We start from the raw sequence: 71,740 nt of genomic DNA on the forward strand, positions 1-71,740 counted from the left end.
CCATATTAGTTTATCTTCATGCCTTAAAATGGAAATTGGAATGGCCATTATATTTTTCACTTCACCCTTTGAAAAATTCTCCTTAAGTGTTTGGATTTTCCAAGAGACAGATGTTTCATCAATTAATTGAGACATTAAATGTATGTTAGCATCACGATGCGGTAGAGCAGCTGGAACGGACAGCTGTAACTGAAGGAATGGACTTTGGAATCCATTTTTCGGATTTACATAAAATAGCTTCACCCACCCCTACATGCCATCTTGTACCTTTCAAAAGGATTTGGCTAGAAAGAGCAGATTTCAGTTTAAATTAAATCAAATTAATTTAATTTAATTAATTAAATTTTAAAATTTAATCGATTCAGTTTATAAATTTTTATAATTTTTATTAATCAGTTTAGTTTTATTATTTTCATAAAAAATAAAAAAAATTAAATCAAATCGAAATTATTAATATATATATATATATCAAGGAAACCCAAAGATTTTTTAGTTTTGATTTCTAAATTTTTTTTTATATTTTTATTATTAAGATTTAATGTTGAAAATATAAAATTTTACAAAATTCAGTTTGATCGATTTAAAATCGAACTAAATCGATATTTATCGGTTTGATTCGGTTTGATTTTTTTCTTAATAATCAGTTTGATTTGATTTTTAAATTTTTAATTTTTAATTTTATAATTTTATCGGTTCAGTTCGATTCGATTAGGAACCGAATCTAACCGTTTGCACACCCCTAAATTTGACTACCCAAAAGAATGGTCTGTCACCCCCAAGATGGTCTACTATCGAGTTTGGCTTGCAGGAAGGAAGATGAATGAAAATATTTCCCTTTTATAACTCTAACAATCAAAGAGTTAGGATTCTGTAAAATTGTCCATCCCCATTTGGCTAGCAATTTTATTGGCAATTCTTCATAATTAACATCATATTCTTATACTTTATTCATATTCAACTTTAATTTGTGCCTGTATGAAATTTGCAAATGATGAAAAGAACATTAATGAATTTTATCATTTGCTTTCTTTATATTTTAGCAAAAGTTTTTCAATTTTATGAGAGAATTAGACATTGTTTTCTTTTAAAATAAATTATCTCCAATTCAACTTTACTAATCAAACCCTGAAAGTACTAATATAACCTATGATTAAAATGACATGTCATGTCATATATAATTTAAATGAAATCGAAAAAATATACACAGTTTTATTTGATGTTGTTGTTGGAGCTATTGTTAAGCTAATATATTTTAGATATATCAATTAAAAATATTAAAAATTAATTTAAATCTAAATTAAATGTATTTTATTTATAAAAATTTTAAAATAAAAAATAAAAATTTAAATTATTTTTTCAATTTCTAAAATTACATTTTATTTTTTTTTATCTTAGAACCTTTATATATATATATATATATATATATATATATATATATATATATATATATATATATATATATATATATAAAATTTTATTCGTTTTGAATCTAGTCTCGGTTCGAGCGGTTCAAACGAAAATCATCAAACTAGTCTGATTCTTGTTTGGGTTAAAAATTTGTGTTTGGTCAAGTTTAATTAGAATTAGAAATTAAAATTGAATAAGAACGTTAGTTTAAGTTGAATTTAATTAGGAAGAAAATTAAAAGAAAAAAAAAAGCAAGTTTTGTTAATTCGGTCACCACCGAATTCGTTTGGGATTGAGAAATTGAGTCCAAAATGGACTTGTCCTATTTGCCTATAAAAGTAAGCTGCATGTACCATAATTGTAGAGCAGTGGAGAGCACATACAGGAGCGTTGGTGTGGAAAGTTGCAATTTAGTCCATCAAATTGTTAAGTGCTATGTGAGGTAATTTGTGAGTGATTTGTGGGTGAAAAAAATAATTGATGGTTGTAATTATTTTTTCTTTGTTAGTAGAGTAGGTTTACGCCAAATTACGTTAAACTTTATGTTCTTTATTCTTGTGTAAGTGTGAATTTTCACAATAAGTGATATCAGAGTTGTGATTTGAGATGACAAATATAGCGAGCACAAAATTTAAGGTAGAGCCATTCGATGAAAAAAATAATTTTAGTTTGTGACAAAGTATTGTGAATAATGTCCTTGTATAATAAGAATTAATTAAAGTATTGAATGAAAAATAACCGATGACCATGAAAAATGATGATCGGAAGGAGTTTCAATAAAGGGCAATTAGTACAATTCAATTGACGTTAGCCCCTAATGTAAAGTACAATGTCTTGGAGGAAACTTCGCCAATTGTTGTATAGAAGAAATCACAGAGTTTGTACACGTCAAAATCACTCACAAATTACTCGTACTTGAATAAGAAGTTATATCAACTCAAAATGAAGGAATGTACTGATGTGAGGGATTGTCTTAATATTTTCAATAAATTAATTATCAAATTATTTAGTGTTAGTGTGAAGGTAGATGATGAAGATAAACCCCTTTTGTTTTTAACCTGTTTCCTACAATCTTATAAAAACTTAGTGACAAATCTAATAGTTGAAAAGGAGACTTCAAAGGTAAATGAGATTGCCACAGTTATTTGGATAATGAGAAGTTCAAGAAGACAAGTAGTGGCAATGAAAGTGGAGTTTTTATTGCTGGTTCTAGTCATGGAAAAAGTAATCATGTGGAAACAGTTTAAGAAGAAAGCTCAAGACCATAGGTAGACCTTGAAAATTGAGAATGCTACTACTGTTATGAGAAAAGCCACATTTAATGCCATTGTATGAAGATGAAGAAAGATCTTGTAGAGTTTAAACCATTCAAAAAGAGACACGGAAAAAAAAAAGAAAGAAGAAGAAACTACTGCAATTGCAATTAATGATGGTGTTGATAGTGAATGTTTGAATGTATGTTTGAATGTAGATAATGATAAGAAAAAGATAAAAGATTACAAAATGAATGGTTAATGGATTCTACTTGCCCATTTCATATTTACTCAAACAATGAGTGATTTGATGTGATTGAAGAAAAAAAACTAGAAAAAGTAAAGCTAGTAGGGAAACAAGATGAAGTTCGAAGGTGTTGAAAGAATAAAGATCAAGTTGCATGGTGATCATGTGCAATTATTCAATAAAGTGAAGTATGTTCTTAAATTCGAAAGGATCTAAACTTCCTTAGGTAAGTTAGATCTTTTAGGTTATAAGTGTTCAATTCATGGATGAATAATGAAATTTAGCTTAAGTACTCTTGTGATCATCAAATACTAGAAGATTGGTGCAAAAAATCTCTGCAAATCAAAAGAAAGCATATTGATAGAAAAATGTAAGTTAAGGTAAGAGACAACATTAACAATTAAAAGTATAAAAAAGTACTTAATAAAAAATTGACTTTTATAGAAATTATGAGAATTAATTCTATTTGACTTGAGTTGGAGATTATTAGAGTCAAATTCAATTAGAATTAAGAATTAAAATTAATTAAGAAGTTTAGTTTAAATTGAATTTAATTAGGAAGAAAATAAAAAATAAAAAAAAAAGGAAATTTTGTTAATTCGGCCATCACTGAATTTGTTTGAGATTGAGAAATTGAGTCCAAATTGGGCCTGTCCTATTTGCCTATAAAAGTAAGCTGCGTGTGCATGGTGGAGTGGTAGTGTGGAAGGTTACAATTTAATCCATCAAATTATTAAGCGCTTTGTGAGATAATTTGTGAGTAATTTATGAGTAAAAAAAAATAATAATAATTATAATTATTTTTTCTTTATTAGTGAATTTTTATTTAACGTTAATTTTTTATTTTTTATTTTTTTTATAAGTGTAAATTTTCACAATAATTTGTAAATAAATTAAAAAGAAGTAAAAAAATGTTAGAACCAACCCATAGAATTAAAAAATAATATTCTTACAAAAAAGAAAAAATAGTTTTATCCTAAACGCTAGAAAGTGAGCACATGTTGTGAGAAAGGGCGTAGATACACCCAATAATTCCTCAAAAGAAACAGGACGACCGGCCGTTCATTTTAGCGCCCTCCAGCGGTACCTAACGGTCATTTGAAGTCTAGTAGTTGAAATCTAAAGAAACAGAGGAATGAAGCAAACAAGAGTAATGGAAATTCAAAGGAGCAGAAAATTCACACGCAAAATTTTTAATCTCTCGCTCACTTTCTCTACCTTCTCTTCAAATCTTCAAATCCCTTTACTAATGCTCTCTTTTGTCCCAGTCTTATGTGTTTGCTGCTTATCTACCAATAGCACAGATTTTCACATATGGGACTTCGCCAACTCTTCTCCATTTTCTCTCCAAATAACCACAACTATGAAAATAACATTCTTCCTTCTTACAGTCCCATTCGCGACAATCTCGTCAAGAGCCCTGAAAAATCCCGCAGCGATGTGTTCCCAAAATTTTTTATCAAGTACTTGCTCCGCCTTATGCCAGGAAGTGAGTCTCAGTTAATTATTCGATGACATGTTTCTGTTCGTGGATTGATTTATTGAAATGGGTTTTTGTTATTTTGCTGCCATGTGAAGAGAAAATTGATGGAGGATCACGGACGGACGAAGAAGCGAGAGTGTATTCTTGGCTATATGCATTGGCGCAATCGGATAAAGATTTGGTTTTTGAGTATGTTCAGTCCACAGAAAGGGGTGAGTGCGTAGTTTTTTTTTTTTTTTTCACAAGTTTTGTGTTATTGACGACTGATGTGTTTGATGAAATGCCTGTTTAAAGAATCATTTCAGTTTGATATGTTAATAAGAAGCTAAGGATAGTTCATTTCATAACCAGAGTGCTTTTATTTAATTTAATATCTCTCTAAATTAATTCGATTCGATTTGTCTGCTTTGCCATGATGCCATTTTGTCCTCTGTTTACTATTATTGTGAATTCACCCGCAAAGCCTACTCTACCAAATAAATCCATTATCAAAGAATAAATGATTGCAAACGCCATTTATCTTTCTACCCTAAAACGCTCACAAATCACTCGCAAACAAAATTACTCACGGCACACGCCGCACGATTTCTATCTTCGGTGGCCTGCAACTATCAACTAATACTATGGTTGCACTCAGCACATGCTCTCCACTAAACAACTGAACTTGGCCACCTATAATCTGCTATTTATAATGGCCACGAGAAATAAGTCCAAACATGGACTTTCAGAAAACATTCCAAGTCCATCTTGAAACTGGACTTCTTTAACCATCGAATTTCTTTATCTTTTCCTTTCGTTTTTTAAATTTCTTCCCATGTAAATTCTACTAAAAACTTATTATTTAATTTATAACTCAATTCCTAATTCTATTTGGTCTTGTATTTCCAACAATTATTTATGAATGCGCTACTTAGATACTGCCTTGGCCTACATATCCTAACAAGTATCCTTTTGCTTTGTGCAGGCTTGAGCTTCACTGAAGCAGAAAGAAGACTGAAAGAAAATGGGCCAAATGTTCCTCTTGAATATACTTTTCCAAGCTGGTGGCATCTTCTGTGGGCTGCCTTTTTCCATCCTTTCAATATCATTTTGATTGTGCTCTCAACTCTCTCATACATAACCAGTGACAATCCAAATGGATGCATCTTGCTCATACTGGTTTTAATTAGTGTCTGCCTGAGATTCTATCAGGTAGCATTTGTTTAGTTAGTTTAGTCAAGTAATTGCCATCTCTATTTCTCAAATATAGCATTTACTATTTTTCATGTACATTAGGAATACATTAGTTCAAAAGCTGCCATGAAGCTCTATGAGTTTGTTAAGCATCCGGTGAAAGTTCAAAGATGTGCGGGTAGAGTTGTTCAGACAGAGTTACTAGTTCAAGTTGATCAAAGAGATGTTGTTCCAGGGGACATCGTCATTTTTGAGCCGGGGGACCTGTTTCCAGGAGATGTGAGATTATTATCGTCGAAGCACCTTGTTGTAAGGTATAGAACCTCTAAGACTTTGCCTCCTTTTTCTAGATCAGGGTTTTTAATTTTATGCCTCCTTTTCCAACTACAGCTGATTATAGAATACATTATCACATCCTGATTTTTGGACAGTCAGTCCTCACTAACTGGCGAATCCTGGACAACTGAAAAAACAGCTGATACTAAAGAAAATCAGAGCACTCCTTTGCTAGAGTTGAAGAATATTTGTTTCGTGGTAGGTATAATTATTCCTAGCATTGCTCAGTTTCTGGTAGACGTCATAAGTTCTCTAAAGTCAGAATCTGGATTTCCATTTGATTAAGATAACAAATCTTGATTAAATAATATTTGTTTCTGTTAGTATCTTACTATTTTTGTGATAAAGGCTTAGTTAAGTTGAGTTAGTATCTTACTATTTGTGAGTTCAGAAAGACATGAATATTCAAATTGGTCTGAGGGGACGCCAGGAATTTCACCAAAATTAACAATTATCAAGGAATATTGGAAATGTTATTTTGCATTCATATTGCTCTTTAGAACATTTGCTTCGTATTTATATGTAAGGTCAACCTTGGTGCACTTTTAACTTGTACGATTTCTTCATTGTTAATTGGAGGTCATAAGTTCAAACTTGAAGAACAGCCTCCATGCAATGCAAGAGAAAGGCTATGCATGTATATGACCTTTTCTGGAGACTGCATTGTTGAAAGTATCATATACTAGGATGGGCAGAGCTTCTTTAGGGAAAGTATTTAAAATTTTTTAATATATAGTTATATGAAAAGTGTTAGAATTGCACAATGACTCATTGTTATAAATACAAAATCAAAGTAAATTTTACCAACAACTCAAATTAACTCAACTAAGCCTTTATCCCAAGAATTTGGGGTCGGCTATATAGATTCTCTTTCTCCATTCTAAACGATTTTGGGTTAAATCGTCGGAAATGTGTAATGCTTTTAGGTCATGTTGTACTACTCTCCTCCAAGTCGGTTTAGGTCTACTCCTTCTCTTTTCTTTCTATCCTCTAACCTAATGTGCTCTACTTGTCTAACTGAAGCCTCCGTATGTCTACGCTTCACATAACCAAACCACCTCAATCTCCCTTTTCTCAACTTATTCTCAATTGGCACTACTCTTACATTTTCTCTAATACTCTTATTACGGACTTTATCTAGTCTAGTATGACTACTCATCCACCTTAACATTCTCATCTCCGCAACTCTTATCTTAGACACATACAACTCCTTCAGTGCCCAACACTCACTACCATATAACATGGCCGGTCGTATGGCTGTATAGTAAAATTTTTCTTTCAACTTATTGGGAATTTTGCGATCATATAAAACTCCCGTGGCACTTCTCCACTTTAACCATCCGGCTTTAATCTTATGACTAACATCTTCCTCACATCCCCCATCTACTTGAAGGATTGAGCCAAGATATTTAAAGTGATTACTTTGGGGCAGTACAACTCCATCCAAACTAACTCCTTCTCCATCACCAGTTTGGCCTTCACTGAACTTGCAATGCATATATTCTGTCTTCGTTCTACTTAACTTAAAACCCTTTGACTCTAGAGTACTTCTCCAAAGCTCTAACTTTCTATTGACTCCTTCTCACATTCTCATCTATCAGAACTATATCAAAGCCCTTAGATTTTTATAAAATAAGTGTAAAGAGAATTTTCTTAGAGAAAACAAGAAGAGCACATGAATATGACTTTGTTTTTCCCTCTTGTCATGCCCGTTCATAAAAAGTTTTGTTAGTAAGATTTTGGTCTTATAAAGACGAGGATTTGAGCTATAAGCCAGTATTTTCATTGCTAGTTACTCTTCAAGACCATAAATTACCCTGACATGCTCTAGAAATCCTAAAATTCTAGGCACAGGCAAGGAACTTGGCAAACTATCTATTTAACGATTCTTTCTTATGAGGGAAAAGAATATAGGGAAAGAAAATGAGGAAGTGAGAAAAGGAAAAACCTATGTGAACTTGAGATTAACTAGCATTGGTTTAAACTATGTGAAGGAAAAACCAGTATTTAAACTATTTGTGGAGTTTGAGAAAAGAATAATTTTGTCTAGAACAACATCATTTGGAAAAACATACAATCAATCATAAGTTTTCTTTCTATTTTTCTGCACTTCAATATTAAGTTTTCTTCTATTTTGCTGCTATTTCATATGAAACTGTTACTATTATAATATTTGTTTTCAGATGAATAGGAAAAAAAAGATAAAAATTAGGTACTCATCAGTTTTATAGTTCAACAATGCAGAATACCATCACTGGTTGATGCCATTTACCGGAGTAAGTAGGCAGCATTTAATTGAAGTGGCAGAAAAATAGAGACTACCTAAATTATAAACCAAAAATACAAAGGATTATAGATTATTTATTTATTTATTTTATTTATTTTATTTATTTTTATGGAATGTGCTTTTTCGCATTTGGATTAATGACATGTTACAGTGTGTAGAAACGCAAAATTGAAATAGCATATCTTCTGCTCCTGAAAAAATATAATAGCCCCTATAAGTTCTTTTCATTCTTGATTGGCCATTTGTGTTTATTATTTTATGTATGGTTTTACCAATATGTTATCAACCTTCATGGTTTCCATCCCAATGGTGGGCAGTAGTGGACTATCATGTTTATGTCACTAAGAAATATATGGGCTTTGAATGTTTTTTAGGGAACAAACGTGGTATCAGGTAGCGGGACTGGTCTGGTTGTTTCTACTGGATCCAAGACTTATATGAGCACCATGTTTTCAACTATAGGGAAACAAAAACCACCAGATGGCTTCGAGAATGGCATCCGGCATACTTCCTATGTGCTTATTGGTGTTATGATAATAGTAATGACAATAATAATTATGGCTTATTACCTGAAATCTCATTCTTTGAGCGAGAGTATTCTTTTTGGAATCTCAGTGGCGTGTGCGCTTACTCCTAATATGCTTCCCCTTATTGTTAACACAAGTCTTGCAAAAGGAGCACTTGCCATGGCTAGAGACAGATGCATTGTCAAAAGCTTAGCTACCATACGTGATATGGGATCCATGTATGTTCAAAATCATTTCATTCTTATATTTGATGAATTTTTATATGCACACATCCATAAATATTAATTAGCCTATATGTTTAAACAATTAATCATACTTTGCTTCTTTTTCTTTTTTTTTTTTTTTCTTTGGGTTTGATACAGGGACATCCTATGCATGGACAAGACTGGTACACTCACCATGAACCATGCAATTGTGGTTAATCATCTTGACAGTTGGGGTTCACCGAAAGAAAAGGTTTTACGCTTTGCATTCCTTAACTCTTACTTCAAGACTGATCAAAAGTATCCTCTAGATGATGCAATTTTGGCATTTGTATACACAAATGGATACAGATTCCAACCATCCAAATATAGAAAAATAGATGAGATCTCTTTTGATTTTATACGAAGACGAGTATCTGTTATTTTGGAAGCTGAATCCAATGCAGAAAGCAGAAATGGCCTAGTTCTTGAGAGGATCATGGTAACCAAGGGAGCATTGGAAGAAATAATGAAAGTTTGCTCTTTTATTGACCATATTGGTACTGGCACCATGACCACTTTCACTGAAGAAGACTATCACAGGATTATAAATATAGGAGAAGAATTAAGCAAACAGGGGCTGAGAGTTATAGGAGTTGCAATGAAAAGGTTAGAAATGGTATGTCTGGATCACTTTTTGGCTCAGTTCTTCTCTCTTAAACTATTTGTTATATCTCACAATGTCTTCTAGCTGTTTCCATGTTTCATGAGCTTGGTTAATTTCCCAAAACATAAACTTATATATCATCCCTTTTCTCCGTACACAGTATTTGCAACATCTATAATTAACAGACTAAAAATTGTTTACTAAACAGGTCATCTCCTTGTATTGTCTTGCCAATTGGTTATTTCTGCTGCTTCTTGAACCGAAAGCCATTTGATTCAAGTTGAACCACTATCATTCTCTTGGAAGTATCATTTTCATGGTCGTTTTGGCTGTATTCTTATCATTTAGGCATTATGGCATTCAAAATGCGAGTATCATAGCTTTCTAGGATATGAAGTTGGCAATCTTTAGAATTATACACATTGCAAAAGAACATGTAGAAGAAGGTGAAAGCACGCTGCATGCTAATAGGAGTGCAGGATCTGTTTCCAATAGCCAACTCCAACTAGATTGGGATTAAGGCCTGGGTTGTGTTTGAGCGAAGTTCTCGTACATTACCGTTTTGTTTGCAATGTTGCAGGAAAGAAGTGATCCAAGCAACACCAATGATGAGTTTACCGAATCAGACATGGTCTTCCTTGGAGTAATTACATTCTTTGACCCCCCGAAGGACTCAGCAAAGCAAGCTCTGCTGAGGCTGGCAGAGAAGGGAGTCAAAGCGAAAGTATTAACAGGCGACTCACTATCCCTGGCAGTAAGGATTTGTGAAGAACTTGGCATTAGAACCACCAACGTAACAACAGGACCAGATCTTGAGCAACTCAATCAGGATGACTTTCATGAAACTGTTAAAAGAGCAACAGTACTTGCTCGGCTCACCCCATCTCAGAAACTCCGTGTGGTGCAATCCTTACAAACAGTTGGAAACCATGTAGTTGGATTCCTGGGAGATGGAATTAATGACACACTTGCAATAGATGCGGCCAATGTGGGCATCTCCGTTGACTCAGGAGCTTCAGTTGCAAAGGAGTTTGCTGACATCATCTTACTTGAGAAAGATCTTAATGTTCTACTTGATGGGGTTGAACACGGTCGCCTTACATTTGGTAACACCATGAAGTACATTAAAATGTCAGTTGTTGCCAATGTGGGGGGTGTTCTTTCCCTCGTCCTAGCAACTCTGCTGCTAGATTTTGAGCCATTGAAACCGAGGCAGCTCCTTACTCAAACCTTTTTGTACAGTGTGGGTCAAATCGCAATTCCATGGGACAAGTTGGAAGAAGATTATGTGAAAACCCCGCAGAAATGGTCTGAGAAAGGCCTACCCATGTTCATATTATGGAATGGTCCTGTGTGTACCCTATGTGATCTAGCAAACCTTTTATTCCTATGCTTCTATTACGTGGGCAGTGGATCTTATGAGGAATTCTTCCATTCTGCTTGGTTCGTTGAAGGGCTACTGATGCAGACCTTAATTTTCCACTTGATCCGGACAGAGAAAATCCCTTTCATTCAAGAGGTTGCCTCGTGGCAAGTGCTCTGTTCAACAGTTGTGATTTCTGCCATTGGAATTGCAATGCCATTCACTATAGTTGGAGAATTCATGGGATTCACTAGTCTCCCAATCTCATATTTTGGATTTTTGGTTTTGCTTTTTCTAGGATATTTTACACTAGGCCAGCTGGTCAAGAGAGTTTACATTTTAATTTACAAAAAATGGCTTTAGAGAAAAGTACAAACTCTTACAAGAAAAGACATTGCACAAGAAGTTGCTTGGAGAGAGAGAAGGGGGAAATTTTTCTTTCCTTTGCATATTTATTGAAGATAAGCATAACAAATGTAGCTTCCATGCTTTTACAGGACCATTAGCATTTCCCATGATTACACTCTGCTCTAACAATATTATTGAGCTTGCAAATTTGCAATATGAATGAAACATAGAAGGAAAGAGAAAAGGAAGAAAAAGAAAGAAACCAGCCGCTTAGATTTTGCCATCTCTGTACCATATGCAACTCTTATGATGTCCACTATAATATAGGATGCAGAAAGAAGAAAGTAGCGACCAATCCAAGCAATACTACATTGTTGAAAATTTGCTTGGCTGGTGAATTACCTGCAAAAATATATTCCATATGCTGTCAGACTTGCAAAATGGATTTGCAAATAAGAAGTTTTCCCCATTCTTTCTAGTCATAACTATACTTTATGGTGTGTGCATGTGTCAACTAATTGTAGTGTCTTTTTTTAAGGTGGTAATGCGCCTGCACTTCAAAATTGTATGACATCAGAATGTTAAGTATTCCAGTATTATCATCAGTGAATTTTCTTTTAAAATTTCTCTGAATCTGTTTTTGGTTTAACAAAAATTAGCTTTCAACACATGATTATATAAAATAATTAGTATGACTTGTGAAATCTTAAGAGAGATTTATGATGCAAGGTTTAATCTTTTTAATTGTAATTCACAGGTAAATATCGTTTTTTTCAAAACATGAACTCGAAAACTTTTTTTACTAGATAATAATTTGCTTTAAATTCCTAGTTTCCAAGATTTCGTAGAGAAATAAATAATGAGTAAAGAAGATTGAACAAGGGCTTCAGCTACAATGGTTTATCAAGTTTAATTTGGAAAAGAAGATTCTGCGAGGGTGTCAATTGTAATAGCATGGTTCATAAAGTCAAGGGCTGATATGGGATTCAATTTGAAATGAACCCTTAAATTGAAGGTGCTAAATTGTAATTATCCCTTTTAATAATTTTTGTTACATCAAAAAATTCTTAAAGGGAAGGGTGCTAGAAATTAAATTCTCAACCTCATTTGTAATGCAGGAAACAAGTATTAGATCACTTGGCTATTGGTTTAATGGTCTTTTTTTTTTTAATTTTAAAAAATAAAATGAAAAGAAAAGAAAAGAGATGAGTTTAAATTATTACCAAACTGGAGATAATTGTTCCTAATGTTCCATTCAAAATCCCAATGCTTTCTATCATTTTTGAGAGTCCAATATGCCCATCCAAAAGAAGCAGCACCATAAACCTCAAGTTGAGCTCTTCCAAAATTTTGATAATCTTTCTGAGATCCATTTGTCACATTCCATTCATTCACCCATTCCCCTGACACCAACACAATTCAGATTTGAGAATAACCTGTTAGATCCCATTTCCATCATGACAACAAAAAATATGATTTGCAATTTGGCATCAAAAAATGAAGGGTGGCTTCTTCATCAATTCTTATCCCTTCATCCATAAAAATATAAATAACAAACTTCATTTTGATTTTCAACTACGTCTGAAATATTTCTTAGACCTAAAAATCATACAATCATTTATTTTTAATTTTATTGAGGAAAACAGAATTGAGTTCGTTACCAATAAAAACAAGTGGACCATTTGCACTGCTCAGAGCCTGTAGTTGAGCTTCCCTGCTCTTGTATACATATTGAATATTATCTTCTGAGCTCATATTAACAAAGAAAGTGTCAAAAAGATTGTAGTAATGCAAATCAACTACTATGTTATTAGAGCCTATGTTAGCCTGGTACAGTTCCAGCGGATCAGCATTGCCAATTCTTTGACAGATGATGACATAAGCTGTTGATGAGTATTTTCGAACAATTTGGTAGCCCTGTTTGTAATATGGAACCAAAACTTCCAAAGGAACTGAGGCAGCAGATGGTTCATTTAATAGCTCAATTCCTAGCAAGGCAGGATGTCTAGCATACCTGCAATAGAAATCATTCATGTTCATGGGTTAAATTCCATATCGTGGAAATGTAAAAATTACGAAGTATATAAAGGAGCCACAAAACTTAACCGATCCCAGATAAAATTAACAGACTTCCCTAGTTGTGTTAATCAAAGTGAACCAAAATATAATACTTGCAAAGAATTTAAAGAGTAGATTTGGTAGATCCTAGTGGAGTGTATAAAATGCATTCTTAATCATTATTGCATCTTCATTCCATTACATTTTATGGTGCTCTGTTATGATTTATCAAGAATATGCTTTTAGTGTGCATGCAGAAAGAGGAACAGAATGACTAGCAAGTTCCCAATGAAACATTCTATCATAATGGATGGCTCTGTTGATGTACTTGATGGAATATAGCTGGAATTTACAAATTCTACGTGCATAATAGACTCTACGAATGTGTTATACCCACGTAATATTATAAGAGAATGAGGAAAGACATACATTATATGCCACTGAACAAAAAGTGCAACTCCAAGAACAGTAGAAGCCAAGGACCTATCTGCTTGCTTTCAATAAGGCAGATACTCAAAACCACCAAGTATTCTCATATGCAAGGATCCAAAGCTGGTATCTTTTGATGCATGTAAATAAAGTTGATGTTTTATGTTTTGTCAATTTCTTTGTTTGTTGCATGGATGAATAAAGTTGGACTACTGCAACTCTCACTTGTGTTTAAACACCTATAAGATATGTTGCCTATATGTATTATTTTTTGGTTTAATTCAGTAACTAAGTTGACAATTATTATCTTCTCTTAGTTTTGTAATGGCAAATATTAATTGTCTTCCATTCTCAACACCAGCCACTGAAAGCTTTCTTTAATGTAGTGACCAGTGGATTGTAAACAATACACTAACTTGTCTAAAGCATACCTTGAAGCCAGAAAATCTATAACATCCAGTGTTTGTGAGATATAATCTGGAGAAGTAGGCCAGCCTGTTGTACCATCTCTACTGGAACTATGTTCCATCCCATTTTGAGAGCCAGGAGCCGCATGTAGATCAATTATGCATTTTATATTATAGGCTCTGCACCAAAGTTTTCAGGTATATATTGAAAGGAATTATTTAGTTTGAAGTTCTTAATAATTCAAACAGACAAAGGTGAAAGCAGGACCTACTGTGCCCATGAGAACGCATTATCAAGAGCTTCTAAGGAACCTCCTACGTATGGAGCTGGAGGATTAGGATCAAAAGCAATCCACCAACCAACAGGTATCCTCACTGCATTTATCCCATGTCTATATAGAAACTTGAAATCTTCCATTGTAACAAAACTGTTTCTGTGTTTCTGCAGTTCCAAAGGCAAAAATATAAAATGAACAAAAAGCTGAACCTTAGGGCACACTCTGTTGTAGTCTCATTTGGTCAATAATGGCAGTACTGTCATAATTTAAAATTTTACCTTATACATTGTCTTAGCTAGCAATTAAATGCTTTTTACCACCTATCAAAGAAGAAAATAATGAATAACTCAGTGGAATAGAAACAAGGGATTTACCTTAAGAATCTCTTTCGCCTTACTATGTCCATACCCATTTGCAAGTTGGTAATCTCCATGCAAGTTATTTACTACAATAGTCATTTCAAAAGTGGCTGCATTATCATCCCATCCTGGTTTCCCTGGATAATCTGCTGTGAGCTGGTTTCCTATTGTAGCCTAAAAAATAGATTATATGCTATCATGCAATAATATTAAAACCATTGCAATCATATGAAAAGACAAATTAAACATCAGCAATCTCCAATGCCATCTGAAATTTGGATAGTTCCCTACTTCCCTTGTACATTCACTATTGGCACAGTGGACAATTCAGCTGGCTGTACAAGTATGTTATACTGTATAGGCAACTGTTCCACATATATAGGCAATTGTTCCCCATGAAAACTATCTGCCCCCAGCCCCCAACTCCTCAACCCCCATAATTCTTCTTTTTTTAAAAAAAAAAAAAAAAAAAGAAAAGATTTAAGAGAGACTGAAACTGGATGGTTGAAACCTTTTGTTCCTATTGCCAAACATGGCATCATACCATCATTTGTTATTAATGCAGTATGCCACAAAATTAATATATATATATATATATATATATATATATATATATATATATATATATATATATATATATATTGTGTCTCTCTTCTTTTCCTGAACTCAAAAGAAAACATCATAAATTTTACCTGTAGGTAAGCCCCACTAGTAAGTTTGACATGAACTCTATTGTTGCTATTTCTCTCAATATAAAATAATTTCCCTGCTGAAGACGTGTTTGCAGTTGCAGAGATTGAGCACCCTTCACCTTCACATGTTAGAAACTGGCCTTGAGAGGTGCGGAACTGAAATTCCGATGCAGAGACTCTCCATAACTGTAGGAAAAGAAACCAGTAGGATAATTTGTCAGCATAATCAGATCAAGTTAATACTTCAACAGATCTTGATCTCTAAGCTTATTAATGAATACGAAATTAAACCAAATAAACCAAAACAATAGTGATAACAGACAAGAAATGAACACCTGCATAAAACTGGCGTGAAACTGCTATTAAAAATAACTTTTGACTGCCTAAAATCCTAATCTCCAATCAGGTATGTTGCTATAGTGCCATGGAGGAGCCATCCATTTAAATTGCACCACATCAAATTGAATATAACATCCCGGGAAGAGGGGGAGAAAGGCATGTCCATCGTTAACAATATATCTCCAAACATGAAACTTTACAAGAATATAATTTGTTTTCCTCCTTAAATAATCCTTCTAATAAAATAACCAAATATAACTTATGGTTATGGCTAAAAAGAGCTAATCTTAGTGTGTTGACTTTGTTTGCTTAGAAATAACTATATACATCTTTCTCACATTGCTAATGTTGCATTTGTAGCATCAGAGAAAACCACACATTGAGATATATCATCAGAAATGTGAAAGAGGTAAAAATAACCAAATTGGCATTTGTTGTATGCACTGTATGAAAGATAATTTTGCACATCAATGCAGCAAGGACAATTTGATCAGGCATCTCACCTTGAAGGTTTCCCATGAAGATGCAGCATCTCTATTTACTGCAACACCCGTGCCACCCCCATTCTCTGCGCACACATACTTCTGCAATGTCACTGACTTGAATTGAACCTCTGTACCATCCTATATTTCCACATTTGCTAGGGGATCAACCAGACTGATCACAAGCTACCCGAAAAACAATTTTACAGAAAAAAGATAAAAGAAAGAAAAGGAAGTTAAGGAACATCAGAGTTTGAAAAGAATCTCACAAGCATGTCTCCATTAAGAATGCCATCAAATAGCGAGGGCTTAATCCAACCTTCCACAACCAGCCACCCTCCTAAATTTACTCCTCTAACTTTAGAACCTCCTCTCAATCCCTCCACTTGTATCAAACAAAACATTGAAAACAATTACAAAATATAAAAATGTAAAGAATTCTAAAGAATTTAAAGAAATGAAAGAACAAGCTCACCTGAGTATGCTCCAGAGAAAGTAGCCCACCAAGTTAGTGAAAATGCAAATACCCGTTTGCTAAGGACAAGTTCCATGAATAATGCAGGCCCCTACGGCATCAATTGAGCCAAAAATATAGAGTCCATCTGGAACAGCAATGTTGGATAACCCCAATAAAGAAATAAAAGATCATTCAAAACCTATAAAAAAAAAAACCACTTGGGAGAATCTTAGTAATCCCTTCCTTATCACTCAATTAATACCAAATTCAACAATGTAGACAAGCATAATATATTTATCTGGGTTTGCCTTTTCTTATTGCAAGCAATTACATTAATTAATACACAACTTTTGGAATTCCATTAATGCTACGGAGTGAAACCCCATAAAAATATAAAATAAAAGAAGAAGGAAGGAACCACATCTCAAGATTGCGAAGGGATATAAAAAGGGGGACGTGAAAGTGTTCACAAGGTAGTGTGTGGAAAAGGAAAGGAAAAAAAGCGGCTTACTTTGCTTGCAGATTTGGATGTGCTTTTATAAGTGGGTTTGGGTATATATTTGATTGGATTATTTGAGAAAGGCAAGCAAGGTTAAAAAGAGAGAGCTTTTCTTTTAACCAGGGAATGATCCATGGCGAGGAAAAGGGTAAACAGAAGGTGGTGGAACCTTATCTCTGCTACATCCTACATGGTTCTCTTCTTGTTTAATTTCTGTCTCAGTGTCCTTGAGACAAAAACTATGAACTGAAGCTCTCTCTTTATTGTTTCCAAAAAAAAAAAAACTCCCTCCTCGTTCCTCTTTTTATTTTCCTTTTTTTTTTAACATATATATATATATATATATATATAATTATTGGTGGAAATTATTTCTAGGACCCTGACCCACAAATTATAAATATGAGATGAAAAATGAATTTTTAAAATTAAAGCTATTATTTATTATTAAAAAATAAAATTAGAGAAATTAAGTTATTAACCTATTCTTTCATCCCATTGATTATTAATTTAGTTAAAAAATGGGATAAAAAAAGAATTTAAAAAATGTCATGTCATTTTTTTAAACTAAAAAGTTAAAATATTTGTGAGCAAATTTTTATTAAAATTTATAGTTATCTTAAAATCAAAATTAAAATATTAATTTAATCTTCATTTGCTAATTTTAACAAAAAAAAAATGTTTATTTTATATAATATTATAATTTAATTTTAATATTTGACTCTCATCCATTTTTTAACTCATAATTTTCGATTTGTATAGGTTTGAAGAAAATATTGATTTTTTTAAAAATCCTAATTATGACTTTTTTATAGACGAATTATGACTTATTTTTTTTAGAAAATATTTTTAATTAATTGAAAACAAACAAATTATTATAGAATTATATTTTTGATAAGTAAATTTAATTATTTATAAAAAAATATATTAATTTATAGATTCAACAATGTTAATAGAACAATTATTTTTGAAACTCTTTCTCACTTATCATTTTTTTAACAATGTATTAGATGTTCCAGTTCAATGTTAATTTCAACGTTGTTTTTTATAATAAAAAAAATCTATAAAAATTTTATAATACTCAATAATTTTTTATTAAAAAATAAGTAACGTCAAATACATTCTAGATTTATCAAATATGGAATTTATTAAAAGAAACATAAAAATTATAATAAATCAAGAAAAATAAAATAAAATAAAATAAAAAAAGGAATTGACAATGGGAGAAGGAAAAGGATAAGAAGAGGAAGAAAAGGAAAGAATCTTTCGGAATGACTTTATTGACAAATACATTACCAGACAAAGTGCTTGCCTTTTATAAGGTATATAAAAGCCTTATTAATTTATTTATAATTGTTTATATGAAAAAAATTATCGAACTTGAAAAAAAAATTTTAATTTATTTTGATCTTTTAATTTTATTATTTTATCTAAATTTTTATATTACTTTTAATTTTTGTAGTAAATTTAATTAAAATATAAACTTATCGATCAACAAAGATAATTCAAATATTTCATCATTATCAATTTTATCTGATCCTTTTATTTCTATTATTTTATTTAATAATTTTTAATATTCTTATTAATTTTAACAAATTAATATCAATAGAAAAATATTTAGGCTTTATTCAGTAATATTAATTGTTCTAATAGCTGTTAACTGTTTTAATAGTGCTCAATTATTTTATTAACTATTAACTGTTAGATATTAATTATCGATGATTAGCTCTTTATATAACTATTAAAGTAGAAATATTCGATAAAAATAGCTATTAAATTAGTTATTAAATATAAAAATAGTGATAAAATTTTATTGACTCTAATCAAAATATTCTCTCTACCTCTAAAAGTTAGGAGAGATAATTTTTTATGAACCACTCTCTCAACCTCAAAAGTTAATATAAATATTATGTCACTGATCAGTATAAATAAGAAAATGTTAATATAAATATTATGTCACTGATCAGTATAAATAAGAAAATTAATATTTTAACTCTAGCTAAAATACTAAAAATTACATTAAAAATTGTTGCCGAATAAAGCTTTAATAATTAAATAATATATGTAATATTATTATCGTAAATTTTAAAATTTTTCTCTCTTTAATTATATTTCTGATATATTCGTCACGATTTTATTTTAAATTTAACAGCTTAACAAATAAAAAAAATAAAAAAAATTAATCTTTTTATGTTTTTTGAGGGGAAAAATTCATCTCTTTAAAGTTGAGTGATTAATCATGATCAGGATTGAGCCTTGTAAATCTAAGGAAAAAAAAGAAAAAAAAAATTATTGGGAGGCAAACACAATCTTTTATCAAGCCGACCTTATTTGTTTGGGTTGGGAGTGGTACATTTTTTTCTTCTTGGAGGGTCATGTATCTTGACCTTAATTATTCAAATAACCATACTGAATCATCTATAATTAGATTATTATTAATATAATCTACATTTTAATGATTTAGATTTTAAAACTAAATATGAATGATACTTCTAAAATGAAAGAAATTAGTTTTTTTCTCTTTTGGCAAATAAAAATATATTTTAAAAGAAATATAGATCAATTAATGTTTAAATTTTAACATTTTGTATTCGTATTATAAAATAAATATTTAATTATTAAATTATTATTTTAATATTATTGCGGTCTATGAAAATTTTTTATGGGTATAGATCTGTAACATAAAAAATAAATGGATTAGAGGTCCACTCGGTATAGACCTGGTGAGAATCCTCCTATACTCAAATTAGAGCTAATATGAGAGAATAATATATTGAATTGATTAGGGAGAAATAACATATCTATATAAGTGATCTAATTTCTTCGTATAAGATATAGACAATTGTTGATTTATGGTAAGTCAATCATGTAATTATATAGATATCATTAGCTAGCATAATTACAAAATTATATTTCTATTTATAAGGCATAATTATAGACATTATTAAATTTAGTAATTCCATCAAGATTGCTTATATTTATTCAAAATTCTTTCATTTTATTGAGTGGGTTTTACAGTAGTTGAATCGACTAAACAAATCTCATGGCTGAACTATTAAATATGATTAGGCTCATAGGCTATTCGAAAACCCCAGTTATTAGTTCAAGAATATATATATATATACATATATATAATTTTTTTTTGAGCTATATCATTAGTCCCCCTTCGAGTACAAGTCTTTAATTTTATTATATTTAAATAATAAAATTTTGGCCATCGTCTTATAATTTTTAGAGTGCGGACTATCACCTTGAACTTGAAAATGACGGACTATTATCTTAAGTGGATTTTCACCTTTCATTTGCTTAGTTTGCTAGGCTATCACCTTAGGTAGGCTTACACCTTCATTTGTTTTGCTTGGCGAACTATTGTTTTGAGTAAGCTAAGCATTTTTATTTTTTAACCTTGGCAGATTATCGTTGTGAATGGGTTAAGTACCCTTAGTTTATTTAGCATAGCGAACTATTGCTACAGATAGGCTAAGCACCCTTGTGAACTATGGCTGTAGATGGGCTAAACACCCTTTGTTTTAAACTTAGCGGACAATCACCATAAATAGGCTAAACACCATTTATTTTTCATCTACAAAAATAGTGTTTTGTACAAGCATTTATGTGAAAATAATTCAATATAATGTATATTGTGAATTTGTTCAATAGTTTCACCAAATAATATGATGTGTAAAGTGTATATTACACATCTAAAAGAGGTCTATAAATTGATTTTGACCAATAATAAATTAAAAATTTTCTTGCTTAGTGAAGACTTTTAATATTTATGAGTGCATGAACGCCATATGAGATAAATCATGTACTAGAAATTGTAACATTTTTTTGACAGGAGCTAAGTAAAAAATATCAAAGGCAATATTTAAGAAAATGAAGCAAAGTTAACTCTAACATAATTTGAGATGCTCCCACTTAAACGTTAACATGTAATTAAATTTGTACTATTTCTTTCAACTAAATTTAGAAGTTATTTTCTTAAATTAACATAGAAATAAACAAATACTATCAAATCTCCAAAAGGAGATAAATATAAAATGATAGTCTTAATTCCACAAAGTAGAATTAAATAATGATATTAAAGTATGCAGCTTAATTTGACAAAAGAAGGATCAATAGTTATACAAGGGTATGGAATGAATGAGGCAAAATTGTGATCACAAAATTTTGGACTATTCATATGATGGCAAGATGATAATTAATGCAATAATTTCATGCAGACCATGTAACGATATCTTGTAAAAAAATTCTAAGGCAATTTCTTCCTTTAGTCAAAATGGTGGCAACGTTGGTAAAGAAAAGTGGAAGCCTAGTAATATTGAGTAAAATATAATGGCTCTCTTTATTATTATTATTATTATTATTATTATTATTATTATTATGTAGATAAACATAATGGCAATAAAGAACTGGTGCATCTAGCAAATTGATGGCAGATGGCAAATTTGACAATTAACAAATGAATAGCAAATTTGTAATAATATACTGATGGTACCATAAATGCAATATCAAAATATCCAATTGCCCATCGATTACAAATAACATAAGAAAGATCATAGTTCCGTTCTTATATTATTACTAATTTTTTTTAATGTCAAATCTTTATAAAATATAATATAAAAATATTAGCAAAGAAGAAAAGGGTAATGCAATAATAAAGTATTTATACTTACTACAAAAAGAATGTCAATGATTGATCATCAAATAGGATATAAAGCCTTCTGGCAAATTTAAAATAAAACTTATGTGACTGTAAATAAATTTTTTAATCCATATATAAGTAAATTTAGAAATTTCTTGAGTATGATAAAAAAAAAATTTTGTTGGATTATTGCAAACCACAAGCCATCCTCTCACTTGATTCATTCTCTCATTTTGAGTTTAGACTATAAGGGCGAAACATAACTACTTGTGTCGCTTTCCACATATGGCACCACTATTGCAGTCCATGAAAATTCCTTGTAAGTATAGATCTACAAAATAAAAAATAAATAAGTCAGAGGTCCACTGGGTATGAACCTGGTGAGGATCATTTGATACTTAAGTTAGAGCTAGTATAAGATAACGGTATATTAGATTGATTATGAAGAAAAAAAAATATTTTCATAGATGATCTGATCTCTTTAGACAATGTTAATTATGATAAGTCAAATATGTAATTATATGGATATTATTAGTTAATATAATTATAAGATTATATTTCTATTTATAATACATAATTATAAGTATTGTTATATTTTAGAATTTTTTCAAGATTGCTTATCTTTATTTAAGATTCTTTATTTTTATTGAGTGGGCGTTACAGTGATTAAACCGACTAAATAAATCTTATGACTGAACCATTAAATATTATTAGATTCATATATTATCTGAAAACCCTAATTACTGGATCAAATATATATATATATATGAGAGCTATATCAAATATATTCTTTATCATTCCATTAATTTTCAAGCATATATAACTCATCTATTAACCTAATGATAAAGGTAAAGCTATTTGAAAAATATTTAATAACTAATAGCTAGTAAAATAGTTAATATTATCGAATAAGACCAAATTATAATTGATAGACATTTTTTTTTTAAATCTATAAAAATATTTGAGTAAATTAAACTTATGATTTATAAAATTACTTATTATTAAGGAAAACAAACTTATTTATTATGAAAATAAATATTTAAAGAATGTAAATAAATAAAATAAAAATTAGAAATATAATAAGTTAAAACAAAAAAATAAGAATCTATTATATACTTTTTTAAAATAATTCAGGAATAATTTATATATATATATATAATGGGTTAGAGCATCACTCCCTGATGGATATGATAAAAATGTGGGTCGGCCTGGATTTATTATGGCTGATTTAAAAGTCTGAACTGAAAGTCAGTCTACATTATAGGGCTTATTACTATATCCAAACCCAGTCCCAATAGCCCCTAAAAAAAAAAAAAATTTAATTTCTATAGTTTAATTTACGGTAATATTTTGAATATATATTGTAAAATTATGTATGTAACGTTTTTAAAAAATAAAAAATCTTTTTCTAAATATGATAATTTATCAGATTCACGAACAAGTTTAATTAATTAATTAGCTAACTAATTAGTATGATTGATTAAATTTGGTGATATGTTTAGAATAAAAATATTAATTAGAATTCACAAAAATCAAATGTTGTTTAAGCATGTAAACTATGCTCTTCTACGTACTATTATGGCAAGAAGATGAATGTGTCCCAACTCCCAACTCACAGGGCTCAAAGTCTTGTGAACGTGTGTTGGTCCTTTGCTGCACAAAATCCTACTAACCCAATCTGTCTGCATTAAATAATATGTCTCTTACTCTACAAATTGGACTTTGGACAGTCAATCATTTTCTTTGACAAGTTTATTTTATATTTTTCTTTTTATTTTTTATAAAATTTTCAATTTCTCTCCTTTTTTTTATATTTTAATTAGATTGAATATATAGATTTAATATAATTTATAAAAATTAATCCCTCCTATCATCTTACCATAACACATAAGGTCTATTTAGTAATAATTTTTAAAATAGCACCTAGTATTTTACCTTTAATCAAAATATTACATTTATCATTTAAACTATTTAGTAGCATAATATTTATATTAATACTTAAAGATTAAAAAAATGTTTCATAAAAATTCACCCTTCTTGACTTTTAGAAATTGAGAAAACGTGTTGATTTTTTATATTTAATAATTAATTTAATAATTATTTTTATTAAAATATTTTTATTTTAAATTATTTTATAAATAATTAATATCTAATAAATAATAGTTAGTATAATAATTGATAATAACAAACGGCAACATGGCCTAAACATAAAATATAAAACCTAAGTCCAAATGGGGTTTTTCTAGCAAGCAATTCAAATGGTTACTTATTCAATTTAAACTAAAATTTGAAATGAAAATGATATAATTTGTTTTTTAACATTTTCTAATCGAATAAATCTCATAATAATAAATTTCAATTAAGACAAAATTTGTTAGAAAATATATTAAAATAATTGTCAAGAATGATACGCTTTGATTCAATAGAGTGGGTGCCCACTGTCTACCTCAAAAAAATAAAATAAAATTACGGAAGAGTCTAAGCCAAAAATACCACAGCTGTACGTTGTCGCATTGCTCGATTTTTGGTCACCTTATTGACATTCGTTCATACCTCCTTTTCTTACACTGTTGGACGAGTGCCACCAATAAAAGGACTCAGCTTATGTTTAATTGAAAATCAACTCTAATTAAGAGATTATTAGAGTAGAATTGATGTTAATCCAATCCAAAACCAGAGAAGGAGAAAACCACGTTAGACATCAACATCAAGTGCTTAGAAGTCATCAAGCACAGTAGTTTTGGCAGGTAATAAAGAACAACTAAAGTAATTAAAATACATATATATATATAAGCAAACCATAATCATACACAAGAGACTTCTTTTCTTCTCTTTTCCTACAAGAAATGTGTTCCAGAATCCTGTAGCAGAGGAATAAAAAAAAAAGAGAAGAAAAGAAATCTGTGTCTCTGCGAATCAATCTGTACTTTCCTGATGACTTTGATGACATCGAATCTCATAAATATTGATAAAAGTGATATTATTCAAAGCTTCACAGTTTGGACAAGATTTTCATATCTTTTCTTCCTTAATTATTTCTTACTTTCCTAATCCTAAGGGAGCCTAACGTTCTTAAATCTTGATTATTTCCTAATGCTACGTTTGTGGAACTAATTAATATCAAATAATATTTACATTAATTAATTAATAAAAAATTGAAGGTAATTTTAATATCATTGAATAAAAAATTATTGAGGGTAACAAAGAAAAGGTTAGCAAATAAAGAGAGTTGATGAAAAAGGAGAAGAAATAAAGAAAGTTGATAAAAGAGAAGAAGAAATTAGACAGGTATAGCGATGATAGGTAGGTTGATTCTTGGAAATGGAGTAAGATGTTGTACTATCAAAGATAATTTCAGAACCGCTTCTTTGTTTGTATGGTCACATGGATTCCCTGCCAGGGCTCACCTATCCTCACTCACTGACTCTTTCTGTTCCCCTGAAACTGCAAGTCTCTGCCAGCCCTCTATTCTTCCCCATTTTGCCACGTACTATTTCCTTGGAATCTACCCTTTAAACGGTCGGTTTTTACCCCTATCAAACCAAACATGCATTGCTCTCGAGACCCCCCTGCATTATTACCAATGAATACGAGCATTACCACCAAACTTCTATGACTCACAAGCCCTCCTTGGCTTTAACACTTCCTTAATCCATCCACTCAATCATCATTTGTCCCATTGTCAAGTCTCCCATCCAAGATTATAAAGAATAAGCCCTTTCAACTCAGTTCAACACTACCCTCCAACCTAGCTTATTATTTAATTTTATCCCATTTCAACACATATAATGATTCATGATGGCATTTTAGTTCTCGTAATGATTCATTGTGGGGTGTCTGAAGTTATAACCATGCATGTGTGTTTCAATAATTATATATCGATGCCTCTCATCTTGGTAATTAAATCCAAATCTTGGATCAGATTATAAGAGAATTTCTTTTCGTTGTGAATTTCTTATTCTAATGTGAACATAGGATAAACATAGACATAAATACTAAGCCTAATTTAGAATTTGTATAGCAATGTTATATAATGGGTCTAGTATCGTCTAGAGCAATATTAAATTAGTGAAGAAAATATTTGTTCATACCAGTGATATTAAAATATTTGAAGTCTCAATCCGAGTTAAAAAAAAAAAAAAAATTGTTGCCGGAAATCACACGTAAGGAGACAAATCGTTTTAGCCAACAAAGTCTCGAAGACTTATAGTTGCATTGTACAAAATTTTTGTGCACTTGTGTAATATTTTATCCTCATAAATTCTCTCTCTCTCTCTCACAACGTACAAAAAAATCTCTTATGCAATTTGGCATAGAAATAATGCAAATATTGTTGGACTAACTGATCAACTTGCCCTTTAAGATAAATAAGCTGTGTGACTTCTCCATGATGAGAAAGCCACAAGTTTATGGTTGGTAAAATGGCCTTAGAAACTGTGGTGTTCCAACAAGACCTATTTGGTTTTGGTTGCAGAGATATCTACACTTCTCTTGGAGGAGCTGGAGAAGACGAAGAAGCTTATAATGAAACTCTGTCTGGTTTCAATTCAAATCACTGGGATTCTTCACCGTTTTCAATGGGGCCTAATAATGTGAAAGACAGCGACACAAACTCTTCCTTTCAAGAAAACTGCGCTGGTGATGGATTTTTCACCGGAGGATTTTCTGCAGCCGGAACTAGTGGCCGGCGAAAGAGAAAACGTAGCATAAGTGTCAAGAACCAGAAAGAAGTTGAGCATCAGAGAATGACACACATTAACGTGGAACGCAATCGGAGAAAACAAATGAATGACTATCTTGCTGTGCTTCGGTCCATGATGCCTGCCTCTTACGTTCAAAGGGTAGCCCTCAAAACCTTCTCTCTCGATCTTTAATTAGCATTATTCAGGGCAAAAAAAATTGAAAATTTGATCTCAGTAGATCTGTATCCATGCAGGGAGACCAGGCATCAATCGTAGGGGGAGCCATTAACATTGTAAAGGAGCTAGAGCAACTCCAGCAATCCCTTGAAGCCCACAAGAGAATCAAGAAAGAATCATCAGACAGTCGTGATTTTTCCCGTCTCTTCTCAGAATTTTTTACCTTCCCTCAGTATTCAACCCGTTCAACAACAACAGCAGAAGATCATGATCAGTCATCAATGGCGGCCAAGAGGCAATCGATCTCTGCAGAAGTTGAAGTGACAATGATAGAAAGCCATGCGAATCTCAAAATACTAACAAGACGACACCCAAAACAGCTATTGAAGATGGTGGTTGGGTTGTACTCTCATTGCCTTAGTATTCTTCATCTAAATGTTACAAGTGTTGATCAAATGGTACTCTATTCTTTTAGTGTTAAGGTTAGTTCAATCATTTTACTATACTTTTTTCCCCTTATAGAAATGCTGAAGGCTTATTGTTAATATGGAACATTGAGTGTTTTAATTGTTTGAGGCTGCAGGTTGAAGAAGAGTGTCAACTGACTTCTGTCAATGAGATTGCAGCTGCTGTGTATGAGATGGTGGCTAGGATGCAAAAGGAGGCTATTTCTAATTTGTCATGTGATTGTTAATTTAATGTTTTCTACTTTACATATCAGTGTGAATGAATTGGTAGAATTTAGCTTTAATCTCCTCCTCCTTGTTCTTATTGTTGTAGCTGGGGTTGCTCAAAGAGTCATGACAAAAGCTTATAAACACTCAGAACATTATTATCATCTCTGTCATCTTCTCTCTTACAATTGAGGTTAAATAAATTACATTACAAGCCCAATTTATAATACACCATTCTTATCGAAATTAGAAAAATATATACATTCATTATATATATATATAACTAGAGAATTCAAAAAAAAAAAAAAAAAATATATATATATATATATATATATATATATATATATATATATATATATATATATATATATATCTTTTGGCTTAGCTCTAATAATAAAGTCATCCTTACAATTATCTCTTAATAAATTTGTTTAATTTCATTTTTTTTTAATAGTGGCTGAATGTAAAAGGCTTCTCCTTTTCTCTAGTAGCATGTGTTGATCATTCACTCAATAAAATTATGATTTACTTTTATGTTGGGTCCATACATCTTCTTAGGTTTTTGGAAGTGTAATGAAAAAGGTTGACATCTTTCCAGTGATTCAGTCCAGAAATAGCTCTTTCCCACTTATTATTTTAGCTAGTCAAGCAAACAAAATTTCTGAATATAACTTCAACTTTCTGAATATGGATGGTAATGCTACATGTGTGCTTCAGTGCATGGTCTTGTACTTTCTTCCAATAATGAACTACACCCTATTGAATGAAGCAAAAAGATACCTTCTCTCATATGCAACTTTTCTTGAGATAGATGCATGATGGGATATTAATTTATCAATTGTAAGTCAGCTGATTATTCCTAAGAAACATTTTATAAATTTTCAAGTTTGAATCGGTAAGCAGTTTATATTGAAGTGAGCTGATTCCTATACTTATGATCACCTCACCTCTATATCAGGAAGAGTATGCATGATTTGGAGAGAATCGTATTTCCAAAAGATTGAAGACAGAACCTGAAAAGCCAAAATTAAGGGGATTCGAATTTTAACAAGAACAAACAAGTACGAAGGAAAGCTAGCTACCTATAAAGCCCAAAAGAAAAAGCTATAAAGCCATCTATGAGTGTGGTGAAGCACCAGGCACGACCAGGGCTGCCATCGACAGCTTTGGAAGATCTAAATTCTAAGCTTTCTATTAGTTATTAAGTTCTAATTAATGCTTTCTGCGCTTTAGATGTCTGCAACAACAAAATATGGCATGAACATCAATAATAGCAATTGGGTATATATTAAACTATGTTATTTGTCGGAACTTGGACAACTTGAACTAGGGTCTTCTCGGATACCATTTATAATTTTTCTTAAAAAAAAATTGGCTTTTATTAAATTTCAAAATCCCAAAATAATTTTAATAGTAATTTACTATATATTTCCCAAATTTTGCTATTATTAATATTTTGATTTCTCTATTTTGAAAATGAGATGATTTAATCCTTAATATTTGATGAAGTCCACCTTGCATACAACTCTCCCAAAAGAGTCGTATGCATTTAAGATAAGATAAGAGTTGCAGAGATGAAAATGTTAAGGTGGATGAGTGGCCATACTAGACTAGATAAAATCCGTAATTAGAGTATTAGAGAAAAGGTAGGAGTGGTGCCAATTGAAGATAAGTTGAGAGAAGAGAGATTGAGGTTGTTTGGTCATGTAAAGTGTAGACATACGGAGGCTCCAGTTAGACAAGTAGAGAGGTTAGAGAATAGAAAGAAAAAAAAAGGGGTAGACCTAAATTGACTTGGAGGAGAGTAGTACAACATGACCTAGAAGCATTACACATTTCCGAGGATTTAACCCAAAATCGTTCAGAGTGGAGAAAGCGAATCCATATAGCCGACCCCAAATTTTTGGAATAAAGGTTTAATTGAGTTGAGTTGAGTTGTATAGAGAGATTAAAGTATTACTAATGGTAAAAATTCATATATAACATAATAAATTATCCAAGTAAATCTTTTTTTGACAATAATTACTATTAGATGAATTGTTAAAATTTTTTTTAATAGTGAAATAGACAAGGTAAAAACAAAATGAATTAAAATCAAAGTAATTATAGAAGACACTAATTAAATTTTATTGATTTAATTTTTTAATTATTAATTAAGAGAGTTTGATTTTGTAATGTGAAATTTAGTTTATTAATAACATTGTTAAATGAATTAATAAGATGAGTGTGGCTACTGTAGGCTCAAATTCATATGAAAATGAGCTTAATAACCTTTAGATTAAATATTTATATATAAATTCGTATATTATTCTTTATACTCATTTTAATTAATTTTACATTTATTTTGATATAAATATTTAATTTAATAGTTAGTAAACTCATTTTCATATGAGTTCAAGCTTATATTAAATGAACCTAATAAGATCGAATCTAGCAATGAATTCTTGAGATCGATTTACCTTGATAACTTAAATACCATTAACTATCTCAATGAAAGTTCTCTTCCTTCACGGGATTTGGTACCAAAGAAAACACACCATTCTTCAATCACAAGGTTTTAAATTCAAAAATCATTGCTTGAGAATTTATATTCTCTTTTATCATGTGATGTGAGCAATGCCCTAAGAACCAAATAGAAGGGGGGAAAAAATAATAATACCAAGCCAAGATTACTTTTCTTTTTCCTCGTCCGAATTAGTCGACAATCGTTATTGGGGAACAACACAGTATAAAAAGCATGTACGCCTGTGATTGTTGAAATATTGTCTGGCCCTTGACTTCCTAAGCGTCACAAGCTAAGGATAGGTGAGCATGTGAACCATGTGAAAAGTTGAAAACCTCAAAACCCCATCATAGGATCCAATACAACAAACTGCTAACAACAAGTTTGAACTCAGCTTGTGCAGCAGCAAGTCCATTCAATACCTTGTTACTAGCTAGTCTATCAATTTTTAGGGAAATCTCTTGGGTGGAAAATTTTCAGGATAGGTTTAGATCAAAGGCATCTCATGGAAGAGGTTGCTTGAGCAAGCCAAGCCTGTTAATTAGGACTGAAATAATTCAAGAATAGGATATACACATACATCAAAATCACAATGACATAATAAAGCAGGATGAGCAAGCATTTGCAGGAAAAACAAAATGAACAAGAAAATTAACTATGTATAGCCAAAAAAAACATATAAATTTGTTTATAGAAGCTCTTTAATAGACAAAAAGAAGGAAATCATAAACAATATGAAGCTAAATCCATTTCTGAACTATAATTTCCTTTTTATAATTTATAAGCATCTTTCACCCGAATGGCTAGTGTTAATAGCAATAATTAAAGCCGATTCCAGGTGCAGCGACAAGAGCCACAATTGCTTAAAGCTAGCATGTATCTTCGTATGCTTGAAAAGCTCTAAATTTATTACGAAATCATCCTTCCCAGCTTGAAAGGTTTGTTTTTTGAGCTAGACTCCTATCGTTTATCTCATTACTTTTTTATGTACTTGGTGCAAAACAAGTATATATTTATATATAGGGGTGCAAAATAAGTATATATTTATATATAGGCTCAATGGCTCATCCTTGAGAATGTTTGTACTTCTTGATTCTACAGTTAACTAACCTGAAGCATGAGGCATCACTGCAAAGGAAAGAAAGCTTTATGCTCACAACGGAAGGATAGAATCCTGGCTTCTGCTATGTCTGCATGATGACGACTTCCCACTAGATGAAAAGGACCTTTTCATTGAAATAGGTCCCTTTTGCAATGCATGCCCTATTGAAGAACTTTTCGCCAGTTTCCCAAAGCTTAAATTCCCACTACTTCCACGCTTTGAAACATTTTTCAATTTAGAATACTTCAGTTCCAATATTTGAACATCCAAGTTCTCTTCATGTTTACCAGGAAAAACATTAGCCTCATCATTGTAAATTGCTACATCAGCAGAGGAATCCGTTGACACAGACCATCCCATAGGTTGCATTTCTGTCTCTACTGTCCGTAAACGGTCAACCAAATCACTTTTTACCCGAGAATGATTCCTCAAAACAGAGAGATTCAGACCCATCTTTGAGTTTCCTGAATTTGCTTCATCTTCAGTTGGTAAAGCATAATTCATATCATCTCCATTTCTCACTTCACTAGTTCCATCTTCTCCTAGCTGATTGCTTAACAATCCACTGTTATTCTCAGAACTCTCTATCTGGGTTTCTCCCCTTGAATTCAGATCACTTGAATTAGGCACTGATAAATCAATCTGAACCTCAAACTTGTCGCATACTATAGGGGCACGACATAAAGGGCAATTCTTGTGTGACCTTAACCAAGCGTCAATACAAGGAATGTGAAAAGCATGACTACACTTTGGCAAAAGCCTAAGACTCTCATCTTCTTGAAACTCATTCAAGCAAACAGAGCATTCTGTACCTTCTATCAGCCCTTCATCTTTTTTATACTTAAAGACTGAAATGGAATCAATAACAGATTGCTGAAGACCGACAGTTCTGATGAACCATGTAGGGTGGTTGATTTCTGGTCCTTGGTCTTCATCAAGAAAGTCCGCTTGGGTGCCAAAAAATAGAGGTGGACCACTTCGTGAGCTTCTTGAACGTCTCTGCCTAGAGGAGCGAGCTCTTAAAATTGCGCACAAGATGCAAACAATAAATATACCACCAATCAAACAACCCATGATTATCATAGCAGTTGCGATTAGATGCTTTTGCGCTTCATCGACTGGAGTTGGCAGATTTAGAGTTACTGGTGGTTGTGGAGGTGGTTGTGATCTGGGGAAAAGAGGAAATGGAATTCCATTAAGACCAAAGGTTTTACATATATTAGGACAGATTTGGAAGCAAGCACCGTTACACTTGCCATCAATATTATGAGAATCACAATCTGCTGCACAAAAGGCATTCAAGTTGTTTGGTAGAAGTCCTATTTTTATACGAGCAGGATCAGGATCAAGATCCATTTCAGAGAAACAAAGGAAACAGGGGAAGCAGAATCATACATAAGATCATAGCGTGTGAAAATGAGACCGAGGGCGTGTGGAATTTTGAAGGGAAGACGTTAAAAGAGTAGGTCCATTTTACTGGCCATCCATAAACTGTGGCCTCCTGGAATTGATGATAATGGAGACTTTTGGGTCAGTGTTTCCACAAACTTTACAGTAGTAGGAAGAAATTTCGCTTTCTTTCGGAAGACAAGGATTGGGCATTCACTATAGACTATGCGCTGATTTGATTGGATTAGCACATCAAGTCAATAGACCGGACGTGCCATTTACGCGTAAACTTTATTATGGCTTCAAGTGGTTGGGCCGGTTTTAGTCTAATTTTGGACCTCAATTGATTATTTCGATTGAGATGGAAACCAATTCTTCAAGAGTTTTTGTCATTTTAATTTGATTTTACATTTAGGAAAATTATTGCTATTATATATATATATATTATATATATAAATGTTAATAAAATTAATTATTTAATCACTCTATTTTAAAAATTATACTATTTAGTTTCTCTCTCAATGACGAATTTATAATGATAAAAAAAAAATCAATTAGCCCTTATATATTTACATATTTATTTAAATTAACTTCTTATAAATTTAAGTATTAAACCTTCCTTTTTAATAGAGAAAATATTTTTTATTGGTAGAAAATCAATTGACCCTTATATATTAAGTAAATTATTGTGTGTTCGTATTGAATATATAACTTCACCAGGAAACGTGTGAATTTCATCTTTTTAAATTTAAGAATTAACTATTTTTATATGACATTTGTGCATTATTTTTTAATGTAATAAATATATTGTGTAATTTACCTATATATTAATCCTGAAAATTTTTTCTTTAGATTCGCCATTGTTTCCTCTATTAACTTTTCTCGTAAAGAGTCACAGAAAATAGAGTTAGGGTGAAGAGAATTTCTCCATGGGATTATTTTTTTCTTTTCATTTTTCTAATTTCAAAATATCATTATAATATATAAATTATTTATTAAAAAATTTTAAGTTAGAAATATAAGATTTAAATATAATCTTAATAATATATAATTTTTTAAATTATAATATTTAAATACTTAAATAAGTAAAAATAAATTAACTTTTTAATAAAAATAATAATATTACAAGAATTTAGGACGAGTAGAAAGTCTTCCTATCCCTACTCAATACAGTATCAAATCAAAAAAATTTGATCGGGTGTAAGGGGTTTGAGATAGGCTCGTGAATAATTGTCATTCTTACTAAATAATTGTATTATTTAAATTATAGAGATACAAACTAAAAATTAAAGAGATTAAATAATTTATTTTAAAAAATAATTAATTAATTTTATTAAAATATAAAAATTAAATAATAATTTTTCTTTAAATTTAATAATTGAAATGTTTATAATTTTTTTTTGACATTCATTCCATCTAGAACTGAGTGATTTTAATTCTATTTAATATTAACTTTAATTAATTTAATTTTGGTTAATTTATTTAATTTAAATAAATTTAATTTCAATTCAATATCCATTTTAAACCTATCTGCAGTCAGGTTCCTCTCCCATTCCACAAATAAATAAATAAATAAATTTCTTCTCACTTATTCAAAGGTTTATTTAAAAAAAATAAAATTAAATATTAAAGTTTAAAATAATATTAAATTATGAGGACAAAAAATTATTGACTTTAAAATAATAAACTAAAAGTATATTTTCTAAAATATATAATTTTTTATAAAAATATTTTCTATTATTCGGTGATATGTAATGTGTTTTTACATTTTAATAATTTTTAAAAGATAAAAAATAACTTATCTTTTAAAAAGATTTAATTTTTCCTTTAATTTAATTTTCTTAAAAAACAAAAATTAAATAATTTATTTAATAATAATTTAATTTTTTTTTTAATTAGAAAAATATTTTTTATTAATTTATTTTTTTAATATTCCAAATGTTAAAAAATATAAAAAAATATTTTTTTAGAAAAATATTTTCTATAAAATAAATGTAGTCTAAAACCTTAAAATTTCTTTCATCACAAAAATACAGCCTATTGGCTCTCCTTTTTAAAAAATAAAATTATAGCATGTTTGGTATTATGATTTACATTTTTTAGTTTAAAAGATATTATTTAATTATTTAAAAAAATAATTATTAAAAAGTTAATTCTAAATTAATTTTTAATTATTATTTTATAATTAATACATTATCATAAACATTTTAACTTTTTATGTCCAATTTTCATTTACAGTGGACGAAGCTTCTACGGTTTGACGGAGCAAGCAAGAAAGGAAGTCTGAATTCTAAAATCTACCGCCATGTCAATATCTTTACAAATCAATATTTTATTAATTTTTCCTGCGGAACTCTCTCAATATTAGCCCAACCTCCCCATTTCTTCGGATCCCATGTCGCGTGATGAATGTGTTACATAGGATTAAAATCTCTGTTAAACAGCGGTTCAATGGTGTGTATTCTTTCCATTGACAGGAAAAAAAAAAATCCCAATGATCCCCCTTTTCCTTGCATGCTTCCTCATCAAACACATTAAGGCAATCAATCTCAGTTACGACCAAGAATAATCGCAGGATCAAAATTTTCAGATTTTGAAGTCTAGACCTTTTGATGAGGATGACATGTTGATGGGTGTCGTGCTTTATTAAAAATCAGGGATTCTGGGATGATACGTAGAGAAGAAGATAACAGCGGGTTTGATAGTCATGGTGGTGAGAATAAGAAGTTGGGATTTTTCAAGGCTCTGAGGTTGTAACAGACAAGCAGAGAGCATATTTGCAAGTTTGGCTAACGAGAGGGATTGTGTTTCCGATGCTTTGTTGCGAGAGTCCATGCAGTTATTTGCCTATCGTCTCAATGGGTGAGGGTGCTTGAGGTTCAAGTCTTCAAGTTGCAATCAGAATGGCAACCGCAAGAAAAGAAATGGGGGTTTACCTGTGGAAGATCAGATAGGGTGAAAGAATTGTTGAACCAGGGAAAGGATTGCCAGGATGGTGGCGGCCGTGGATACTATTGTTTATAATTATATTTATACTTGTATACAAGACTAGAAAACAAGTAGAAAATGTAAGTGAACTAAAAGCTTATGGCCCCATGTACAGCAGTCAAGTGGCCATAGCAGTCAGGACCACTGTTAAAGGACTCTAAACAGACCCAGCAGATATGCCTCCCGCACTTGCAAACAACATGGTTGCAGCCATCGACCTTTTCAATTGTATAGCCACAAACCGGGCAGTTTTTCACGCTCTCTCTTCCCCTGCACCACTCCTTCAATGACAAGTCGGGATCTTCCTTGAATGCTGCATACCTCTCACATGAAAGGTATGGATGATGCTCCAAATGGCACCCAGTACAAGTTTCTGCAAAACACGCTCCACAGACAAATGGTTTAGATGTCTCAGGACCAGCAACTCGATATACAGAAGGGCAGTCAGGAGTTGGGCAAAACCTGTAGGTTCCCCCACTTGATGCTACAAATGACCCCACAGAAGCCCTAAAGAGTTCCTCCATCTTCTCACCAGACAACAGACACCTGATATCTGAAAGCAATATGAGAGCCCTACAGCCCTCACGGGCACAGCCTATTGGGAAACTATCCAAGTTTTTTACGGCTGATTCAAATTGTTCCATCAAGCAAAATCGACAAAACAAATGTCCACAGTCTTCAAGCCGGTAACCATCCTCAACTTCACACAAGCAAATGGGACAGGTAGCTTCATCATCAAGTGTCTCAGCTGAATCAGCACTTGTCTGTGCAATCTCAAAAATTATTTCTTCCACTTTTTGCTTCGATTCCGTGCTTCCGTGAATATAGATAACGTGGCCACGGGTGCTAAGTGTAAACTCTGCCTCAGGTACCCTCTCTTTGAGCCCATAAAGGTCTGGGCCAAACTTCTTAACTACTTTCTTCATCATATCAGGAGGCAGAGTTCCACCTCTGAGATGAATCTCAAGTCGCCTGCTCTCATGGTATGTCAGAAGGGATTGAATCAACTTCTGCTGGGCAAAAGCAACATTGTCTGAAGAACCAAAGATCCTTAGTTTGAAGTTCCATCTGTCAAATAAGATGTATGTTTTAGTTTCCCTCTGTATTGACTTCATCAGATTGATACCCTGTCTGGAGAACAAATGTGTTAAAATAGTGGGAGTGAGGCTCGCATGATTTATTATTCGTCCTTTCATGAGCTCTTCCAAAGGTCTTCTCAGCTCTGCAACAGTTCTTGTGGCATTGGCAGATATTCTTACCCGGTAGGAACTATTTTCATTCTTTTCTAGACTGAATTCTACACCTGTGTATGGTAAAATACAGAACACTGAGTAAATAATTTCAAACAAAGGTTTAAGGAAATCCATACAATCATGCTATCAAATTATTCATCAAAACAAAAATAATTAGTTACAGACAACCGAAATACCAACTTCAAAAAAAATTACAAGTGGAAATGGCTAGCAGCTCAGGATTTACAAAAACTTTAAGATGAAATTCACAATTTATAAGGGGATTCAACTGATCAACGGAAAGCAGGTGAGTTGAGGAAAGAACAATTGCCACCAGAAGCTTATGCAAAGAAATTTCACAACTACAGCAACAGTAAAGAGGACCAAGGACTCTCTTCATTATTGGATTAAGATGCGAATGTCAGGGGAAAAAAAAAAACACATATGGGATTTATCAATATCGTTTTACTTGCATTTCTTTGACCTTAACTAATTGATTGTAAATGTAAATTGTAAGGTCTCCATTTCAATTTCCAGTCGGAACCAAATGAACCCAAAAAAAAAAACTAATCAAATTCTTGCAAATCTATGCATTTGATGCAATTTGCTAGTTCAAGGAATAAATCACCCCCTAAAGGCCATGATTTTCAAACTACGTTCACAATCAAAACTTTTTCTATCACATCAAAAATAATTAATTAGTTATAGTCTAGACAGTATCAAGCATGCACCAGTTCGATGTAACAGTGAAATTTCCAAGGATAATCCACAAGCTAGATAAGAGCCAGGTATTCTGATTCTGATAAATTATCCAGGACAGTATGACAAATTAACTAAGGAGACAAAAAACTAATCAGATATGGAATTTAAAACCTGTTAACAATAGAAAATGGTATCCTGATAAATTTCAATCAAATTTCAGGGGAAAAGCAAAAAAAATGTTCTAACTTTTAGCTAACATGGATCTGAACACTCATCATTTCACCAACAAAGTTTTTAGCCATTCTCACAAAAGAATGCAATAACATTAATTTTAACATGTAGCAAGAACCAAGGAAAACCAAACAAAACATATTTAAGCATACTTAATGATGCCAATTAATGGTATTGAATATTGAGCAACAAAGTAAAACTTGACAATAAATTATCACTACGTGCAATTGAACATAAACTTAAAAGTTCATTTACTCGTCATATAAAAGCTCATAAGAAATACAGGTAAGGATATTCACAGTTTCACACATCTGTAGGCAAGGATTATCAGAGTGTATCTAACTGTTTTCCATCCAAAAAGAGAGAGAGAGAGAGAGAGAGAGATACATAGGTTCTTGTTACTGGTTCACTGTGTTGTCATTATTGAATGCTAATGATCATATATAGGAATGAGTAAATAAAAATTGAATATGTGGCCATTAATTAGAAAAGTAATTTATAGTCCCTCCGATAGGACCATGGAAAGAACAGAAGGGAGCATAAATAGTTAATTGAGAAATACACAAAGACAGAAGAACTTTGATGACTTGCAGCCGCACAAGGTAAAGTTAATAAATAAATAAATAATAACAAAGAATTTGGCAAAAAATGGGGAAAAAGATGCATCCCATAAGTACCCTTCAGATGCTTGAAGCTTGCAAGGAGAGAATTCAGTTCCTTCTCAATTGCAAAATAGACAGATGCTGAGCAGGAAAGTGAGGTATGAAACAACTGCTGGCACTTTATTTTCTGCCAAGAAAGACATCCAGGTAACACTTTCCCTTCCATATGCTCCAAGGCCTTTGCTGCCTCCATATGTAATCTTCCATCAAAGGTGATCAAAGCTCTCATAAAAGCATCCTTGGGTTCAGGTAGTAAGACTTGGACTCTGCAACAGCTAGTGTGAGGATTGCTTTTAGGCATAAAGGAAGATATTTCTCTTAGAAGCGCTTCTTCACAAGCACCCCGCGCAGGATTTTCTACAGCATCTCCCCTCACAATGAAAAAACCCAGGATTCTCCTCCTTGTAGCCCCCCTTAATACATCTAAAACATCATCTTCAAAAAGTTCTCTATCAATTCTGCTTATAATAATAGAATCTGGACTTTTTCTACTAACTTCACACCGAATATTCTTTCCTCTTATTGATATAATAGAGAAATCACACATCATGGATTCAACATCATGCATATCACATTTAACAACTGCAAACCCTTTGCTGCACCTACGAGGCCAATAAACCTTTGCTTTGACAGCAGGGAATGAAAACATTTTATGATCACTTTCAAAGGTTGTTTGCGATGGCAGTACCTTCAGTAAGGAGCCACTGAATTCCATTTCTTTCAGCTGAGCAGCTTTTCTAGCAGCATCAGGAGTAAGAAATGTTACCTTGCCCCACTTATCCTTTACATCACCATCTTGTCCAAAGCCTGTAGATTTGTGGACAGCACAAATACCTCCAGAAACAAATTTCTCAAGAAACATCAAAAGCTCCCTATCATGAACTGTATTTGAACTAAAAAGAAATATATCAACAGTCAAACATCTACTTTCAAGTTCCAAATGCTTTATCTCAGCACCAGCTCCAAAAAGTGCCACAGAAGGCGAGACCCCTACTCCATGATACAAACATTTCTCCATGCATTCATTACGCAACCGTTTTTGCTCATACTCCACAGCTTCTTTTACAAGGCTGAACACCTTTTCCATGTGTTCTGAGGTGGCAAATAAGAGAATCTCATTCTGATGAACATTTACCTCAACAACAATCTGCTCATCCTCACAGGCACTCTGAATTCCTGATACAAGAGATAGAAGATTATTGTTAGATTTCCCACATAACTTTTTGAGCAGAGTATTGCCAAAACCTGTCATAACCTTCACTTGCAACTTTTGACTTTCCATCTTAAGGGCATCAAACAAGGGAGGAGGAAAAATCATACACAATGATTCGAAGTCAAAAGCAGTAACACAGACCAAATATTGACTAAATGTGGATAGTAGTTCACCAAAAACAACCCAACTTGGCTTATCACCAAATATTAGCAATGAACATGATGGATGTAGCTGAACATGCTTTCCAGTCAATGCCACTTGATAACCAAGTTTATCACAACCTGAGTACATGGCTACATTTTCTGCAAGTGCAGAGAGTATGGCCTGTTTCAAATTTTTATCATGCTCACTAGACTTATGAGGATTCCAATGCCAGTCTGTTGGAATAGTAACATGAAGCTCCTTTTCAAGGCAAATTTCCAGTTCCTTCACACTTTCTTGGCATCTCCGCATGGTTTTGGCATTAATGCTATTTTCCCAACACCATTTATTTCTTCTGTCCCTAGGCAGAGACTCCCACTCCCTATACACACAGAGAAGAGTGAAAAGGTCACCATTGTGATGGCAAAACTGCACCTTAAGACAATCAGCTTTTAGCTTATTATCATCGTTACCAACTCTGCAAAATATGCTACTGGAATTTGCCATTACAGCAGCAAGAACAATGCCCTCTTTGCCCAAGCCATGATGAAAGCAACTGAGAATGAGCTTGCCACGGCAAGGCTCAATACCCAATTTAACCAAGTAGCAACCTTCCTCAGTTAATTCATAAACATCATTTTTCTTCGTGATGGCACCTAGCTGAACAAGGTTCCTAGTGGCCATGTCAATAGCAAAGGCAGAAGGAGCATCAACAAAATCAAAGTCCTGTATGTTTCTGACTCCCAAAGCAAGTACCCTCAGAACCGCGACACCAAGATGAACTCTCCGAATCTCAGGTTCCTGATTGAGAGACATCGAGTCATAATCATGTTCTGAATAGAGTCTATAACATATTCCAGGTCCTGTTCTCCCAGCACGACCAGCTCTTTGCAAAGCAGAACTCTGGTTAATCCTGCAAACTCTGAGCACATTCATGCCACTGACTGGATCAAATTTACTCTCTTTGACCATGCCAGAGTCAACCACATACTTGACCCCAGGAATTGTAAGTGAAGTCTCTGCAAGATTAGTGGCAAATATAACTTTTCTTTTCCCAGGATAATTTTCGAAAATACGATGTTGCTCTTCACCAGAAAGCTTTCCATGTAAGGGTAATGCAACTGCAGAGGGAGTTTCAAATTCCTCACAAGCCCATTCTACTTCCATCTGAGAAGTTAGAAAGGCAAGAATGGTCCCTTCTTTCTCTGTTTTATGAACCTCCATCGTCATCCTCACAGCCTCAAATACATATGGAGCAACAATACCAGAAGCAGTTTCCTCTATGGTATAAGGGATATACCTAACATCTACTGGAAAGTTTCTACCTACCACATGAACAATTTCACACCCAAAAAAGTAATCTGACAGCTGGTTTGCATCAGCTGTTGCAGACATTATTACAAGCCTTAAATCAAACCTCTGGAGGAGTAAACCTTTAATCACTGCCAAAAGAAGGTCAGTGTTCAAGCTTCTTTCATGAGCCTCGTCAACAATGACGCATGAAATCCCAGATAAACTCCTGTCGTTCATACAGTACTGCAATAAACAGTGATCTGTCATGTACACTACCTTGGAATCAATCTGACGAGTGGATGAAAATGTTGGAAGAGAGATGATTGAATTATCTTCATAGCAACCTATACTCTCTTCTCTGACCCTGTCTGCAATTGAGATGGCTGCGATCTTGCGGGGTTGAATACATATGATTGATTCATTGGCAGCGATTCCTGAATCAGCAAGAAATTGGACCAACTGTGTACTTTTTCCCGAACCAGTCTCCCCGACTAATACAATTACCTGTGCAAACAGTGGTAAGAAGAACTAAATGTTCGTAGCGACATTAAAGATTAAAAAGAGAAGTTTAAATTACGCACGCAAGGACTAAAAAGGGAGCAATTTCAAAATGAAGAAGCATTGGAACACTTCTCATTTCATGCCTCATCATTTGCTTTCAATTATAACTACAGCTCAACAGAAAACAATTACATGAGCATGAAAGTATCAATGTACTATTGTTCATGCACGAACTATCAGATCTATGATGTACACATGTGCTTAAGAGAACAAAGAGGTATAAAGTCTTGCACTATGAGTTTGGGCATTCAAAAGAATGGCCACACAAACTCATAACATTTATTCATATACACCCCTTCTTCCTGTAATCTTCCAATTCAAGCAAATACCACCAACCAAATAAAAAATACATCATGCCACAAGGATCATATATATCAACAATCAAACATAACCCCTATAATCTCTCCGACCAGCTCCCTTCAAAGCATAACTCACTTCGCCAGGAGAAGAAACGGAGGGGCGGGGCGAAGAGAAAAGCTTTACTTAAAACTATACCTGCTTGCCACAAATTTTCCTCAGAATTTCCTGCCTATGCGAGTAAATGGGCAGACCATCCTCCAGTCTTCTAATTTCCCTCAAAACTAGTCTATGAATGCGTTCCCAATCAAAATCCCCCTCCAACGTGAACACCTGCACACCTCCATCCTCCTCCTCGTCCCCTAGCTCTCCGCCCCCTTCGAGATATCCCAAAATACAACTCATAGCTGCCTTAAATTCCCTCACTCTCCTTCCCATCAAATTCCTCTCCACCACCAGCCTCTTCTTCCTTTCGCTCAGTTCGTTATACACTCCTAGTCGATTACGCCTCTTAAGACAACGCGACACGTCAGCGATCTCGTCACATTTCTGGGATAGTTTCTGTTGCCATTTATCAACTAACTCACCGTTGACTAACTCATTTACGTGGTTGATAAACAGGGTTTTGAGGCTTTGTTGCAGCTCCTCAATATCTGAGGGAACGACGACGTTGGATTGGAGTTTCGGGTTCAAGGTGTGTACCCCACGAAGCCGAAGGTCCCACAGGTTGGTGATGAAGGCGAGAGTATGGTTCCATTCCCGGAAATACAAGGAGACTATTACCGGACCTGTGGCAGGAAAGATGGTGCGCCCAGGAGATGGTTTGCATTCGGAGATGAGAGAGTGAAGGTCAGGCTTCTTTTCGGAAACAGTAGCCGCGGGGTCGGTTTGGAGGTGGATAATGAAGTTAAGAGGAACATAATGGGTGGTGGTGGAATCCTGCGGTGGGTGATTGTTACGGCGGGGATTACAGCAATGGTGGTTGCGTTTTAGGTAGTGGGGCGGTGGTCGTGACGAGCACTTGTACGACGAAGGGAACTGCCGGCATGACATAGATGAAGGGTTAAAAGTAGAGTCAGAAGCCAGTAATCAGCATGCAGGTTGCAGAAGTTTTGGAGGAAGACGAACGAGAAGACTGAACGCTATGTCAAAGGTGATTCTTATTGATGGATGAACAAAAAAGTGGGACCCAAAAAATTCGTAGTTTATTTATTTGAATTTATTATAAAAAAATATATTTAATACCTTAAAAAAATAAATTAATCAAAAATTATTTTTTTCTCTCATTTAATTTGTGATATAATGAATAAATTAGATGAATTTATATTATTTTGAATTGTAAGTTGTTTTGAAATAATTTATATTATTCATAGCCATATTCATTTTTCTTGACTATTTATGCTGATAGAATTGGTTAAAATTTAAAATTTTTATTTAAATTAAGTGATTTTAGTCATGTACTCTTTTCCATTGTCATTAAATTTCATTACTATTTATCACTAAATCTCATACATTATAAAAATGAAATTATAAGAAAGTGTTAATAAATGTGGTAATATTTAATTTTCAAAAATAGCTATTGAAAAATTAAAAATAAAGGTCAAAATTTGATTAACGAAAATTAGATAAAATTTTAATAATTTTTAAAAAGTTTACCCATTTTATTAAAATAAAATAATTGGATAAAATTATCAAAACAGGGTCAATTTTAATTTTTTTTATCAATAGGTCATTATATTATGATAAAAATTTTTAATTTTTGAAACTAATTACATTATCTTAAACTTTTAAATTTATTATGAGATTTCATCATTTTACTTTAAAACATAAACTTTAATTTTTAATTGAATTTTTAAACAAAATAAACTTTTATTTTTTAAAAAACTAAATGAGGGATTAAAAAGTGTGGGAAATGTATATGATAATTTGCTGAAAGATTAAATCCTTAGTTAATTTAAAATTCTTAAATTACAAAATGATTTCCCCTGAGTCTGTGTATGAAGTGAATGGCCCACATGGTCAATGGATTACTTGCCAAGTAGTTGAAATATAAAACAACTTCCTAGTTAAGTTGGAATGCAAATGATTTGGATGGGAAGACTTACTTTGTTTCCCCAGTTGACTTTATTGTTTAATGGAATCATTTCCTATCTTCTAAAAAGCACAGCAAATGGTTTCCAAGTGATAGTCTATTCTTCTCAATGGAAGAAAGAATCAAAGGGAGGCCCACCTATTCATTTTTGGAGTTTATCATTTGATCTTTAAATTTTTATTGATATTATAATTTAATTTTTATATTTTAAAAATTAAATAATTTAATTTTTTATTTATATTTTCATTAAAATAAAAATCTTTTTATTTAATATTATTATTAATTTAAATAAAAAAATAAATATATAATTATTACGATTTAATTCTTATATTTTAGAAAATGAACAGTTTAATTCTCTTTTATATCCTTTTCAATTAAAATTAATTATTATCAAATAAATTAATTCTTTCTATTCTATAAAAAAACATTTTAAAAATTTAATATCAACGAAGTTAATAAGAAAAGAAAAAATAAATTCTAATAATTTTAACAATTATTAAATACAAGGAGTAAATCGTTTAATTTTTAAAAAATTATAATATTATTTAAAATTTAGAGATCAAATAATAAATTTTTTCTTATTTATATATTTTTTTTTTCACTTAAACTAACATAATATTAGACGGCTGATTTTTTATTTTGATAAAAATATAAATACGAGATTTAATCGTTTAATTGTAAAATATACAGATCAAATTATAATATTAATCAAAATTCATGGACCAAATAATAAATAACCCTAATTTCTTATCCTAGGCGGGTGGAAACAACTGTTATCAACCGGGATAAATTATTGCCATGGCTAACACCGTGATGAATATTACGCAGCGCAACAGCCACTTCAAATAGGTCTCTCCAGCCAATCAGAGCAGTGAATCATTTTATTCCTCCTCCGAGACACAAAGAACAAAAATTGGCTTTGATACTGCAGTACACAAGCTCAACAACGTAGGATCTGCGGCTGCCATTGCCCCAGACCATCTTTGAGGAGATACCAAGGCATCACCGATCCTTTGCTACTTGAGAGTTTGGCGTGTCGGTAGGCTTGCTACTAGCAATTTTTCAAGCGAGTAATCGTGGAAGGTGATTCCCAAGATGTCATCAAAGCACATCAGGGAGGCTTTGCACCTGTGGAATCCCAAGGCATCCTTCATGATGTTAAGATTATGTCAGAACGCATTAGAGGAGATTTTCTTTTCCTTCGTTAGAAGACATTGTAACAGGGCAGTTCACTGCCTTGCTACTAAAGCTCTCAGGAATGTCTCTTTCTACGGCAATCCCTTGCTTCAAAAGTCATTTTGTAACTTGTAAGATGCCCACTTAGGGCCTTCAATGAATTTCTTACCTTCAACCAAATATATATACTTTTCCAAATACCTGGTGTTCATGAACAAAATCCACCACTTTCAGCACTATAGTTAAAATAAATACATCATCCTCTCCTTTCTTGTGAGAAGGAAATGCATCTAGGAATTTCTTTACCCTCCTAGTGAAAGTATAAATGTACATTATACATACATCAAAAAAGAATGTAAATCTGAATGTGGGGAAAAAAACCCTTGAATTTTCCTAGTTGAAGCTCCAAGCCATGTCAACGCGCCATTTCACCAGAACTGATTGAAGCAATTATGCCTTGGATGCACCATCAGTTTGAGAGCCAATGATTGAGCTATTAGTTTCACTGATAATACCACTTACATGGCCATTAGAATCTGAACCATATATGTGCCCCATTTTTTCACGTTTAGTCTCCAAATATCTCCTGTTCTCCCTAGTTATTGGAGTCAACAATGGGACCCTGCCTGCAATTGCCAGGCCATAACCTTTAAGCCCCACATATTTTGCAGGATTATTTGTCATCAGCCTCATTGTATGCACGCCCAAATCTCTTAGTATCTGCAATAGAATGGATCATGAATTTAGCTGCCTCAACATAAAACAAGAGAATGGTACTGAAAAATTGAAAAGCTATAATAACATGCAGCATGAGCAAAACCTTCAATAATGAAGCAGACAACCTGCTTTAAACTTACAAATAACTGCAAAAGCAAAATATTATAAAGGTACTGGCTTCATAATAGATACGGAATCTAAACTCCAAAGACCTTGACAAGATGCATAAAAAAAAGTTTGTCTCTGGCTGGAATCTGCCACCTTCTATGTAAAACTTAAAAAGGAAACTTGATCAAAGTATAAATGAATGATAATTCAGTCTATTCCAAATAAGCTGTATAATTTTGTGAATTATCAATATTAACTAAAACTTAGAGCAAAGTAGGAGAGAATTCTACAGTCAGATCAGCCAAAGAATGATTACAATTCAGCCTCTTTATTAAGAGAGGATTATGATGCCAAATAGTTGAAAACAAAAGATATAACTACATGACCAGAACCAGATAGTGCAGAGGCAATTCATGGAATTAAATGAAACTAATAGATTCTTAAGGAGATTACCTGTGCACCAATGCCATATTCACGAGAATCAACAGGTAAACCCAGCTCTTCATTGGCCTCAACTGTATCACATCCATCATCCTGTAGGTTGTAAGCACGAAGCTTGTGGCCCAAACCAATTCCTCTACCTTCATGTCCGCGGAGGTATACCAATACACCCCTGCCAGCAGCCTCAATTTGCTTCATTGCAAGGGCTAGCTGATTTCCACAATCACATCTCGCTGATCCAAATATGTCACCAGTGAGGCACTCAGAATGCACCCTCACAAGAATATCCTTACCATCACCAATTTCACCCTGTACATGTTAGACAATTATTATTTTTCATAGGACTAGAATAGTCGTCTGGTCAACCAAAAGAATGAAAAATATGTTAAGGCAAAACTTGATTGCCAGCTCTTTTGTTGAGCTGCAAAGACACTTCCTCTTGGAAAATATATATATATATATATATATATATATATAAAGCCCCACATATATAGCAACAAAAATCCAACATTTTCATAAAGTTGCAATAGTTGCAAAATTGTCACCTTCAATACTCAATAGCAGGTAGTGATAGAAAAGCACGAGAGCACAGAAAGAAAAAGAATCTTAATTTCAGTAATTTTTTTTTTCTTCGAGTTTGGCCATAGATTCAAGAAAGAGCAGGTGATGATCTTGCCGTTTAAGGTATCAACTATTAAGATAATTAAAAATCAAATATATCTGCCTTCTGGAGATTATCTGACTGCAGCTTCCTCATCCTCCATTGCACACATAAATTCTGAATGGCATGTGCATGCATGCTAGCTGATGATTGAGCAAACAGAATCATATTGGAAGAAGCTGCCTGATTGGAAACCTACATTAAGGGATTCATTTTCACCAAGTTGAGAATTTGGTGATTGAATGGTCAACCCTCAAAATAACTTGCAAGTTTACCAGGCAACAGTGATAGAATCCTCTGAGGCTCTGACTCATCACATGCACCTAATAAAGGCTATACAACATGCATAACTTATTGGAAGCAATTTCTTGAAAACAGTTATTGAAAATTTCACTTTCTTTATCTTTTGACATGTGAAGGTTTTATCACCCAACTTCTCAATTGAATCCTTTTCCTGTAACAAATAACTCGCAATGTGTAAAAAAACACAGAGAGAAGGCAGCAGAAAGAATTTATCCCCATTGCTCGCTTACTTTAACCATTGCTATATGCTCTATCCCATCCAGAAATGACCTATAACAGTAGGCTTTGAATGGTCCCCACATTGTGGGTATTGGAGCAGTGGCAGACAACTCCACCAGTCTATCTCTTTTCCTCCTATATCTGTCAATTATACAAACATTACGGAGTCAAATATCACTTTCATTCAAAATAACAGGAATATAACTATTAAAATAGCAATTACCCTCATATCAATTCCAATAAGTAACTCTGTTAAGTAAGTCTAAATAGGTGTCTTTGTCAAAGGAGTAACTAAAAATATGTTACATAACAGCCTGCACACTTAGTGAAACAAAGGAATAGAGAGAGAGAGAGAAATAGATGAGAAAAGAGATAGATTGGATGAGAAAAGAAATATATTGGATGAGAAGAGAAGAGAATATTCAGAGATGAGAGAAAAGTATTCTTATTTATTGATTCTTGGAATGAATCTCCCCTAGTACATTTCTCTTATTTATTTAGCAAAGACTTCCTCTACAATAACTACTCTACTCTCCTCCTCATACAACTACAGCTCCATTTCTATTATTTCCTTTCCCATATCTAGTTCTGCTATACGTAGCAATACCTCCCCCCATAAGCACATTCTTGTCCCCAAGAATGTGAAAATTCAGGAAATATGAATTGAAAATTGCAGGTACTTCCTTGTTTGCAGCTGGAAATATGAACTGAATGGCCCAAAAAAAATTTGGTTGGAAGTTTCAGGTACATCCTTCTCATCAGCTGAAAGTATGAACACTTAAGTGACAAAGAGTTAATTTTCTTCGTTTCTCTTCTCCCAATTTCCAATGTTTGTTCCTTTAAGATCACAATACCATTTGGTGGTTTAATTTTCTTCCTTTCCCTGCTTGATATTTCCCATTTATCTTCCATGAGACTGATAAGAGTAAAACAGCTGAATTCACCATCTTTGCTCCCCAAATACTACCACTTGCTTCCAACACCCACACTTTTTGAAACACCTTTATGTTTCTTTTTTTCAAAAACATTCCCAAGAAAATCTACAGCACAAAGTTCAGTTTTGTGAATGAATTGCACAATTACATCAGATTCAGCTCTTATTTTTCCCATTGCAAGCTCTAGTTGCCCATCATCACCACCCTCATATATCTCACCTACACTAGACATATCAACAATAAAATCTTGCTCCATCTCAGCACTAAACTGTCTTCGTATTTTTCCTGATAAATTGTTACTTTTTGAACTTCTACAGGCATGTCGTCTTGATCCTCAACAACCATGTTTTCATTTTGAATTGAATCTAATTGATCTAGGACAATCTCCTCTCCATCAATAATATCAACCTTTTCCGATTCTCCATCACCAACAATATCAACCTCTTCCTTGTCTCCATCACCATGAAGAAATGCTGCGTCATCAAGGTCAGTCTCCTCCTTAACATCAAAATCTCCCGTCTCTCCTTTTTGATTCAACAATCCCCTTTCACTGCCATTGCTCCAAGAATTCTCTGCTAATGATTTTGGCCTTTCTATTTGCTCTTCTAACAATTTATCTAATTTTTGTCATCTTTGATACAGCAACTCCTCTAAGTGTTTTGTTACTTTTCTTTCAAAAATTTATAACATTCCCTTGACATCCTTTTGTTCCCAAAATTGTACGTCCATGGTTTGATGCTCTAAGTGTATTTTATTTTCAGGAAAATTTGAGGAAGATAATATTAAGCGAAAATTAGACCTGAAGCACGGATTCAGAACATGAAACTGCTATTGGAATTAGAAGAAAATTATAGAGAAAGGAAGAAGAAAAACTTGTGAAAAGAACGAAAAACAGGGGAATAGAAGTTGAGGCAAAAATAAGGATTTCAAAAATTTCAAGAAGGAATAGAGAAAAGAAACCCTAATAGAACAGAAATTGAAAATAGAGAGATTGAGAAGAATTTGATAGAGGGAAAAGGAATCAGGTAGCTCTTAAGATGGGAAAAAAATCTTTTTTTAAAAAAAAAATTTCTGGATTTTGGGAAAAGTCTGGTTCTCGGAAAAAAAAAAAGAAATTAGAGACAAGGTGGAGGAAGAACAATATTTCAAGAACTTCAAGAAATGGGTTTCTTGAAATGCTGAAAATGAGAAATGAAAGAAGGGAATAGAAGAAAGAACCAGAAAGTAACAGAAGAAGAAAGAATTTGATTCAAGAATTTCAAGAAAGAAAGAAGAAGAAGAAATGGAGGTGAGAAAGGGAAGAATTTTGAAGGAAAGAAGGAAGAAATTTCAGAGGAGGAGAAAGAAGAATTTAGAGAGAGAGAGAGAGAGAGAGAGAGAGAGAGAGAGAGAGAATACTATAAAGAAACCTGGAATTCTGGAATACTCTCATTGATCTATTCAGGCTTGTGATTCCAGCAAGAAGGATTTGAAGCAAACCCAGCTCAGAATAGGGCTATAACAGCCTGCACACTTAGTGAAACAAAGGAATAAAGAGAGAAAGAGAGAGAAATAGTTGAGAAAAAGAGATAGATTGGAGGAGAAAAGAAATAGATTGAATGAGAAGAGAAGAGAATATTCAGAGATGAGAGAAAAGTATTCTTATTTATTGATTCTTGGAATGAATCTCCTCTGGTACATTTCTCTTATTTATATAGCAAAGACTTCCTCTACAATAACTACTCTACTCTCCTCCTCATACAACTACAGCTCCATTCCTATTATTTCCTTTCCCATATCTAGTTCTGCTATACGCAGCAAAATATGATACAAATTATAAGCCCAACCCAAGCATAATTAAAAGAATGATATAAATTATAGCAATTATAGAAGATGGTTGGTTCCTTTAGAAGATATACTAATTCACAAGAATGTACATTTTCTGTTTCTCTTTATGTATAAGAAGCAGATATACCATAAATACTAGTTACCCATTTTCAGACACTTGTACTAACGCTTGCTAACTGATATAACAGCTAAGAATATTTATCTCTAGTTTATTCAGGCAATTGAGTAAATATGGTAAGAAGAAGTGGCAGAAAGTCCCTCAACTTGAAAACATAAGAAATATAAACACTAATTGACTTACCTGATTAGATCAGCTATGGAAATTATTTTCAAGTTTTCAGCTTGCGCAAATTGGCGAAGCCTTGGTAATCTTGCCATAGAGCCATCATCATCTACAATCTCACATAAAACAGCAACAGGTTCTAATCCAGCTAGCATTGCAAGATCAACAGAAGCTTCTGTATGTCCAGCTCTTTTTAGAACTCCTCCTTCCCTGTACTTAAGTGGGAAAATATGACCCGGGCGATTGAAATCTTCAGGTTTGGATTCTCTAGAGGCAAGAGCCAACACTGTTGTAGCCCTGTCATGAGCCGAGACACCTGTTGTTGTGCCATGTTTTGCATCCTATATAAACAGAATGCACAATGTTGGACGTGAAATTGATACTAGCCAAAGAAAGTAAGCAATTTCAAGACATAAGAAAGATCATATCACTTAATGGCTTTTAGTTTACTATCAGCAGGTGAAGTCTCTCACCACTATAGAAAAGGGATGGAAGATTGCAGAGGTAATGGAGAGAGTTAAGGAAGAGAAGGGCTGGCCTATGCCCCATGGATGATGAGAAAAGATTACTATGAACTGGTACATGCTTAAAAGGAAACGAAGAGGAAAAGGAACATATGAAAGTTAAATGCTTAAAACATGTTAGTTATGAAACAGATACACTAGATAGCTGCAATGTATGTGTCAAACTTTGAATGTCTTCTGAAGAAATACATATATATACATATTTCCCATATTAGAAGAAAAAAGTTTCAATTCTTTCACAGATATCCTTGACCATTTAGCAAACAAAAAAACAATAGCCTTTAAAATTCATCAGAAAAAAGTTACAGGTATATACCACAGATACAGTGAATGCCGTGCAAAGTTTTTCCTCATTCTCCTTCTGAGTTACCATTAGAGGAAGTTCCAACCTCTCCAAATCTTCTCCTTTCATGCTCACACAAACTATTCCAGTTCCATGTTTGACAATAAATGCCATAGCTTCAGGTGTTGCCTTTGATGCTGCCATTATTAGGTCTCCCTCATTTTCTCTGTCTTCATCGTCAACAACAATTACTAACTGCAACATTATCCCCAATCAGTAAGATAAAACTCTTCAAGAATGTAGTTCCTAAACATAGCAGTTGGATTCCACAATCATATAAGCAGGAAGAAGACTAACCTTGCCTTGACGAATATCTTCAATGGCCTCCGGGATGGAAGCAAATCCATCAGTAGGATGATCCAGGTCATACTCATCATCATTAGGAAAGAAAGCACTGGTAGTGGGAGTTATTTCAGCAGTAAGTGTTCCAAAACCTATTGCATCAGGTTGTAACTCAATTCCAGATGGTTGGTTCAATCTTTTGCCAATTAAGGTATCTTGTGCTGAAACTCTATTGTTCTCTGAACAAGAGAGAAGATCATCTTCTCCAGATATCACTGAGGCTCTAAGTCTATCAACGCCTTTGAATCTAAAGCTCACTTTCCTGGCTGGATTACTAGAGACCAGATCAGTTATGTACCCCTTTAAAGTAAATGGATACATACAATGCAGACCAGTGTAACCTCTATAGAAAATAGAAAGCAAACAGTTAGTTACAAATGTGTAGGCAACATAATGATTGAGAAACAACTGCAGAATTTCAGCAAATGATGATAGGATATAAATGCCTGAATTTTGAAATTTCAAAGTATTTAAAAATGGGAGTGGGGACTAGGGACTTGGTCATGACAAAAGGGAAAAAAAATAACAATAAAACAGAAGTGATAGTTTAGTCTAATTTGTCCCATCAAGAAAAGTGGCAACATATCCATCAGCAACTACAATGAAAATATGATATTAGTATATGTTTGGGAGACCGTAGTAAAACGTAATGTAATAAATGAAATTTTTAGCTCATTATTCTATTGAATTTTCATTTGATTTCATTCAATTGCATGCTCCCAAACATGCAAATGCAGAACAGACTACAGAGACGTATTTGAACCTTGAGACGTATTTGAACCTTGAAACACAAGAAAACACTTGTACACAAAATGAAACTAAATGAATGAGACTACCATTTGTCCAATGGCTGCCTTAGAGAATTTCATTTAATCCCAAACAACATAACACGGGCAAGCCGCACAAGGATAATTCAACAGTCAATTCTCAAATCTCTTATATTTCCACCTCAAATATCTCATCTTTTAAATTCTAAGCATCATAAGAATCATCAAACAGAAAGGAAACCAAAAATAAGCAATAGAAAGAGAGGAGGGAAGGAAATTCAAAAGTGAAACTCACCGCAAATTAGAGGAAGACAGAGAGGAACTGTAAAGATGAATAGAACCCATCATCTTCAATTACCACACTATAATCAAAAGCCCAAGGCAATTGAAAAAGCAGACTTTGATTGAAGGAAAAAACAAGGAGAGAGATGAAACGAAGAAGAAAGAGAAGGAAAGAAAGCGGGGGAATGTAAGCGGTTAGCTTTAGCTTTAGATCATCATCAACAACGCCACAAGCAAAGGTGTACGGGAAATGATCCTTCGAGATTGGGTGTAGGTGGCTAGCTGACATAACTATCGCCGAGCATTTTTGTGGTTCATTAGAGCATCGTCGTTTTAACTGTTTTGTTGGACTGTCCAAGCTAATAATAGAAAAAAATAATAATATAAAAAAACGCATTTTTTATTAATGAAATCCAATTAAAGGGCCAAATATTAATTTTAAAAAATGATAATTATGGAAATTGGGATAGTAAAAGCTGTCAAAATAGTTATATATGTTAGGTAAATTATTTAATATCGAATTGATTAAGTTGAATATTCACCCCGATTAAATTATTTTTCAAGTTTATGAGTATTTTTGGATAAAATTTATTGGGAAATTTATTATTTACTTGTTATTGAATAAATTAAATTTTTTTTATTCTATAAACAGAATTAAAAACAATTTTAACAAAAAACAAAGTTAATAGAAAAATTCTAATAATTTCAATAATTACCAAATACACGAACTAAATCGTTTAATAACATCAATTAAAATTTATAAATTAAATAATAAAATTTATAATTAAATAAAGAGTATCTTTATTTTTTTAATATTAGACAAAAGAATCTCTTGTTTTAATAAAAATATAATTCGTTTAATTTTTAAAATATAAAAATTAAATCATAATCATAGAAGCAAATAGTAAAATTACTCAAATTTGTTTATGATTTTGCATTTGAAGATACTCCACAATTGAATGAATATATTGGGTAGGAAATATTATAAGAATACTCCATGTGTATATTTATTTTGTAATATGTGTTACAAGTTTTAAGTTAAGAAAGGATAATAATCTTTTCAAGTTATATAATTAAATTCGTATTATGAAATAATAATTAGTTTGATTTGATCCAATAATAAAAGGCATAACTCATCTTATAAACTTAAATTTGAAAATTCGCTTCTTCAAAGAAAAAAAAGTCACTCAATAATTATAAATCAGTTAATAGAAAATTAATGACTTAATTTAATGATAATAAAGTCATTTTTAAAATTATAAAATTTTAAATTTAAATCTTAATTTAAGCTAAATAATTGAAAAATTATAAATATAATAGATTTTTTATTCAATTAAATCAATAATAAGTTTATATATTGTGCTGCAATTCAAATTAGTTTGATTAGGTGACACAACAATATTTTGCAATTACACCTATGGATACACCACGTAGCTAGAGATAAAAATAATTAGGGAGTGAACAAATTTTGGTTAAAATCGAAAATTTGATTCTTAATTTTTGCAAAAGTGTTTATGTGTGATGGTTGATATAAGTATTTGGTTGTCTAGAATCGGATGATTTTGGTTTGATTTCTCAATTGAGATATATATATTATTTTGATTCAATTTTGAAAATCGTAAAAAATCAACCAAATCAACTAACACTCACTCATAAAAATAATTGTAGCTAAATGGTTTAACTACAAAAGTATTTTTCATAACTTGCAGCAAGAAATGGCATTAGGGGAGAGCATTCGATCGGTTTGATTTTGAATCGAACCGAATATTAAAAATTGAAAAATCGAATCACTTAAAAATATAAACCGAATCGAACCAATCACATAAGGATAACCGAATCAAACCAAACCAAAAATAACGGTTCGGTTCGGTTCCGTTGCATTAAATAGAAAAATATTAGAATTTTTATTCTTTAAGTTGGGCTTATGCATCTTGGGCCTTGAGGCTTATGCGTCTTGGGCTGAAAAATTATTTGGACCATTTTACTATTCTGTTTAATTAGTTTTATCAGTTTTAACCGATAAAAAACATAACTGAATCGAAAACTGAACATATAAAAAATTTTAAACCGAACTGAACAAATATGACTAAAAAACTGAACTGATTGAATCAAAATAGCTTGGTTCGGTTTGGTTTTTCGGTTCACACTAAAAACTGCACAAGCCTAAATGGCATGGCTAAAAGTTAGCTATGAAATTTACACCTCTTATGCTAATGGATTGATTTTTTTTTTTTTTTATAAGAGTTGGAGAGTGAAGATTTGAACCTAAGACGTATAAAGTGAATGATATGCCTTTAGCTACTGAACCAAATCAAGCTAAGTAAAGGACTAACATTTTTAGCTATTAGAGTAATATTGTTTTCATATGCCTAAAAGGGTATTTGGTTTGGCTATTTATTTTTAATTTTTGACTTAAAATATATTTTTCAATTTATAAGTTAATTTAAAAATAAGTAATTAATTGTTTGATAAAACTATTTAAAATTAACTTTTAAATAATTTAAGTATTTGATTAAAAGGTGCTTAAAAGTAATTTAATTTATCAAAATAATAAAAAATGATATATCATGAGTGCTATAATTATTAAAATGAAGATAATATTGATATTTTAAAAAATTATTAAAATAATATAATTTTTTACTTGATTAAAATATAATTTTAAAATAAATAAATAAGTCATAAGTAAAGAATATTTTACTTATGACTTCTAATTAAAAATTAACTTGCTTGCTATGGATACTCTATTTAAATCAAATGTATTTTTATTTTAGCTATACTCCCAATAATAAATCCATAACTTAAAACTAAAATTGGTTTCTAAGAATTTTATAAAGTTGTATATACTATAAAAAAAAAATCATAGGTATTAGAGATGAATTTGGCGATGGATTAAAATTTTATTAAAAAATATTAATTTGTGATAGACTTATCACTGATATTTCATTAATTTATTGATGATACTTTAGTAATGAGAATTTCAATAACGAATTAAAATTTATTGTTGAAAGTTAAATTTTGAATTAATTATATATTAGTAACGGATTATGATCGTAATAGAAAATCTCATTGCTAAGAAACTTTAGTATCAGATGGATTTAGCAACAATCCATCAATTTGTTGTTGCTACTATATTTTTTATCTTTTTTCAAATAATGTGGCAAAAATGTGTAGCTTATAGTCTTTCATAATTAAACAGTAAACGCGACAATTAAATATATTATGATTTCATTATAAAATCAATAAATTCATAAATTTTTTTATATCAGGTTCATCATGAAACAAAGATATAAAATATACAGCGAAATTTATTTATTAAATATTTTAATTTTATATATTTATATTTTTATTCATAATAAATTAAATTTAAATAAAATTTCTCCAAATTTTATAAATAATTAATAAGCATATCATTCATTATGCATATAAGGGGTGGGGTAAATTATTGTGTTAGAATTGACATTATTATATATTGCTTCAAATAAATATCAAATTTTGTGGCAATTATTCAATTGTTTTAGCCATTGATAACGTCGAACATATAACAAACAATGATTATGCATCTCAAAATTGTTTACATATTCTGTTGAAGTTTCGTATTAGCTAAAAAAAATTGAAAGAGAATATAAATAAGGGAGGTATTCATAGAACAATGGAGCTCAAGCCCAAATTCAATAGAAAGAGACTCAGGCTACAAAAAAGCGAAGTATCGGAGGCCCAACAAGCAATAACCTTTACTGAGGCCCAAGGCCCAAGCTAGTACATAGAAAGCAAGATTGGCTGAGATTGGTTCCGTTGCATACATTTGCACCTATATTTGATGGCAGATGAATTGTTTAAATATGTTTTTTTTTAAGATTTTTCTTTTGAGTATTTATCACATGTTTTCTCTTTAATAAAATTCTTTTTGTTAAAAAAATAACCATTAACGAGTTATTATCTTTTGTTGATGAAAGAGGTTATTTAGAGTAATCACTTTGATTACGACTGTAAAGTCTTAAATTTGAATATTAATAAGAGCTAATTATATAAAATAAATAAATAAATAATTCAAGAAATTATAATTTTTGTGCTTAGAAAAGCTATTGTGAGTGTTTTACCATATAATCATTACGGCTTTGGAAGAAATCATGTGTAAAAAAAAAAATTTAATTAAATTCTTACACAATTATATTTAATTTTTATTTCTTTTAAAATAAAAATTTTAAATTAAAAAAAATTTAATTTAATTTATTATAAACTTAATAATTTACTAAAAAATAATTAAATTAAATTTTTATAAAATTCTAGTTCCTAAAACAATGTCAACTTTAAGAGAGTTGTTTTAAAAATTAAAATAAAAAACTTAAAAATTCTTTTCTGAAAGGTAATAGATTTCTTATAAATATAATCTCCAATTTTATATCACTTTCTCTTCAAGTTTTGTCACTGCCGTTGGCCAGTTCTTAAATAATTTTTACTTGAGACTCATTGCTCTGTGCATGGTTGCCTTGCCACCATGATAGTTCCATCAGCAAAATAGCTTGCTTTTTTAGGCTTCCCCCTACTCGCAAGCAGTGAAAGCTTCGAGGTGTGGATTAATCCCTCCTCTCCGTTGGGGTGAGCTGTAAATAGCTTGCTTTTGGTGTTTTATAGTAGGTTGGGAATGATTTGACAAGGGAACCTTCTATTCAATCTTTGTTTGGTGTGCGTTGAACAGAGAAAACTTGAGTTTTGATTTAAGTATGAGCTCGTTCAACCGTCTATTCCTAGGTCGCAAAATGTGAGTTTTCGTAAGGACTGGCACCTCAAGGGTCTCATAGCCTGCACGATCAATAGCCGCTGGCTTTTTAAGGCACTAACGCCATTTGAGCCTTGCCTGTCGGCTCTCTCCATAAGTTAATCGAGTTACTACTTTGTTCTATCTTGCAACCCTCATTGCTGGTGCTGAAAGAGTAATAGTTTTTGTGAAAAGAGTTGGCTTTTTGAGCTATGACTTTTGCTTCTTCCTTACGAACTCTGAACGTCCTCTTCTAAATGGTGGACCGGGCTGAGCGACATTGATTTTTCTACTCTCCTTTTCTCAGTTCTCTTGTTAGCTCTAGGGCTTTGGTTAGACCTATGGGAAGCCTTATGCTTTATTGGGTCTTTTAAGCTTTATCTTTTGCGTCATAATCGGTGTTCTTGAGTTTTTTTTATTTCTTTATTTTTATTTTGAGCCTAACTTTATTGTATTGCTTTGTTTTTTTTTAATGTACCATCTTTTAGTTAAAAAAAATATTAAGTGAATTTTAAAAAAGTGTTCAGTAAACTTGAAAAATATAAATCTAATTGTGATCTATTTTGTCCAAGATTTAAGTTGAAGGAAGGCAGAAAATATAATTTGATATGATTAAAAAGAGGTTAAGAAAAGAAGGTCTTTGGCAAGATCCTCTACTTTCCCAACTTTTTAAAATCAGTCTTTAATCAGCACTCACAAAATAGAAAAGAAAAGAAAAGAAAAGAAAAGCTAAGCTGTATACCATGAAGGTGTCTACACTCACCTAACAAAATCTTTTCTTTTTTCCCCATTTGATACTTTTTAAACTTTGTTTTCTTTCAATTTTTCTTTTTCAGTGTACACTTGTTCATATTTAGGCCTCTAGCTAGGACCTAAAGTCCATTACAAAAAGACCCATCTCTTTCCAACTCTATAAAGTATACAAGAGAAGAAGTTACGAAGAAAAATAGTTTCATGTCTCTCTCTTTTGATAACATCTTCTCCATGCTTTGCTTTTTCATCATCTTCTCAATTCTGGAAATTAAACAGGACTCTCTCCAACAAATCCCATTATCAATCTATTTGGTTAGATTTGAGTTTTAATAATAAAGCTTATTGTTATATAAAATCAAATTTATATTAGATACATATGAACTTAATTGCATGGCCATCAGAGGGCAATCGTGGCCTCGTCTAGGCTGGTGGGGGCCTTACCATAGCTGGCTGCCTCGAGGAAAAACTTGAAAAATTATAGTATTGAAGGGCCATTAATGTTGGATTCCCGACATGCTTAGACTTTGGCCGAATTTGGAAATTGACTGCCACACAAATCTGGTGAATGGTCATACCATAGAACTCAGCCTTTTTCTTTCAATTTTCTTCAATTATGAATTTAAGATGCTTAATCAGCTTCAATTAATTATATAAATAATTAATTAATTTTAATGTATATAATAAAAGTTAATAATTAAATTTATAAGTGATCAATTTAAATAAATATATACGGAGACTCCAGTTAAACAAATATAGTATATTAGGTCAGAGGATTAAAAAAAAAGTAGACTTAAACTGACTTGAAAGAGAGTAGTACAACATGATCTATAAGTATTACACATTTTCGAGGATTTAATCCAAAATTGTATAGAGTGGAGAAAGATAATTCATATAGCCGATCCCAAATTTTTAGGATAAAAACATAGTAGAGTTAAATTGAATTGTATTTTGTTATTATTGAGCTTATTATATATTATCCATACAAAATGATGAGCTGACGAATACCAAAATTGTTTTGTTAGGAAACTTTTGTGGGAGTCAGCGACAACAATTAATATGTCCCATCCTCATTCACATTCTTCACCCTCTTTTAAGTCTTTGCCATATCCATTTATAGCACAATTCTCATTATTTTCTCTTCTACTCCATCGGCTTCAATATTTCCACATAAACTACACCTAATTTATGATGTGTATGAAACACGTTCTGTCATTTTTATTTTTTTTATAAATATCCTATATCTTTAATCCTCATTTACATACTGATTATATTTTTGTCTGAAAAAGTTTAGGTAAGAAGAAACTTTTTTAATACAGAATCATAACATACCATCAGTAAAATAAATCATCCACTAAAAACAATGATTGATAGGACTCAAACTCTTAATCTAATACGAATACTTATCGAATCTTATCAACTAAACTAACTATTATAATGTAGACCATCTCCACATAACAGTTGAAGGACAAAGCTTTCTCTTATCATGGATGCAAAGGAGTTCGGTTTTGACACTTTTTGACATAAGTGGGAAAATCCCACATGCAAACAACTCATCAGTTCCCTTTTCAGTGTGGTTACGTTCATACTTAGAGAGCTTTGTGACCCAATTCACACGTGTTGTTGTCAAATTAAAAAGAAAATTAATGTGGGTCCTAAGTTATGTATATACACACATGGCAATGCCTAATTCTCATATATATATATATATATATATATATATATATAGTGTTGTCTGATTTTTTATGACCATATTACAGCTTCAATCCCACTCACCTGCTTAATTATCACAGGCTAGGAAATTGTGCTTGGTTTAGACACCACTGAGAAACAAAGTAGACTACTTGAAATTGACCATAGAGAAGCCTATTGCAATCACGTATAGTTCCTATGAGTTCTTGATCACCACAAGTATTAGACAACTGCGAGCTGGTTCAGCCTGAAACTGGTTGCCCGCTTTACTGGTTTGCTACAACAGCCGAATGTGTGGAGATGGGATTCACTATTCTTTGTTAGTTATATGTATACTGGCCCTTTTACCTAGTTCATGGGTCCATCTTGCTTGGGCCTCGCTAGGTAGAAGTCTTGTCTTCAATGATACAACTACTTTATCACCAAATTGAACGATCGGAGATGAATAAATAAGTCAAGACAAGAATTCATAAAATATGATACAGGTATACTTGGTTTGGATAAATCATTATTAAAAGATTAGAATTATTTAATTAATTAGCTAGTATTTCACTCTTATATAACTTTTTTATTTGTTATTTCTTTCTTTTTAACGTGAGATTCTTGATACATGCCCCTCAAGTGGCAACTCGATATCTAATTAATATTTAAATTTTAAAATTCTTCTTCTAAAATCTTAAATATAGTCGCAATACTGAAAATTTAAACTTGAAACTGAACTCGGACCCAACTATTTTAATATTGTATTACTAAATTGAATTAAATAGATGGAGGTGAATGAATAGACTAAAATAAAAGTCTATAAACATAAAATAGGCGTACTTATCATTACTAAAATGTTAAAATTATTTTATTTTTTAATCTCTCATCTTTATATATCTTGTAACTTGTTGGTTTTTTCCATTGTGGAAATATACCTCAAAAGAGGTGAAAATTTTTCCATGCAATACAAAAGAATGTACATGCATGATCTAAAGAAAGAAAAAAGAAATTGCGAATGCAAGTTATGCACGTTGCTTGTTTATTGTCAACTTAGCGAAAAGAGAAGAGACAAAGGATTTCAGATAAAAACAGAAGCAGCTAGCACAGGATATTTTTCATAATTATATTGCTTCATCTCCTCGGAAAAGAAAATATACAAAGAGATGAAAGGAAATAAATGAGCTTAAGAATTGTGGCACTGGCACTACCACCCACCTTTTTATTGTTTTGCTTCTGCTTCTGCTTCATATCTGCTGCTTTTCTTGCCTGCTGTATTATGTTTCTCCCTACCAACTTATGCCTTGGTTTCTGTTAATTAATTGGTATAAATTAAAGAAAAATAATTGAAATTTTTTCTTGAGATCAATGTGGTTTAATTAACAGAGATTTTTCAATGTTCAAAGATCGCAAAGGGTCATTTATTTGTTGCTTCTATAGCTGTTGGGCAGAGTACATTGCAACTGCGAGTACTGCTAGTGCTACATGTTATTTGGAAGCACAGATTGCTTGCTCAACTTCCATAATTGATATCAAAATTAACTGGCAGTTGGCACAAATCTTTTTTGTATTTAAAATCCGAGTTGAATTTAAAATCGAATTCCACTTTTTTGTATTATTTTTAAAAAAATTTAATTATCTTTTTTAAGTTAAATTTATAAATATTATTTTATCCTTTATAACAGTCAAATAATAATTATATTTTAAGTGAATTTTAAGAAACTAAAAATTACATATTTTTTATATAAAAAATTACATTTTTTTTTCTCTTTGTAATGAAAAATTAAACATTTATTTTTATAATATATAAATTCATTTATTTTCCACTAATTATAGTTATCGAATATGTATAATAATTTTATATTTAATAATATAAATGCTTCAATATTTAATATTTATGTAAACGTAATTTTTTTAATTAAAAATCATGTAATTTGGTGTAAAAATTTTTGATAAAAAATTGTTTTATTCTTGTTTTTTAAAATTAATTAATTTTTTAAAAAAATTTAATTAATTTAAAATCTAAAGTAAATTGAACTGATATGTTGTATAAAAAATAGAATGAAAATTATGTTGTATAAAAAATAGAATGAAAATCGACTGGAATTAGACCCGCAATGAAACTAAAATCATTAAAAATTGGAGTAATTATATGCTATCACCCTAATTTTATGTAGAATAATATACATAGAATGATAGACCAATGATACAATAATAAATTAATAATGGTGGGTTCATAAAAAAATTATTTTTTTATGTGTTAAAAACATATTTTTTTTAAATTGTAACTATTTTTTTTATCTAATTGTCATATTTTGATTAGTTATCAATTCATGTGTTAATCTTAGGTGAAATAATAGGGTTATAATATAATTTTTTAAAAAATTACCCTTTACGCTCCGATCTAATCTCTTAATTTCCAATATTGATGATTTTTTTTAATAAAACTGAAATTTTAAAATTAATTATTTAATTTCTGTATTTTTAAAAATATGTTACAATTAATCTTCTTATTTTTAATCTATTAAATTGTTTCTCCCATTCATCAATATTTTCATTATTTAATAAATTGTAATGTCAACTAAATTACTATTTAATTTATATATTTTAATAAAATTAATTAATTAATTTATATATTTAAAAAACACTTTATAATTTAATTTCATTAACTCTTTAATTCATCTTATTATTTTTTTAACACCTAAACTGTCACAACTTTTTTTCCTTATTTCTCTCTTACCCTCTCCTATTTTCCTATCTAAATGTTTCTTACTTACTCTCTGCCCCAGGCTCATCTCCCATCATTCTCTCTATTTTTTATATTTTGAAAATGATATAACCTGGATACACAAAAAAATTAATAAGTTTTCATTAATATTCAAGTAATTAATATGATAATTTAAAAAAAATATTTTTTAATATAAAAAATATAAAAATAATATAAATTGAATGAAAATATTTAAATAATTAAAAAAATAAATATAAATATAATTTCAACAAAGTAAAATTTTCACGTCATCTAATAACAGATCTTTTAAAATATTAAATTTTTTAAATATATATACTAAATAATTAATTATATTAAATAATAATATTTTTTAATAAATAATAATAATATATTTTTAAATATTATAATTAACTAATTAATTTTATTAATAATAATTTAATTAATATTAAAATATATTTATTAACAAAAGATTTGACAATTGACAGTATAATATATATTAAATAATTATTTTTATTAAAATACATATTTAATATTTTTTTATTATTTTTAATAAAAATTTTATATTTGTAAAAAATATAAAATAGTGCGAAATAATCCGGTGTGCTTATTAGCGCGTAGGACAATCCTTACGAAATTCCCAATTAATCGCACCGACCAGGCCGTAGTGACACGGCTTATGATCCGCTGACGCCAAACAAATCTCCATCAGCTAAACTGGAGCTGAGCCGTTTAAAGCTAAGCTTCAACGTTCATATCCCTCTTTCTCTCTCTAACGCAGAAAAAAAAAAAAAAAAATATATATATATATATATATATCACTCTCAGCATGAAATTGACTCGAAAACAAAAACCGGCAATACCCGGTAAACCAAATTTCATTTGGACTGAATTTGGGTTCATTTCATTTTCTGTTTACCTAACCCAAGTTAGATTTTAACCCTATAGTCTGTATTCAATACCCTCACTTGGTTTATTTAAGGAGAAAGAGATTGGGAAAGGCCAGCTGGGTTGTGAACTAGTTCACTCATCTCTCTCTCTCTCTCTCATCTCTCTTCCTCTCTCTGTCTCTCTGGTTTTCTTTGTAGATGAACAGTCATAGACTATTGGATGCAGAATTCAAAATTCTTAGCTAAGACAAAATTGATTGAGTAATGATTTAGAGAGAGAGAATGAGGGGGAAGAGAGGGAATAGTATTCTTGAGCGCATGATATTGATAACTTCTCTTGTGGGTTGGGTTTTGTTTTAGCTTTGAGAGAAAGCTTTGCTTGTTGGGTTTTGTTTTGTGTTGGTGTTTCTTTCTTTCTTTTCTTGGTTTCTTTTGGATGGGTGCAGAGGGAGGAGAGTCTGCAGTAGAAGTGTTGAAAAAGGAGAAAGATGGGAGAGACAAGAGAGAGCAGTGGGGGTGCAGTTGTATACAGCAGTACTATACAAGTTGGTCTAGCTGCATACACAAAAATTCTCCTTACAAGTAAAAAAAATCTTGTACCTTAACAAAGCCAAAAAAAAAAAAAATTAAAGAGAAGCATTTCTTGAGCTCCTAAAGGATCTCTCACTAAAATCCACAAGCTAGCTCGCCCACACACAAAAGACTAATAAAGAAGTGGAAGATTTGATCTCTAAACAGAAGATCTGGTTTTTGTTCTAGAGTTCTTTTCTTTATTTCTTTCAGAGTCATGAAGAGACTTGGCAGCTCTGATTCCCTTGGTGCTTTGATGTCCATCTGCCCAACCACAGGTTCTTATTCAGAACCCATTAATTTCTAACTTTTAATGCTTCATGTCAAAAATTTAGACACAACCCATGTGCTTGTCTTCTTCTTTCTGAATATCATTACCTTGAATTCTAACTATTTCTTTTCCTTTTCAAGACTTGCCAATATGCTTTTACCTTTCGCTTTATTCTCTTGGGTATAAAGCTTTGATTCATCCACTAACTTCTTTGTTCTTTCTTAATTATTTGTCTTTAGACGAGCATAGTCCGAGAAACGGCAACCATGTTTATGGGAGAGAATTTCAATCCATGTTGGATGGCTTAGATGAAGAAGCTTGTGTAGAAGAATCAGGCCATGTCGCCGAGAAGAAACGGCGATTAAGTGTAGATCAAGTTAAGGCCTTGGAGAAGAACTTTGAGGTTGAAAACAAGCTTGAACCAGAGAGAAAAGTGAAGCTTGCCCAAGAACTTGGCTTGCAACCAAGACAAGTGGCTGTTTGGTTTCAAAACCGCCGTGCCCGCTGGAAAACCAAGCAATTGGAAAGAGACTATGGCGTCCTCAAAGCCAATTACGAAGCTCTTAAGGTCAATTTTGAGTCCCTCCAACATGACAATGAAGCTCTACTCAAAGAGGCAAGTACATATTTATCGCCATCTTTAGTCCTTACTGTCAAGTCAGTGCCCTTGAGAGTTTATTTTTCTTACTTCTAAAAGCAAGACAAGCTGAACTTTTCAACACTGTTTGTGTTGCAGATAAAAGAAATGAAGGCGAAGCTAAACGAAGAGAACGCAGATAGCAATGTTTCTGTCAAAGAAGAAATAATCTTGGCCGAATCCGATGACAAGGCGAGTGAAGAGCCACCACTTCTTGCTTCAGTCTCCGCATCAGAGATAAAAGACCTGAATTATGAGAGCTTCAACAGCAACAACAATGGAGTACTAGGGGCTTCTCTTTTCCCAGACTTGAAAGATGGATCGTCAGACAGCGACTCAAGCGCGATCTTAAACGAAGATAACAGTCCGAATCCAGCCATTTCCTCATCCGGGATTCTCCAAAACCACCAGTTAATGATGTCTCCTCCACCAGCAACATCATCGTTCCAGTTCACAAAAGCGACAGCATATCAAACCCAGTTCGTGAAGATGGAAGAGCACAATTTCTTTAGCAGTGAGGAGGCATGCAATTTCTTCTCAGATGAACAAGCCCCTACTCTTCAATGGTACTGTCCAGATCAATGGAATTAAAGAAACATCGAAAAAAGAAAGAAAAAAGTGGACAGTGGTTCTGGTGACATGGTATCTTAGCTCCAAGGATCTTGTAAAATGGAAGTGAAGTATCTTTGTAATCTAAAGCTCTTTACTTTGGTCTCCATTGAGGCAAAAATGAAAATTGGAGAACTAGGTTCATGAGCACTGGTCAAAGGAAGAAGGAAGAACATAAAGAAAGAATCAAAGGAAGGGTCAAGAGGATGGACAAAAATGGTAAAAAAATTATATCTATATATATATATATATTGGAAAAGGCAAGTTGGAGCTAAGAAAAACCAGAAAGAGAGAGAGAGAGAGAGAGAGAGAGAGAGAGCACGTGGGCTTAGGTAAGGTGACGATGAATGGGTATAAATATTTTCTGGGTTATAAGCCGTGCGGGAATGATTAGGTCGTAATTGGAGCCTTTGCTGTAAAAAAAGTTATTAAGAAAAAATCGTCTGGTCCTTCAATCCATAGGGGAAGAATTCTTGTAATGGAGAAATAATCATGCTTCTCTTTCTCTTTTTCTTCTTCTTTTTTCACTTCTATCTATGCTCTTTCTCTTCTTTTTATTAATCATAAATTGATGGACTATTTATTTTTCTTTTTTCTCAAAGAAAAAGCATGGCAAAAGGTAAAATTTCAAGCATTCCATTGAAAATGTTGGTTATGAAAAAGCTGCGAAACGCTTTCTTCAGCATGTAATACAGAAGCTTTGTTCCGGGTCCTTAGTATTCTTGTCATTTTCGAAAACAAAAAAATTTTGTTCTTACTACCCGATCATATTACATTTAGAAGTTCATTCTTTTTATTTAGTAGCATTCAAAGCAATGTCTTCAAATCAGAAAAGATAGGGCTAGTGATTCAAACCCAAATGAAGCCTACGTAACGGATTATTAAAAAAAAAATTTATTCATAAAAACCACTCAATTTTATTTTTCTTAAAATTCTATCAATTTCAATTTGAATGTCATTAGAGTTACTTTGACCCGACATTATAGGTGATATAGCCTACAACTAAAAAAGTCAAGCTTGGTGAGATCGGAATACCGAAGTCCAAGCACCGAGCCAATTTTAAAATCCGAACCAAGACAGCAAGACCATCTCTAACAAAACTTGAATTCAAAGACATTGATGAAGCAACACCTTAGAGATCAGAACAACTGAGGATCACGCTGGAAATTACGACTGAGATCAAACATACTAACCAATATGCATAACGTTATATACAAGTAAGAAAAAGGTGAAGATCTCGACTGAGATTGGAGGTGATTATCATTCATTTCTATATAAATAGGCTTCAAAACGTGGTATAAGGTATATTCTGAAAAATTAAATAAACTATATATATTTTTTAATCTTTAAATAAATTCTATTATTGATTTGAGCGTCGAAATGACTGCTAGATAGCCATCATGCCTCATCTTTCTTCTCGTTTTTAGGTCACCCAATATTCAGCTATCAGGTACCAAGTATCCAAAAATCTATGGCAACATCAATAGGTTTCTAAATTAATTTGGACAACACTCAGTCATTTAACTTAAGGTGTTCTTTCGGTACTATTACCCAACTTTAACTTCTTTTTTAAAACTCAAAACTCGCTTAATTTTAATTTAAGCAAACATAAAGTTTTTATTATCTATAATTGCAGGTTTACAGGTTATTACAAATGAAAAAAATATTTCTGTCTTCATATTTCTCTTAATTTCACTTTTTTATAATCAAAATTTAATAACTTTCAAATATTTATACTAACAACAATATATTCATGCTAACAACAATATACTCATACTAATTACATCATGTAATATCTCAAAATTTAAGAAATATATAATTTATTAATTTTACTATTTTAATATTTTTTTAATTAATTTTGAGATTTATTTTAAATATTTAAATTTTTACTATTTAATTTGAGTGTAATACTATTTATTTGTAATTTGAAGAAATAAATTGATATAATTATATTTTCTATAGACTGTAGCCAATTATTTTAATTTATTACTTCAAATTATAAATAAATAATATTACACTAAATACATTCAAATTCAATAGTAAAAGTTTAATAATTAAATTAAATTAATATATATATATATATTGTTTTTAGTGTAAATTTTTGAAATTTATTAAATTTTGATTAGAAAAATGTTAAATTAGGAGAGATGTGAGAAGAGATAATAGTTTTTTATTTGTGATAACTTGTAAACCTCCAATTACGAGTAGTAACAAAAACTTTAGGTTTATTGAAATTGAGATTGAGGTAGTTTTGAGTTTTAAGAAAGAAATTTAAATTGAGTGATAGAATAAAAAAACACCTAAAATTGAGAGACTATAAGTAAAAAATTAGTCAGATTAACTTGGAAACCTGTAATATATGGTCACAATAACTTTAATGACACTAAATTGCAGTTGAATGAATTTTGAAAAAAAAAATTGAGGACTATTATGACATAACTCATAAAATTCAGTAATCTTGTATAATAATTACCTTCACATATTGTTTAATTTAGTGATAATTATCTAATATTTTCTTTCGTAACTTGGGAGTAAATGAGTGGATTTCCCAATAAGTCTTCTTTTTAAGGCAAATAAAGTTTATTATTTTTTTTATAGGTCTTATATAAGACTTTTAAAGTCTTATATATCAATTTAAAGGAAAAATTTTATTTAAACTCAATCCATTATAAATTTAAAATATAATATGTTTAATGAGATTCATATATATTATCCTAAATTCATGATAGACCGAGTGTATATAAATAAGTTTTTCTCAGACTTAAAAATACTTTTAATGACAATTTTTTATTTTTGAATTTAATTTAAAGATATCAGTTTAATTACTATTCTTTCTCTTTTTGCTTCATTAGCTTTTAATAATTTAGATATATTATTAACATATATTCTTTTACTCTATCTTTTATTTCTCACATTTATTAAATTTTTATTTTTTCTATGGACTTAATAATAATAATAATAATAATAATAATAATAATAATAATAATAATAATAAATACAATATAAAGAATAAATAATAACTTAAATTAATTACTTATTAATTAATAATTCAATAAAAAATCCATATAAATATTTAGATTATAATTACAATTTTATTTATATTTTTAAATAAGATCTTCATTATTAATGAATAACTAAAATTTTCTAATATCATTATTTACTACATGTGTGACTATACTATTCATTAAAACTAAAAATTAATTTTTTAAAATAAAATTTTGACATAATTTATTACAAGTATTTAATGTATAACTCTTTACAAAAATATGATATGAACATATAATAATATTCGTTAATAAATAATCATTCTTATTTATGGAATTAACTAATAATATAAAAATTAATAATTTTAATTCATTTAACTAATTTAATTATTCTACAATAAAATAATCACATATTATACACTTCAAAAACTAATTCATATATATATATATATATATAGCTAAAATCGATTGATTTGATTATTTAATTATAATTATTCAATGGCCAAATTAATATATAATATAAAAATTTAACTATTGAACTAACAAATTAAAATTTTATGAACTAAAATAATTAAATTTCTTATTTATATATATATATATATATATATATATATATATATATATATATATATATGATTTTAGTTATTAAATAATAATGAATATCTTATTTAAAAATACAAATAAAATTGTCATTATAATCTAAATATTTATATGGATTTTTATTGAATTATCAATTACCAAGTATTTAGAATTAAATAACAATTATTTAATGTTAAAATTATAAATATTATAGTATAAGACTTGTGCTCATTGAAGATAAAAATAACAACAAATGAAAACTTTCATTATAATCGTTATGTGCATTAATTATGTGTTAAAAAATTATGTATAAATAATTTTAAAGTTTTATTTTTTAATATTACTTTGATAAATTTATTTTTATACATTATTTTAACTATTAAATTATACATAATGTAATATAAAATTCTTAGCATATGTATATATTTTTATTTTAATAAAATATAAAATAAGATTGACATATAAATGAAATAATTTTAGCACAATTTTATATATGGTGACCTAAAGCTCTCAAGATCTATGTAATATCTTCTGTTGATATTATTAAAAAATTTTATAAAGTGTATAATAAACGTGATGACAAAAATTAAATATCAAAAAAGAGAAAAAAAAAATAAAAAAAAAGTTAATTACACATAAATTTTTTAGGCATAGTATTTCAGCCAAAAATTTTTTATCTGGAAGAAATTGAAAAATTTCTTGAGAATTCTACAAGATTCACTTATTTCTTTTTTTTTTTTTCTTTGACAAGTTGTCAAAACTTCATCTCAGTTTGAAACTTTGAATCCTACTAAAAGGTCTACTAGTGATAAAAAATTGTTGAGAAAACAATAAGATGTTTCTCTTGTCCCTTTCAAGCAATTTGAAAATAAATAAATAATTAATATATTCATGATAATAAAGTATTGATACTACCTGCCTCGAAATCAAGTCAAAAAAGTTAACGCTCAATGGAAGAATCCACCGTGACAGTTAAAGTGTTAATGCTTGATTAAACTGTCAAAAAGTCAAATCAAGGAAGAAGAATTCACAGGAACATCTATATGGAAAATACAAGATTCAGGCTAACTAAACCAAAAAGACATATGTGGGTTTAGATTGAGCAAAGATTGCTCAGTCAGGTATAGTCAAATAAATAAACATAAAAGAACAAGTGGTGACGCTTGTCCGGCAACCCGAGCAGCAATCATGTCAAGTATCCGCAATACCAGTCAATGATAATATTGGATTTTTAGAAGGAAATCTTGGGATATTAGCCGAATATTTGAGATTCACGCAGATAACTACAACGGCTACTTAGCTATTGATTTATAAATATAAAAAATAACCATTAATTAGGTACGCTTATTCTGTCAAATTTACTACTAAAAGCTATCTTGCTATTTTTCTATTCTCAAATCACCTCACTGACTTGAGCACTAGAGTGTTTGGCCAATAGGCCAATGAACTTATTGTTCTCTCTATTTTCACGCTAACTTTGCACTCTGACCAAACATTTAGAACTCACGGCAGCACCCCATATTTACAAAATACTTTCTCAATTCATCCTATTTTATTAGATCCAAATGTGATATGGTTATGAAGGATGAACCGAATATGGATAGTTCCAATAAAAGTTCTTTCCAGAATTATTTAAGGTATTACAAATATTAAAATAAAAATAATAAAAAAATAAAATGAAAATTTTTTTACAACATTTAAATGGTAAAAAATAAAATAAAATATATAATAAAATTATGAGTCTTAAAAATAGATTATGATGAAATCAAGCTAACAAATATATAATTTTAAGAATTGAAATTCAAATATTCAAGATTAAGAAAAATAATCATAAGTAAAAAAAAATATAAAATAAAGAAGCACAAACAATGCTGAAAGAAACTAAAATTTGAATTACAATATAAATTTGAACTATGAACTATGAAGACTATAAATAATTATATATATATATAAAAAGGTTGATAGGCGATAAACAAGTGAAAGGTGAGGAAACATACAGGATAAACTAGCTCAAGTGAGAGTGTGAGAAGAGAAATAGACAAAAGAAGATCAAAGAGATCATAAAAAGAAGAGGTACATGATTGGATGCCCTAAACATATTTTATATCAACACTTATGTCTGTTGGGGGGCGCAGCTTTTTAGTGCCACCATACATCACTTGTCTTTTATCATCCCTCGCCTACTCTCTTTATATCACCTTCTCTTCTTTTAAAGATCTTTAACACATCAACACTTCACGTATAATTATATCAATTTTTATTTATATATTTTATTTTATTTTATTTTTATGTGTAATTAATTATATTTTGAAAAAAAAAAAAGGAACGTAATGGTGAAGTTGGAAAAAGGAAATGGTCTTTTTCTTTTAATCGTAATGCGTTATTTTGTGAGCGTACGATTTTGGCAAGAAGCGCAAAACCCGCTCTACTCTCTGATCTAATGCACATGTCCAGCTTTTCGTGATTGTTTGTGCTTTGTTTCCTTTGATCTACACGTGTAAGGTTATGGGACC

General features: G+C 31.3%; 7 protein-coding genes across 8 annotated transcripts; 3 read left to right on the forward strand and 4 right to left on the reverse strand.

Annotated features, from left to right (window-relative positions):
• Positions 1-4,028: 4,028 nt before the first annotated feature.
• LOC110632477 (uncharacterized) lies at positions 4,029-11,446 on the forward strand. Its single transcript, XM_021780712.2, has 8 exons — positions 4,029-4,396; positions 4,486-4,602; positions 5,355-5,581; positions 5,666-5,877; positions 5,995-6,097; positions 8,561-8,931; positions 9,076-9,574; positions 10,143-11,446. The coding sequence occupies exons 1-8, from the start codon at positions 4,222-4,224 to the stop codon at positions 11,286-11,288; spliced, it is 2,850 nt and encodes a 949-aa protein (XP_021636404.2). The 5' UTR covers positions 4,029-4,221; the 3' UTR covers positions 11,289-11,446.
• Positions 11,347-17,542, reverse strand: LOC110632478 (probable glucan 1,3-beta-glucosidase A). 2 transcript variants are annotated; one of them, XM_021780713.2, is made up of 11 exons: positions 17,286-17,542; positions 16,793-16,919; positions 16,587-16,702; positions 16,339-16,458; positions 15,497-15,682; positions 14,820-14,978; positions 14,440-14,609; positions 14,192-14,347; positions 12,935-13,287; positions 12,497-12,676; positions 11,347-11,675 (listed from the first exon to the last, which is right to left on the reverse strand). In XM_021780713.2, exons 2-11 carry the CDS (start codon positions 16,866-16,868, stop codon positions 11,590-11,592), a joined length of 1,602 nt encoding a protein of 533 aa, XP_021636405.2. In that variant the 5' UTR covers positions 16,869-16,919; positions 17,286-17,542; the 3' UTR covers positions 11,347-11,589. The 2 variants fall into 2 exon arrangements, with proteins under 2 accessions (XP_021636405.2, XP_021636406.2); XM_021780714.2 differs by having other exon boundaries at positions 16,793-17,542.
• Positions 17,543-26,164: 8,622 nt separating this feature from the next.
• On the forward strand, positions 26,165-27,615 carry LOC110632475 (transcription factor bHLH94). The gene is made up of 3 exons (XM_021780711.2): positions 26,165-26,759; positions 26,855-27,259; positions 27,361-27,615. The coding sequence occupies exons 1-3, from the start codon at positions 26,328-26,330 to the stop codon at positions 27,469-27,471; spliced, it is 948 nt and encodes a 315-aa protein (XP_021636403.2). The 5' UTR covers positions 26,165-26,327; the 3' UTR covers positions 27,472-27,615.
• A 3,088-nt stretch (positions 27,616-30,703) lies between these two features.
• On the reverse strand, positions 30,704-32,599 carry LOC110632492 (E3 ubiquitin-protein ligase RING1). The gene has a single exon (XM_021780738.2). It carries the CDS (start codon positions 32,410-32,412, stop codon positions 31,108-31,110), a length of 1,305 nt encoding a protein of 434 aa, XP_021636430.2. The 5' UTR covers positions 32,413-32,599; the 3' UTR covers positions 30,704-31,107.
• A 2,846-nt stretch (positions 32,600-35,445) lies between these two features.
• Positions 35,446-42,906, reverse strand: LOC110632491 (ATP-dependent RNA helicase DEAH12, chloroplastic). Its single transcript, XM_021780737.2, has 3 exons — positions 41,964-42,906; positions 38,276-41,411; positions 35,446-36,736 (listed from the first exon to the last, which is right to left on the reverse strand). Exons 1-3 carry the CDS (start codon positions 42,816-42,818, stop codon positions 35,523-35,525), a joined length of 5,205 nt encoding a protein of 1,734 aa, XP_021636429.2. The 5' UTR covers positions 42,819-42,906; the 3' UTR covers positions 35,446-35,522.
• A 2,288-nt stretch (positions 42,907-45,194) lies between these two features.
• LOC110632489 (bifunctional riboflavin biosynthesis protein RIBA 1, chloroplastic) lies at positions 45,195-53,069 on the reverse strand. Its single transcript, XM_021780735.2, has 7 exons — positions 52,799-53,069; positions 51,692-52,079; positions 51,368-51,589; positions 50,546-50,868; positions 47,494-47,623; positions 46,312-46,608; positions 45,195-45,753 (listed from the first exon to the last, which is right to left on the reverse strand). Exons 1-7 carry the CDS (start codon positions 52,849-52,851, stop codon positions 45,484-45,486), a joined length of 1,683 nt encoding a protein of 560 aa, XP_021636427.2. The 5' UTR covers positions 52,852-53,069; the 3' UTR covers positions 45,195-45,483.
• Positions 53,070-63,673: 10,604 nt separating this feature from the next.
• On the forward strand, positions 63,674-66,169 carry LOC110632490 (homeobox-leucine zipper protein ATHB-6). Its single transcript, XM_021780736.2, has 3 exons — positions 63,674-64,425; positions 64,658-65,034; positions 65,155-66,169. The coding sequence occupies exons 1-3, from the start codon at positions 64,365-64,367 to the stop codon at positions 65,644-65,646; spliced, it is 930 nt and encodes a 309-aa protein (XP_021636428.1). The 5' UTR covers positions 63,674-64,364; the 3' UTR covers positions 65,647-66,169.
• Positions 66,170-71,740: the final 5,571 nt, after the last annotated feature.

Source organism: Hevea brasiliensis, chromosome 7, assembly GCF_030052815.1.
Source record: "Hevea brasiliensis isolate MT/VB/25A 57/8 chromosome 7, ASM3005281v1, whole genome shotgun sequence".
NCBI classification, from domain to species: Eukaryota; Viridiplantae; Streptophyta; class Magnoliopsida; order Malpighiales; family Euphorbiaceae; genus Hevea; species Hevea brasiliensis.

Excerpts from the sequence above, each read along its gene's own strand:
- LOC110632477 (XM_021780712.2), top strand. The coding sequence starts at position 4,222 with ATGGGACTTCGCCAACTCTTCTCCATTTTCTCTCCAAATAACCACAAC. Across the intron at positions 5,582-5,665 it reads TCTGCCTGAGATTCTATCAG|GAATACATTAGTTCAAAAGC; the intron begins GTAGCATTTGTT and ends CATGTACATTAG. Across the intron at positions 9,575-10,142 it reads CAATGAAAAGGTTAGAAATG|GAAAGAAGTGATCCAAGCAA; the intron begins GTATGTCTGGAT and ends GCAATGTTGCAG.
- LOC110632478 (XM_021780713.2), bottom strand. The coding sequence starts at position 16,868 with ATGGAACTTGTCCTTAGCAAACGGGTATTTGCATTTTCACTAACTTGG. Across the intron at positions 14,348-14,439 it reads AATGCGTTCTCATGGGCACA|AGCCTATAATATAAAATGCA; the intron begins GTAGGTCCTGCT and ends ACTTTGGTGCAG. Across the intron at positions 12,677-12,934 it reads TGGTCCACTTGTTTTTATTG|GGGAATGGGTGAATGAATGG; the intron begins GTAACGAACTCA and ends TGTTGGTGTCAG.
- LOC110632475 (XM_021780711.2), top strand. The coding sequence starts at position 26,328 with ATGGTTGGTAAAATGGCCTTAGAAACTGTGGTGTTCCAACAAGACCTA. Across the intron at positions 26,760-26,854 it reads CTGCCTCTTACGTTCAAAGG|GGAGACCAGGCATCAATCGT; the intron begins GTAGCCCTCAAA and ends GTATCCATGCAG. Across the intron at positions 27,260-27,360 it reads TCTATTCTTTTAGTGTTAAG|GTTGAAGAAGAGTGTCAACT; the intron begins GTTAGTTCAATC and ends TTGAGGCTGCAG.
- LOC110632492 (XM_021780738.2), bottom strand. The coding sequence starts at position 32,412 with ATGGATCTTGATCCTGATCCTGCTCGTATAAAAATAGGACTTCTACCA.
- LOC110632491 (XM_021780737.2), bottom strand. The coding sequence starts at position 42,818 with ATGTCATGCCGGCAGTTCCCTTCGTCGTACAAGTGCTCGTCACGACCA. Across the intron at positions 41,412-41,963 it reads GGAAAATTTGTGGCAAGCAG|GTAATTGTATTAGTCGGGGA; the intron begins GTATAGTTTTAA and ends CTGTTTGCACAG. Across the intron at positions 36,737-38,275 it reads AAGCTTCAAGCATCTGAAGG|GTGTAGAATTCAGTCTAGAA; the intron begins GTACTTATGGGA and ends TACCATACACAG.
- LOC110632489 (XM_021780735.2), bottom strand. The coding sequence starts at position 52,851 with ATGATGGGTTCTATTCATCTTTACAGTTCCTCTCTGTCTTCCTCTAAT. Across the intron at positions 51,590-51,691 it reads AAGATATTCGTCAAGGCAAG|TTAGTAATTGTTGTTGACGA; the intron begins GTTAGTCTTCTT and ends ATAATGTTGCAG. Across the intron at positions 50,869-51,367 it reads CGGCATTCACTGTATCTGTG|GATGCAAAACATGGCACAAC; the intron begins GTATATACCTGT and ends CTGTTTATATAG.
- LOC110632490 (XM_021780736.2), top strand. The coding sequence starts at position 64,365 with ATGAAGAGACTTGGCAGCTCTGATTCCCTTGGTGCTTTGATGTCCATC. Across the intron at positions 64,426-64,657 it reads GTCCATCTGCCCAACCACAG|ACGAGCATAGTCCGAGAAAC; the intron begins GTTCTTATTCAG and ends ATTTGTCTTTAG. Across the intron at positions 65,035-65,154 it reads ATGAAGCTCTACTCAAAGAG|ATAAAAGAAATGAAGGCGAA; the intron begins GCAAGTACATAT and ends TTTGTGTTGCAG.